General features: G+C 36.3%; 1 protein-coding gene across 1 annotated transcript; it reads right to left on the bottom strand.

Moving 5' to 3' along the window:
* Positions 1 to 6,992: 6,992 nt before the first annotated feature.
* LOC134744218 (thyrostimulin beta-5 subunit-like) lies at positions 6,993 to 31,883 on the bottom strand. The gene is made up of 4 exons (XM_063677945.1): positions 31,595 to 31,883; positions 10,493 to 10,679; positions 8,952 to 9,110; positions 6,993 to 7,764 (listed from the first exon to the last, which is right to left on the bottom strand). Exons 2-4 carry the CDS (start codon positions 10,670 to 10,672, stop codon positions 7,657 to 7,659), a joined length of 447 nt encoding a protein of 148 aa, XP_063534015.1. The 5' UTR covers positions 10,673 to 10,679; positions 31,595 to 31,883; the 3' UTR covers positions 6,993 to 7,656.
* Positions 31,884 to 51,245: the final 19,362 nt, after the last annotated feature.

Raw genomic sequence — 51,245 nt, 5'->3', positions numbered from 1 at the left:
GGACTCGGATTTTCCCCGGAAGCGTTTCCCTTACAGTGGCAGTCCTTCGAAGTGATCCCAAACCGGCCACACCTATAGCAAAATAGTCTTTGCCTGTCCATCTTGCATTCCCGGAATAGATGCCCACTCTCACGACAATTCCAACATCGCCTACTGACAACTTCAGGTTTGACCTGCAGTGACGCTACCACCCCCTTTTCTATGACATCTTTATGACCTATCGCTACACCCACCACTTTGCTGCTTAGTTTGTGTGCTAAGTCCGGTTCTAGGGTATTTTTTAAAGTCTTTGTTTGGCTCCTCAAAATTATCGCAACTAATTTTAGTACGTTCGACAATCCTCAAAACATTAACCATATCGGAAACTGAACTAAAATGATCTCTGCACACCGCTCGCTGATAGTATGGCTGAATATTTCTCAACAATATATTGATCTTTTCCGACTCTTGGCAGTCTATTAAACATGTTCTGCATCACCGCCATGTAAATCAATACCGACTCCTCCTGACCCTGTGTTCTTGCCCTTATCTCCGCCAACAATTCTTCTTGATAAAACGGTTTTTGGAATGCACGCCTCAATAAAATGACTAAATCATCCCAATCCTGCGCATATTCTTTGTTAGCCCTAAACCAAATTAAAGCGTCCTCCTCAAAAAAATCTATTGCGTACCGCCATAAATCAACGTCCGTTGCATTCCTCGCATCTCTAAGTTCCGTCACCCGTTCTAAAAAGGCATTGATACTCATGTTCGTCCCTGAGAACTTAAGCCCCCACTGATATATCGGAACCAGCTTACGCTTCGGAGGTTCTTCTTCCACTGTGGATGTCCGCAACAACCTGGATTTGCCACCGTGTTTATTCTTCTCATGTTCCGTAAGAAAGTTAACACTTCTGTCCGCCATGTCCTTCGCTTCCTTTGATCCATCCTCCCTTAGATCGCCTACTTCGTATCGCGCAGAAGAACTAGTCGACATGCTTGAAGAGCCCTTCTCCCCTTCTAGTTTTTCTACTATCTTGACCCCTAGATCGCCTAATGTCCGATGTAAAATCTCTATATCCTTCACTGTCAAATTTTCCTCTTCCACTATATCATCTTGTCCTTCTAACTTCTCAAGCAACTCCTGACATCGTTGCTGAAGATCCTCTTTCCGAGTACCATCAGCTTCCGCCGCCTGACCGATCGACATCAACCGACCCTGCACATGATACAGCCTGGACACCAGTCGCCTAAACAATATCTTATCTGGCTTCCCTACTATCTCGGCAATATAATTTCCCAAAACGCTCAACTTCGTGGCACACTTGTCTAACTCAGAGGATACATTCAAGACTTTCTGGACTGGAGCTCCAGCCCCATGTGACGCACCCCCCGTTTGCTCGACATGCAACAACTCCTTTAAAATCTTTTTCAATACTGGAACTGTACTTTGAATATTAATGCCCCGACATTCCAGTTCGTATTCCAGCTCATCCTTTAGTAAAAAATTAGGATCCATCCTTACAACTAAATCTAATCTGACAAAAAAACTGTTATAATGCAAGTGCCGAATCTGGTTATCTATTTTGAACTAAATCTAAAATCTACACTTTATTTCCAAGCAATAAAACTAAGTTCATACATACACATAAAACAATATAATGATGTTTTCACCCTACACAGAATTTTACTTAGTAAGTAGGTACCGAAGTATAAAAAAACACAAACGATAAAATTAAAATGATCAGAAATAAAAACAATAATCAATCACAACAACCTTAAAATTAACACACCAAATACCATCTAAGCCAAAAAACGGTATCACATTCAAATTGTCAACCGCCGCTTTGTCCCCTTCAAACACTGTTATTTATTTATTTTAACGTTGGGCGCTATTTGTTACGTGTTGAAGCCAGGGAATAATATCTAATGAAACATCGGTGACCAATTTAAGATTATATTCTAAACACACACGAGGGTACTAAATGCTAATAATCCTATAACTAAATTAAAACTATGTGTTGGACGCCAAGAAGAGTTTAAACTGCTAAGGTCTGGGAATCCTGCTATTCCTAAGATACGCCGGCTAGCGTGATAACTGTGCTTTATTGAGCTAGTGGTCGTATTTTCGACCGAACCTTGAAGGGCATGTCCACAGGCTAAAACAAAGGATTTACTTTAACTATGCCAGTCCTCTTTTAGAGGCATTATATTATATTATTTATTTAATGTACATTAGCAGTGTTTGCTTAGCCACTAGCACTTACCCCTTCGCCGTAATGTCACTCACAAAACAAAACAATAATAATGTCCGTAATAAGTATCAAACTTAGTTAATAAACGGTGATTGCATTTTGCAATCTAATTTTACATTTGCAATTTCGATGTCTATGGCGGGTACATTGTTTACACAACAACCGTATTAATCTTTCAAAGACATGAGCTGCAATGACTTGCCGAATGTAATGCATTAATATAAGTATGAAAAATATCCTTAAAAATTTAGAAAAAGATGATGCGCCACCGGGGTTTGAACCCTCGCCCATACGATCGCTAGTCCGACGTTGTACCGCTGTGCCGTCAGTGCTATTAGTCCGACGCGCGAATTTGTTGACTATATACTACGCTGCGGCGTCCATCGGGCGAATCACGCAATGCATACAAAAATGAACTCTATTACTTACTAAATACGACATAACAAGGTATAATATGGTAAATATATGGCCACTTTTAGTGTTTCGCAGCAACGCTATAATTTACTGCGACATAAACACATATTGCTTGTCTCATAACTTCGTAGGTATGTATAAAATAGGTAACTTGCGTAAATAAAGTACTCATTATACATCCTATGTACATTTATCATTATTATCTGACAATCACCGTCACTGCCCAGCTACCCGGACCCTCTAAAGATAATATTATTTGATCTTGCGCTAAGCGTATAGTAGGTATATTGGAAAGGATAACTGAATACTTACTTCTGTGGCGCAGCGACCCGAAGTCCAGCTGGTACACTTTGGGGGCAATGGAATGACCTACATATGGGTTCTAGAGGCACGGTGTATAATTTAATGTAAATAGTTAATTGAAATTTTAAATATGATTTTTAATGTAATTGTAGTGTAATGTAGTTTTAATTTCTTTTATGTATTTTTAAGTTTAATTTATAATTTTTATCTATGGGTTTTTGCCTGAAATTAACATATTGATTGATTGATTGAAGGGGATCTTGGCCTGTGACAGTCTGTGCAGTCTGTCCAGTCTGTCTAGTCGACGGCGTCTAAGTCGGACGTCGCGGAGCTGAGTTAGGAAAACCCATATAACATGATTCAAATATTATTCTGATATCAGTGTACTCGTACCGCAGAATAACTAATAGTCCTGTATGACTATACCTAACCACCGTGTGCCCTCATGTAGCGGAGTGACGTTGATACGGCGGGTTCTCGAAAATTTACCGCGAACATTAGCGCATACTGCTACAGCCGACCCACACAAATGTTACGACAGCCCCCCTACCTTCAGAAAGTAACGTGCGGGTTGTTAACACATCACGCTTGATTTAACAACAGCCTCTACGCCGGTAGTGCGAAGGTGATTCCCTTTTTCTATACAGGTCGTTATTCTCGAATTAGCAATGCAACAATCCAACATTGGCATGTTGCTGTTGTGGTTTACAGAGAAAACAGTAGTTAAGTAATTTAATATTTTATAGAGAAAATGCTAACATTTTATCAGCAATATGATTATTATGACTTGTACCTATCTTATTTAATTACAACCTGTATTTGCCCTATAGACAATTAATACTATGTACCTATTATCGCGTCTAGGATTAGATAGATTTGCAATTCTGGAGAGTTGGTGCTGTCTGCTTCAATAAAACAGGTTTTACTGGAGGAATCGTTTCCTAATATTTCGAACACCATGCTTTTAATGTTAACGTTGTATTGTATTTAAGAAAATAAATATTAGGGCGCCTAAAAACTAAATAGTGCGACCAGCATAAATCATTATTAGAACGCTTTGTTGAAATTCAGTGGAATGGCGAGTTTAAATGAACATAAAGTTGTTGATATATAATTTGATAAGGCTGTGGTAACAAAGTTTAACTTGACCGTCGAATAGAATTAGAACGCAGTGGCAGTGGCCTCACAAGAGGAACGGTTTCCGGCCAGTTTGATTTAAAAGCGTTTGTAGAGCAACATAACATTGTCTGGCTAAAGTAAGTGCTTTTTCGAGTGTAAGAACGTAGAAAGTGTAGAATCTAAACGTACGTTTGGTTATTTCATAATAAATAATTAGGCCAAGCCCGCAGTCACAACTGCGGCAGCAAAGTGTTTCGTGAGTAGGTAATCTATCTACTATCGTACAGTCATCTACAATAATATGGTACTCTTCGAAGGCCGCAAAAATATCTGACATGGTCTTATTTGTAGAGCCTGAGCGTGTCTCATATTTTTGCGGCCTTTGAAGAGTAACATATTATTGCAGATGACTGTACGCATCGTTATGACGCATTAAAGTTTAGGCATATCTCAAACACTATGAAATGATAAAGCTTTTATCATTGCTTAAGGTATTTCGAACAGGTTTAATTTATGATCCATTTTGTACCTTGTCACAGTGACAATAGTATGAGGTCTCTAGCATACATTAAGAGGATAGGGGACAATCGATTCTCCGCACAAACGTAGTTCTCACCATAGATGTAGGTAAAATTACATCCATGGTTCTCACTTTCCTCCCAAGATATTGACATAATGGAAAATATTTTTACACAACTTGATATATTTTAATCATAGCTATGCCCGGCTTATAGGAGTTTTTCAAAAATTGTATGAAACCTGGTTTTTCGCCCCTAACTCTTATAATAATATAATATAATCTGGGGGATCGTGGTCAAACAACCCATCATTACCGAAGGCGACGGTGGACTTCGCGGCGATCTCTGCTGCCGCAGCGTCTAATAGGATGCACAGAGGGAGGCGTCATTTGATATCCGTGTCGTAGACACCGACTGTCCCTCTTATATCTCACGTCCAGTAGCATAAAATCTCTCTTTATATCTTTATTTAGGTACCAAACACCAAAATAAACACAATATACGTCAACGTTGACAATAAAAATTACAACTTCGTATGTAAAAACTAAATACGTCAAAAACAGTAAGTAGGTGTAAAACCTCATGTTATTATAACCTATGATTGTTGTAGGTATGTGAAACTTATAGACTGGACACGACTCAAAATGACAAGTCAGTTTTTGTCTCTTAAGTTCGTTTCTTACAAATACCCCTTTGCCGAAATGTTTAATAAGAGGTATGTGAAAGTAACAATAAGAAAAAATACATTTTATTTATAGGTATATTGATTTGAGTTTGCCTGTAGCCGCGGACGTAATGTGACGTTCAAAACGTCAGGCCAAAATGATAAAAGTAAGTGCATTCTATTAAATCCCGTTTCTGTGTTAAATTATACGACATTTAATTCATCGCCATTCTCTCGAATTCGCGCTGATTGGTCACGGTTAGCCTAACATATGCCTTCTCGCTTTGCTCATCGTCGCACCTATCCTTTAACTCTGGCAGAATACCTACAGTGAAAACTAGTTTCACCTAGTGAAAATGCGTTTTCCCGAAAAGTTTTCAAAACTAGTTTTAACTGCAATCAATTTGAAATAATTATTTATTTATTTATTTACATACATTATTGCCATGAACCTGTGTTGTACCATATTGTATAAATGACCATTAATTTGTAATATGTATTAGGTTCCTAAATCATATCTGTCCATCACACAACCCTTATCCGGGTTTACTTAACTCGACAGTATAATTTGACTAATCAGATACTGAACTGTCAGTCGTAGTCAAAATTTGAAATCATCAACACTATTAAATAAATATTAAATTAATTTATCTAGCTATCTACGATTTAGTAACTCTATGCACATATAAATTCCACAAACAAATTTACTAAATGACTTAAATATGTGAAAAATCCCGTTCCAAATTTAAACTTATTTCTATTCGAATAAGGGTGTTTTTTAAGGTAATAAGTCAACCATTGTAAAGTACAGAATTACCAAGTACTGATTCCCTAAGCAAAGATAGATATAACTCCGTAATAGATGGATACAGTCTAAGGAAAAAACGTGCCTCGAAAATCAAGAAAATTTGATTCTCGTTCAGAGGGCGCTACTAGTTTTGGCCTACAGTCGTATAGATGGCGTTGACGGTTTCGTTAGTTATTTAACAATTTTAACGCATATCAGTGAAAGAACATGGGTCAAAATCATAAAAATAATTAATGCAAATAAAAAAAATCACTTTAAAACTAAAAATGAAGATTTATAAAAATACGATAGAATGTATTTAAATATAGATAAATGATTTTTTTTATTTGCATTTTATTTTTATGATTTTGACCCATGTTCTTTCACTGATATGCGTTAAAATTGTTAAATAACAAACGAAACCGTCAACGCCATCTATACGACAGTAAGCCAAAGCTAGTAGCGCCCTCTGAACGAGAATCAAATTTTCTTGATTTTCGAGGCACGTTTTTTCCTTAGACTGTATACATCTATTACGGAGTTATATCTATCTTTGGTTTTTGCGAAAAACCCCAGGACAGAGGCGAATATTTTTGTATGAAAACTTGCAACTTTAAATGCATTTTTTATCGAAACTACTGCAGTCTAAAATGAAGTCAAAATCAGTCCATTGACTAAATTGTTTGCAAGCTTTCTAATGGTACCACACACGATTCTTACAAATGAAATAAAAAATCTGGTTACCCCTCTCAACCCCCTAAACTTCCCCCTAAAATAAGAAATAAGCGGTTTTGACTTATTTACAATATTAGTGGTGGTAACTATTTCAAATTTTAGGTATCTACGTCAAACGGTCTCTGAGAAAAACGCATTTAACTGATTTGCAAGACCGAAGTGATCCCATAAGTGTCCCGTTTGTTAAAACAAAGTTTTGCACGGAACACTAATACGTTTGGTTATTTCATAAAAATTGATTTCTTAGGAGATATTTCAGTTATTTTTAGCCTTGAATAGTAGGTACACACAAGTTAAACAGCTAAGCTAGTTGGCACATAATAATATAGGTATGTAAAATAATTACCCCTCCCTAAACATCCCTGCATGAATGCGTTGACATAACTCCTGGAGGGGCTAGCTAAGTATCAACCGTTGATCGAATGTGAAATAATGTATGTGTCCTCGCGATACATTTTTAGGGTTCCGTAGTCAACTAGGAACCCTTATATACCTGGAGTGTTGCTGATTTTACGGGGAGTAGGTAGCCTTTCATTTACACATCATCATTATAGGTATGTTATTATTGTCATTACCTAATTCTGGTTTTACTTTGAACACTTATTATTGTTTCCGTTTTTCATATTAATTTGTTGATATTTTTCACGCTTCAGCTGCTGACTAACTATGTAATATCAATACACACTATAAATTTTGTATTTTGACCTAAATTCTAATCATATAGGTATAGTATACTTATCTACGCATGCAGAACCAAAGCTCAGTTTAACGCAGGAAAATGGATCAAATTAAATTTACAAGAGGAGGAATATCACGAATATGTGTATTTTTTTCACAATGTTGTGCCATTTATCTTTATGCAATTTTCTTTTTATGTATAATTTATTTACGCTTTCGTTCATCGTCCTTTTCCGTCTCGTCGACAAACCCTTCGACAATAGTTGAATGCGGCGGCAGCCATTCGCAGCTCGTGTGTTGTGATGAACAAATCTGGAAAATGTTAATAAATATTAAGTAACTAGAGTTAGACCAAGAGAAGTCTGCAACGATTTTGATAGCAAGTGTTATTTCAAAACGTCAAACTTCTATGAAATTATGACGTATAAATAACACTTGCACTGCGTGTGCTATCAAAATCGTTGCAGACTTCTCTTGGTCTAACTATACACTAATACAATACCTTTCACTGCTAGAAAAGGATCATCCCTCTATTATCCTGAGAGCGTTTTGAGCACTTGTTTACTTCCATACCGCGTAGGTTTTTTTTAACATGAGAAATTGTGTCGTATTGGTCGTACAGAAGGAGGCCTAATTGCCAAACGCATTATCTTTCAACCGACCTGGGATGAAGAAAAACATGTTTTTATTGCGTAGGTAAATAAATCTTAAGATATTTTTAAAGAAATTTAAATTAATTTAAATTTAAGCTAGTTGTATGTAAATAAATCTGTTAACATATTAAAGAAATTATATTTTTACATTTTATTTATATTCTGCACATCTTGCTCGCATTAGTACATTCAAATTGGCTCCCTAGTCAAAATATTTAAGCTTTCCTAAATTTACTTAACTGATTATATAGGTTAGAAAAAATATACATCAGCACTACTTGCTCTTCTATTGGCCTTAAAAGGATTAAATCATATTTTTCTTAGTTTACCTACTCTATTTTTTTACTTATAATCACGTATTGGTATAATAATAATAATAGGTTTCAAGAAGTGCCTTATGTTGACAAATAAAAAGTTTAATTTCTGCTCAAAAATAAATAATAATATAGTTTTAGCTAGACGAAACACGTTTAGTCAAGGTTACCTGGAAACACCTGATCAAAATTAAATAAGTACCTACTAATTTTTAATAAGTAGTTTAGCTTTTATGAGTAAGCATGCATTTTGTCTTGAGAATAATATTTAGGAGTAATTATGATAAACGGGTAAGTAAATGAATGTTATGGCACTAAGATTTCTTGGTATAGAGCAGAGTAAACATTAAGTTACCTACGTAAGTAAAGTTTTAAGAGTTCATACCGTACCTAAAGATTGCCAAAAGCAATTAATAAGCCTAGCTCCGATGCTCGTCTGTCTGCGACGTTTGTTTAATCGCAGTTGATATGATAAACAGTTAAACACACTCTTGACCGGTTGAAGGGCGGTTGTATTACACTATATTTATACCATGCAGCGACATTCTTCGGCAGCGATGTAGTGGAAAACCTCGGTGCCCTTGGTGACATCCTCGTCACAATGCCGCAGCTTCACCATGAGGGGGCGCCGGGATCCGTGCACGCACACTGGGTGGTGGGACATCTTAAATGGGAACTGCCAGTCAGAAACCTGAACACAGAAATCAATACTCTGATTGCCAATATGCTATTCTAGTACCGAATGTAAGGTATAGCTGCCGCGAGGCGTCTGATACTCTATTTCAAGTAGAGCGCTAATTTTAAAATACCTAATTAAGCACATTTGCAAGACGTCAGTCCAATCCAATTAACTTACTTAGTTCTAGTTTGCTTGTCAATGCGAAATATGCTTTGATAGGCAAACTAGAACTAATTTTTATTACATTAAATTTTTTTATTACATTATTAATCTCTTCGAGTTCGGAATTTCATTAATATACGGTACAATAGATACCATAACTTAATCTAAAGCAAAGAAAATATCCTCACACAAAATGGCCTGGGCATACCTCGGTTAGGCGTCGTTTATTTTCTAATACTGCTAAACAAATATGTGTGTTTCCATGATAAATTCAATAGATATGATTACGTTAAGCACATTTGACATGTGTACATATTACATATTTATTTACTTTGCTTAACTTACGTTTTACCTTAGCAAACGTACATTGTTAACTTGTAAATTTTTAATATCATATGGCGTCATTCAACGTCTATCAAATATCAAGCCGTTACCGCTGTAGTTTGCCCCTATTTTGATATTTGTATTTGTTTAAAATAGATAAGATTTAACAAAGCTTCCTAGTACATACTGTCACGTTCATCCGATTGTTTAGCACTAGCAAGGAGCACATGGCGTTTGTACAAACGCAAGTTCCCCGACACCGCCGCAGCTAGCGCCCGCGGGGCTTATGACGGGTGCCTCTAACGCATTTATCATCGCACGACCTTTTCCCTAAAGATTACATTCGATGACGACTGCTGCAGCATGACTGTTGCAACGTTAGTGTTGGCATGGGCGATGTCAATGTCAATTTCCTTGATTAAATGAGTGACGGAATAAACGTTCTGTGCAATCTCAACAGCAATGTACGAACGACAGCAACGCAATTTATTAAACTGAAAGTGACATCGTTTGCGTCAACCCTGCCGCAGTAACGCAGCAATAGTTACGCTGCTGCATTCTCAATCCGAATGTCACCTTAATTTCAATTTGCCACGATCGTGTACTAAACATAAATAAATATGTATGTAAGGTAAATTACCTGTTATAACTCAAAGATGAGAAATGCGTTCGAGGCACCTATCCATATCCAACTATAAAGTCATATGGCGTGTTTTGTAAAAACGTAGCGGCCTCCGCAAGTGGGCACGTTGTCGTGGTCCCAGCACTTCCTGCTGCGCCAGTCCGCCTGATCCGCGCCCGCGAGGTACACGTGCCGCTTTTTACAGACTCACTAGTTACCGTCGCAGGTAGTGCCAGCAGCATTAGCATATTGTCATAAGCAGAGTTCTATAAAAGTGTGTGTTTACTTCTCTAGAATCGCAGCGGCCCCCACAAGTGGGCACCTTGACGTGGTCCCAGCACTTCCTGCCATGCTCGTCCGCCTGCTCCGCACGCGCGATGTACACGTGTCGCTTGCACAGGCTCAGCTCGCCGGACGCCGCCGCTGCCAGCACCAGCACCAGCAGGACCAACACGTTATACACCATGCTTCATCTGATGCAGAATTTTAAATTTATGTTTTGTAATTTTAAATTCACCGAGGAAAACAATCAAATACAAATAAAAGTACAAATAAAAAGCCTCAATTTAAGTAATGTAAAATGTATTCGAACATTCTATAGGCGGAGTCAATACTAAATGTATATAACTATGGTTATATATAGGTAAGGTTTGCTTTAACTAATTTCTGTGGTACGCAAAAACCGAAATACACAGTGATTTTTTTATATTTATCTACTACCTAATAACTTATTAATTTTAAAAATTAAGTATTTTATTGTATAATAAAATTAGTTGTTCAATTAGTATAAATATAACATTAGGTACCTACAAATTAAATTTTAAATCAAAAATATAACTGAACTAAAATAGGTAACTAACCTAACTACCTTCATCTAATAATGGTCCCTCCGACATGGTCCCGAAGATGCTGACAGCATTTCCTCGCTAAATTGTTTGTTGCGAGCAAACTGTCAGCACTTCGGTCTCATGTGGCATCTCGTCTCTGATTCTCTTATAAAATTTAACATCGAACTGTCAATTATTTCGAATAGGTAAGAGACATATTTTAAGTTCAGTGTTTTCCGCGAAAACAATGAACACTTATATGTTATCAAAAAAATCTATTAGTAATGATTGGTTTTGTTAATATCGTACCCGTCACAACCTCTTAGCAAATTGCATTACAAAATATACTTACAGAAGTAAATTGTGACTAGGTATCAAAAGCGTTATCCTACGTCGAAAGAGTAAACCAGACTGGGCAGCAAACCCGATTTCACTAAAAGTGTTCCGTTTGACTAAACAATATGGTTTTTCATCACGGCCATTTAGCGAGGGATGACAAAATGGATATGAAATGACAACGAAACGAAATAAAACGCGAATGCCCGTAAACTAGGTACAATATGTAAATTTTCGTTATGCAGACGAAGTAATGTACCAAAATATTTACGAGCCTTGTAAAAATTAAATTATGTTTCGGAATATCTATCTGTACATAGGTATAATAAAGCTGAAGAGGGTCGAAAGTCTGTACATGGAAGATATTCGAAAAAAAAGTTGGCTGGGAATACTTAGAATCGATTACAGAACACGTTCCAACAGTTTTTAGAATTTTTGTCTGTTTGTCTGTTTATTTACATGTTAAAACGGCTGAACGAAGTTTGATGCAAACTTTATTAATCTTTCGAGAAAATCCCCGGCCGTTATAAAAAAATACAGTCCCTAAAAGAGGGGGTAGCCACTAAACTCGATTGAGTTAAGTTTGCACCTGAATCTTATAGCGCTACTTAGGAAGGAGGTGCAAACATTTTTTCAAATATGTGCTATGACTATTGAGTATCCTACTAAACTATTTATCAGATGGCGCTGAAATTAATACGTTGTGACATGAAAAAGCTACCAAGGAAGGATTTTGCCAAATTAATTAACTCTAAGTTTAGAAGAGGGGATACGGATATCAACAAATTGAATCGAACAATTAAATTAATTGCCACACATTGCACAGTGCCATCTTTTGGGGAACTGAGTTGTTTACTTTAGTAATCAAGTAAACTAAAAATGAGTTTACATAGTGGCAGAGATAGATATAACTCCGTAATAGATGGATACAGTCTAAGGAAAAAAACGTCCCTCGAAAATCACGAAAATTTGATTCTCGATCAGATGGCGCCACAACCTTTGGCCTACTCTCGTATAGAGGGCGTTGACGGTTGCGTTTGTAATTTAACAATTTTAACGCATATCAGTGAAAGAACATGGGTCAAAATCATATAAAAATAATTAAGTAATGCAAATAAAAAAAATCATTTATCCATATTTAAATACATTATGGTATTTTTATAAATCTTCATTTTTAGTTTTAAAGTGTGTCGATATATGGCAGTGGATTTACTGTGGTTACAAAATTTACTATGACGGTACCGCTCTATCCTGTTATATCCTCTTTGTTAGTGTTAAAAGCAACACAATAAGAGACCGGGATATGGACCGCGATTACCTGGCCATAATATAAGTCTAGTAAAATCAACACACATATCAAAACGCGTATAATTGCATAATAATTTTGTTTTGTGTGATTTTAGACGTAGCCGCGACCGTGATCGACGTACTAATATTAGACCTAAATTCGAAAGTTTGTTAAGAAGTATGGATTTATTTGTGTACCTATATTTAGATGTTATATAATTTGCCATGGACATGATTTGGATAGGTACAGTAAAGAACGTAAAAATACAAAAATGGTACTGTATCGTCCGATATACACCTACCTACTCTATGTCGTTTAAATTACGTAAAAAAATTGAATAAGGGCGAAAAAAACTATTGATTTTGGTGTAGTTTTATTTAGTGGTACCTAATTGTAAAATTAACCGCTTACTGACATCAACTGACACCTACCGAATTCCACGCGGGTGGACCCGTGCTGGGCCAGGCCTCCTTCACTCGCTCAAAGCCACGCGCTATATGCCTACCGCTCGGCGTATCGTCGACGATATAATCGACAGAGGGCCGCCGAACGCCCGCCTGAGCGCTCGCACCGCACGTTTCCCGCGCTTACGCTTCGAAATGCCGAAACCACGTAATTATTGTGCAGTAGATGGGTGTAAAAGTCAAAAAACAAAAGAAAATTTGTCGTTTTTTAGGGTTTCTTACCCAAAGGGTAAAAACGGCACCCTATTACCAAAGATATAACTCCGTAATAAATGGATACAGTCTAAGGAAAAAACGTGCCTCGAAAATCAAGAAAATTTGATTCTCGTTCAGAGGGCGCTACTAGTTTTGGCCTATAGTCGTATAGATGGGGCTTACGGTTTCGTTTGTTATTTAACAATTTTAACGCATATCAGTGAAAGAACATGGGTCAAAATCATAAAAATAATTAATGCAAATAAAAAAATCATTTATCTATATTTAAATACATTCTATCATATTTTTATAAATCTTCATTTTTAGTTTTAAAGTGTGTCGACAGATGGCAGTGAATTTACTGGGGTTACAAAATTTACTATGACAGTACCGCTCTAGTATAAGTTACTCTATGCTATTTTCGAAATCATTTATGGCGTTTTTAGGGTTTCGTACCCAAAGGGTAAAAACGGGACCCTATTACTAAGACTGCGCTGTTCGTCTGTCCGTCTGGCTGTCTGTCACCAGGCTGTATCTCATGAACCGTGATAGCTAGACAGTTGAAATTTTCACAGATGATGTATTTCTGTTGCCGCTATAATAACAAATACTAAAAAGTACGGAACCCTCGGTGGGCGAGTCCGACTCGCACTTGGCCGGTTTTTTCATTTCCGAGAGACGAAGAAAGGTGAGTAGTATTTTAAATCTATCTTTATGAATTTTGACACTATTTATTTCTTTGAACATAAGTAGATAAATCGTAAATTAAGGAGTTTTTTGAGTCAGGTATTATAAGTGTTGTTTTTAAATATTTGATTGACTAATATAAAATATGGTTGATTCGCAACATTCGTTTTATTACAATAATAACATAAGTAACAGTACAACCCTAGCGCATTCTTACGATGACGCGTTGGCACGTGGCTCGCACGGCGAGCAAGGCAGTCTCGACTCTTTGTGCGCCATACTTATGGTACATTTCTTCTCGTCCTGAGCAGCAGGTATTATTATTAAGATTTTGTAGGCTATTATAGAGTAGGTATTTTCGCTTTTGTATGGGAATGATGTATCTGTTACGTAGTAACTATTTATTAATCTGTGGCTGGGCACAGTTATTGTACAATAATGCAATAGCTGCATATTTGTTTTAGTGGAATATTTTTGAAATGTAGAATTGTAGATACTCAGAATACTTATTTAATTTTGTGCAACAATAGAGTGCTTATATTGAGTCCCGTGCGAGAGAATCGAAAGTACGAGATGTAAATAACTTTGATCTCATGTAGCACACACGTTTTCTGCACCTTAGCAATGAGAACATACATATTAAAGGGCAAAATCATTTCATTAATTACGACGAATTCATCAATTAATTATGACGAATTCATATTCGTGTTTGTGAACGATGGGTTCTGGCTTTTTCTTGTTCGAGCTGCTAAAGTGAAATATTGTGTTAAAAGGGAGCAAAATGACATATTTACGGTGAGGGCGTACATTGAATCGAAACGAAGCGAAGGATTCTATAATAGAATCCCGAGAGTAATGAGGGATTCTAAAGTAGAATCCTGAGCGTAGTGAGGGATTCAAGTGTGTTACGCCCAAGATAGAAATAATTTTGCTACCATCACATACTGCTTTTCACATCACCTATGAGGTAATTATGATGTTTAAAAATATTATATAAGCTAAAAGAATAATGTGCAAAAAAATGCAAGAATAGTGTCCTAGAGCAGAAAAGTGTTACTTTGATCCCTCCTAGCAGGGAAGAAAAACCCTTTTTCGAATTGGTGATGTGAAAAAGTATTTTTCATCACACTCGCTCAGTAAATGTGGAATTGCACGCAGGCTTAGCAGGAACTATAGAAAAAGCGTTTTCCCTAGGGAGTTATGAAGTTTCTAGTATTATAATTAAAAGTTTTTTTGTCTTTATACTTCATTTTTGTATCGCAAGTGTGATGAAAAACATTGTGTGTAACTCTGGGCGTAATAATATTGCAAACTCGAGTCAATAAATCGCTCCGGTAAGCCATCGCGATTTAACTATACTCTCGTTTGCATTATTTAACTTACGCCCCATGTCGCACAATGTACTATTTTAAGCTCTTATACCTCTTCTGGAAGTCGTCGTGTAATTAAGCAAGGCACCCGCGGCGGGCAGCGTCTCAGTTGCACGGTAGGTACGCTTTCCGTCGCAGGTGGCGTTTAAAGTATGACTCGCGGTAGAACTATCCGAGCCCATGCAGGCTTTCGACACATAGGTTTTCTATAGAAAAGAAATGTCGGAATCATCAGCCTGGACCAGAAGCGCTCTAGCGTGAATCATCCTGTAAGCAGACCGTATAGCATTAGCAATTAACGTCGTTAACATATTATCTGAACCAAATTTTTGTTGGTAGACTAGTAGGCGGCGTTGCAGTTGAGGAAAAATTTCCTTGATAAATTGAGCCACGGTTTAAACGTAGCAATGCGGCAACGACTTCAATCTATAGTTTGTCAAAGGACTGTCTCATTTCAAACATATTAGACAGAGAGAATCATACTATTTTTGTCTTACACTAGTACTAGCACCCAAAAGAAAAGGATGAGTATAGTTTTTTTGTTTTTATTTACTGACGATTTGGTTTGACCAACTATAATTTGTCAACCTTAAAACCAAAACCAACCAGCCTTCTCAATTGACATTGACCTTTTTCCGAAGATGCAACGCAGATGATGTACTTACAGTTCGGACGAACATTAGTTTTCTTTCCTGTGGGCAACATACTTATCCAAATAAAAAGAGTACCTTTTCACGTGGATAAGGGTTTAATAAGAAATTTAACAATTATAACCCTTAACTTTTAGGTATGTCTACAGGAAAGACGCGAACACAGTTTTGTGTTTGACCCAAACCAACTGAGTAGGAGTTTATCACAACAAGTCATCAATCTTAATATTCATTATTTACGTTATTCATTCCAGTTTGGTGTGGGACTAATGGCCTGGTCGCCTGTCCATTAACTGACCGCTTGAGGGAGCTTAAGGTACCTACAACGACCGAGCCACCATTACTTAAAACAATCACGGAAAAATTAGCGAAAGAATTGCTTAGCTACTTAAATCCGTTTCCTAACATTCTTTTAAAGCGGATATATAACATATACTTTTGGACATAATATCTGAGTTATAGGAATAGAAACAAGAAGGTATAGAGGTAAATGCTTGAAACACAATGTTCGACTCTGTAACTTTGTTTGGACTAGTTAGGTGAACATATCCAGTCCCCGGCCGTAGCCCTTGAGCTGGGGGGAGAGGGGGGTTTGAAGGTCCACTTTTTCGGTTTTTTAGATATCTTGGAAATTTTGCGATTTAGCGACATTACTACTTACATAAAACGAAAGCTGATTAAATTTGCTACAAGTTTAATTAAGTCAAGTTTTTCGATATCTTGAATAGTTTTCGAGATATCCTATCTCGAAAGTTTATTTGGGGCTCTCAATTTTATCTTGATCTACATCAGTGAAGCTACTAGGCCATGTTTGGTATCGTTTTCGTATAAATCGGGAGTGACAAATTCATTTTTGGTATCACATTGACACCATTCCGAAGTAAAAACATATAAACTTAAAGAAAATTTGGTATAGATATTTTGAGTCCCGAGTCAGGATCAGGACTTACCTAAGATAGCTTTTATCTCCAAAATTATCCTTTAAAGGTGTAAAATAGGGTGTAGGGGGAATTCAGCTTCTTCGCCGAACCTGGATTCCTGAGGTTAATACTGTTTAAGTTTAGGTTTGAAGTCATGTTTGGTATCATTTTCAACTAGATCAAAGATGTAGACCATCCCAAATTTCATCTAAATCGGTTCAGCGATTATTGATTCCCCATACAAACTCCCACCCCACTTTTCACACCCTCAAAAGATGATTTTGGTTATATAAACCATCCTATGTCCTGTCCCGGGACTCAAACTATCTGTATACCAAATTTGCCGTTTGTAGCTAACGCGGCACAAAAGTAAATGTTCCGGTTAGCACCAAAGTAATCCTGCCTAAAAAAATAACTTGATAATATTCAGTAGTCGCATAATTATCTAACTATTCCATGGAATGAAAGGATCCAAAGCTACAAAAAAATTGTTGATAAAATAGAGAATTATGCAAGGACTATGTACATTTATTTATTTAGTCGTATGGCATATTACAATTCAATCAAATCTATTTACATAGTTATACAAATCTCTTTTCAGATTTTGATGATGATTGCACCTGATGGGATCCTGATCCTATTATAATTAGCTAGGTAACAGGAGCAGTGTAAACATCTCCAGATAAATACTGGAGATGTAGATTGTAATCTATTATTGATCATTTGTCACTGGAATCCATTAGCAGTCCATTAAGCCTTAATTGCCTTATAGTTCTATTTATTTATTTGTCCGTTACTTCACAACTCCCGGTGGCATGGAATTTTGAACGAGTATGTCTAGATTGAAGTAGTTACCTTGGAAGATAAATTTACTCTTTGATTAATCATGGACAAAATATACATACTGGTTTAAATCTCGAGAACAGTCCAGAAACTTTGCATGTATGTTAGAGCAGTAGAGGTCTGGTGCTTAAAAAGTAATCATTAAAAATACTATTAACCACTATTAAGTACGTACTAGCAACAAAAACTGCCAATGGAAATTAACGAAACTTTAGGGACCAATTGTTGCCTTTTGTATAGAATTCCAATACCTACGTAATCCTAAAATTGAATACCTAATACATACGTATTACCTACCTACCTCATCAATAACGGCAAGTATTTATTCCGTTGTGGGCATTGTTCAGTAGCTTAATTAAATTTTAGATACTTACTCCATAAGTTATAATCGAATTTCACAGATACTCCGAAACAATACTTAATATTGGAGAGAACGGATACTGAACAGAAAATATGCCAAGTTGTATTTACCTACGCACTTTGCGGATTATTGTAAACACGTGTGGCCCTGATATTTACAGGATTTTAAGAAAACCTTTGTCAACATGACTAGTGTTATTCGTTCGGGGTCACGCGATCGCGTGCTAAGCACGAGTACCGTTCGGACACGTCGCTTTACTCGATCTAAAAAGCATTATACGCCATAGAAATATCATTTCAATCTAGATCTTAAGTCTCCTGTTAGACTTATCGAAAAGAAAATGGCGTGAGTGTTAAATTTATGTTCTTTTACTATTAATAATTGCAGTGATCGTTCACACGGAGAGCAATTAGCTACCGTCTGATAGACGATTAGCTAAGTGCTTTCTGAAAGAAATACTTAATCTATGTTTAGGCATTTTGTTGTGTGACCATAATAGCGTTTTGTCCTCAATTGTGAGTGTTTCGTGTAGGTTTTTGTATTATATTATTAGTAGTACTGCTGTCACGAACATTTTCTGAGAACGGACAATGTAAGTAAATTTATTTTGTGCGTAAACTTGTCTTGATCTTTGAGCATGCAAACAAAACGGTTCTAATAAGTCTTTTTCCATTGGATTAGTAAAGAGGCAAAACGGAATGCTTGGCACCCAACCTAGTCGTCATTTTTGCCGCTCGAACAAAGCAGAAATTGTGTTTTTTAGACATTGATTTGATATCATATATTAGGGGTAGGTAGTTGTGCCTTTATGAAACACATAAGCGACCCACACCGGCTCCTTCCTCAACAACCACTCTATTGATTGGTGAAAACCGCATGAAAATCCGTTCAGTAGTTTTTAAGTTTATCGCGAACATACATACACAAAAACAGACATACGCGGCGGGGGACTTTGTTTTATAAGATGAAGTGATTATATTTCAAAATTACCAGTAACCTACTACCTATACAACCTTTAAAGCACACACTTCTTGTATAACTAATATTAAATGCTTTCGACAAGTCGGGGTCAGGACATAGGGTAAAGGATGACTCACGTTAGACCGGGCCGTGTCCGGGCCGGAGCTTCCGGCGCTTCGTTTTCTATGGAAAGCATCACGTGATCACCTGTCATGTCATAGAAAAGTAAGTGCCGGAAGCTCCGGCCCGGATACGGCCCGGTCTAACGTGAGTCATCCTTAAAGGCTCCAGTGGTCAGTCATGCACCAGTGGTCAGCCTTTCTATAATTTTTTAATTTTTTTTATAGCCTATTTTTGGCTGGAATTAGTAGTTTACATAATTTTCATATCATAAGTAGCTAATATTATTGTATTTACATTGATAAAATGTTGATTTAAAAAGAGCATAAATATAATAATAATATTTCAGCCTATATTCGTTCCACTGCTGGGCACAGACCTCCTCTCATGCACGAGAGGGATTGGGCTATAGTCCCCACGCTAACCCAATGCGGGTTGGGGACTTCAAATACACCTTTGAATTTCTTCGCGGATGTATGCAGGTTTCCTCACGATGTTTTCCTTCACCGAAAAGCTAGTGGTAAATATCAAGTGATATTCCGTACATAAGTTCCGAAAAACTCATTGGTACGAGCCAGGATTTGAACCCGCGACCTCCGGATTGAAAGTCGGACGTCAGATCCACTGGGCAACCACCGCTAAAATAGCATAAAAATACTACTTTATTCAGACGGATTATATCGCGTCTTATGAATTTAAAATACATCTCGACGTTTCGAACCCATTGCAGCGTTTTCGTGGTCAACGCGCAACGGGCGACTAAGGAAAATTATATTCACCGCTGCCAAAATTGCAATGTGCAATACTACCCACGTACCTACAGAAATATTGAACATACATTTTAAGGCTTCGAAAAAAGTAAAAAACAAATATAAAAAAAAACAAATCAAAATATTTAATAAAATAATTTGAATTGTTCCCAAACTTGTTCATAGATGGCAGCACCAGTCTCTCTCGCTATAACGTAATTTCGTAAGGAATTCGTTTAGGAGGTGCAAGCGCGCACTGCTTGCCCTTAGAGCTGGTCAAAGACGCCTAGTCTTACTAAAATGGCATATAGTCGAGAAATTGGGACGGGTACCGCCGTGGCGTGGTGGCCTAGGGGTTTATGGCGTTAGCCGCGATAGCTAAAGACGCCGGTTCGAATCCGGCCTTCACCGCTGGAGGGCTTCATTTTTTCTTTAATATATGACATCTATTACAGTTTATAAATATTTATTCATATTAAAGTAACTACATTTTTCTATAAAAGCCAGGAAAGGCTGGCTACTGGATTCGAGGCAGTAATTTTAAAAAAAGGTCATAAATCCAGAAATCAGCCGGAGAAAGATTTAAGGTTATTGTTTTTAATATTTTCAAACGAAATGGAGTTAAGCCGTTAAATTAAGTACCTTTAAGTATTTGCATTATTATGAACTTATGATTAATAAAATACATTAAATACCCAGTAGTTAGCTATTCTGCAAGTTATTTTTCATTTCTAATGCTCTGAAAGTGGGTCGTTGTTATTCTAAAACGTGTGCAGAAAATGATACGTTTCTGCTCTAGAGCACTCTACTTTCTATGTACGTTTTTTTATTTATTTTTTACGATAAGCAATTAAAATTTAATGGATTTCGTGTACAATTTCCATTCTGATAATTAACTCCCCATTCCATTTTACGAGCATAAAAGTGGAAGCAAAGCCAGCTAGTCATCCAGCGCTGACATTTCACTTAAAAGAAAATCCTTATTTCGTGTTGTGCTAAACCACGGTTAATAGGATTCTTGTCAGTTGAACATTCCTGTGATAAATAAACCTCTTGACTTTGGTAAGCGAGGTAAAATTACTCTCAATCAGCCTACATTGTAGGGGGGACAAATATTTATTAAAGTGGCAGTTGTTTATTTAGTTACTAGCGACTCGCCCCGGCTTCGCACGGGTAGTTCTTTACACAAAACCTTTACAAATTATACATATAAAGCTTCCTTTTGAATCACTCTATCTATTAAAAAAACCGCATCAAAATCCGTTGCGTAGTTTTAAAGATCTAAGCATACATAGGGACAGACGGACAGACAGCGAAAAGCGACTTTGTTTCATACTATGTAGTGATGGCAGTGTAAATCTTTAGCGTTTTAAGGGTCCTAATGAACATTTTCGGTATTAGGAGTTTATTTTTCATTAATCACTACATAGTTCAATAGCTCTAATCATCTGAACTACCGAAGATTTTTTATAACAGATCGCTGTCAAACATGCATACGACCCTCCTGATGATAAGCGCTCTGAACTCCAGCTGATTGGAACCTGATGAATGTTTTCATAACTTATGTTTACGTCTTGGCACTTGGAAAGCGTGTGGCGACATTTACCGTAACGCAGCGTACTACTTAGGCGAACAAAACGCGAATGCGAACCGGCGGGGCGCGGAGCGGGGTGAATCAATCCTTTGATACCTATATGTAGAAGCGGCGCGACGCGACTAAATCAATCCTTTGATACCCATAGAATATTATAAATGTCCTACGTGAGCGATCTCGTTGCGAACGAGACGCGGGGCGAAGCGGCGTGATTTGCACGCGAACGGCAGGCGGCGCGATGCGGCGCGAAAGAATCAAACCGTTCTTGTCTATGTAAGTGTCCTAGGTGAGCGATCTTGACACGATGGCGCAATAATGCCGTAAACGAGGGTACTTTCTCGCCTCCCCTGCCGCCACCGGCGCCCGCGCCGAGTCATCGGGCGCGGAGGGCTGCGGCCCACAGTCTGCGCCGGTCCGTCACCGTCGACGCAAGCTCCTGATGACGCTCCTCGGTACGGAGTGAAACATGTCGAGCGTTTTCGACTTAAAATACGTGAGTGACCCGTTATAAATATATTGGATATGTCTGTCTCACGGAAGTATTGTTATTAAAATTATGTGAAGACGTTTCGGTTAATTTTGTCGTATTAAACTGAAATAGTTTGTTTGTGCTTTACTACAACTACTACTAGATGTTAGGTTTTGACATTTTGATGATAAAAAAATTTCCTCAACCCACCAATGGAGCAGCAGCTGACGTTCACGAGGGTTCATCATACATAGCCGTTAACCACTATACGAGTTTTCGCCCGGGAGGCGATGGGTCATAGAAATCTGTTCCTGTCCCGCGGTCTATTATCAGTGCAAGATGGACAGCGATCGAGTTTACGCAGTTCCAAACGTAAGCGTCAAGCGCATGGAGACTATATAAAGGAGCCAAATCTTTATGTATGAAAAGTGTCCATCAAAAAACGTAATTAGGCGGCGCCACCATACACCGAAATACTACCAAAAACAACCTACGTAATTTGGTCGGGTTATTTGTTGCCTTATATGGTTCATGTTATACTCATGTCCCAGACCCTAACTAGCGCCACCGGAGAGATTAGGAACTATTATTTAAAGCTGAAAGCGGTCACTTTTGCAACAATTCTGCCATAAGAGATTGGCATCCTTTCTATACCATCCATAGTCAAGCGTCAACTGTACCCATGTACCAAACCAACTGTTACCATGACTTACTGACAGTGTCAAATGCATCTCGCTCGTACTGACATACGTATTAGTGCGAGCGAGATGTATACAAAGTAAATTTCGTAGACTAATGTATATGTCAGTGTTGACAGACTGTCAGTGACTCATGGTACGGGTATTGGTGGTAACCGTAAAGTTCCAATTTTGAAACTTATTTGTGTGGGTTGTTTCACGTTGTAAATAAATATGGTTTTGACATTTTGATGATTAAAAAACATAGTATTTTTTCTGGTACTGCTTTGTACTATGACTTCATTTATGAAAATTACCCAACTTGCATTTAAGAATTGTTATTTTTTTATTATTTCCAGTCAGAATCACGACCTCTTTCAACCCTATTAATACGAGAAAAAAGTGTCGCCAAAGGGCCATGCCAGGATAAGCTAAGTGAATCTGCCCCCAGCGAGTTTTGGCTTTGGATTTTTTTGATGATGTGGCTTTCTATTAGTAACAAGCTTTATAAGCTTTATAGTTTTTTGTAAAAAAAAACGAAATTTTTTCAAAAATTTCTTAAAAATAGCCTTGACCATATTTCTTTAGGCAACCTTATTTATTTATGTTCAGGAACATATTTTCTTTCATAAAATATAAGTTTCATTCGTCAGACGTTACTACGTCTGGGTGAAGGTCGACCATATATATAACGTATCTCCTACTATAAATTCCTATGGCCACTAGTAAAATACGCTTGGGCGCGCTCCAACTCGGCTCTTTCGTTGGGAATCGTACTCACGCCGGTTCGATTTCGGCCCGATCACCGGAAATAATTTTTCCCCTCACTAGCTCGGAAAGCCGTCTTTTATCCTTTAAAACAAGCGGGGAAAAACGCATTTTATCAACTAGTGGGGAAAGTAATTTGACCTTGGATGGAGCGTGTTTAAGTAGCTTTTGACAGATAACAAAACGTAAAACGCTCATAATAATGGTTCGTTCGATATTAATTATCATTATATAAATGGTTTGAGAATTTAATAAAAAATACCAAATTTAGCTTTATTTAATGATTTTAAGTCATAAACCATAAATTCCGTAAGAAACATTTGTTTCTTTAAATGATGTCGAATGTATTTCTGAACGCACAAGTTGAGTCGATGCAATTTCAAATATGTCAACATTGTAAACTAAAATTTTCTTACCGATTCCGGCACGTAAAAATACACAACTTCCAGAGTTTCCTGTTATAATATCGTATTATCGTAAAAAAATGAGTGATTCCAGTGATGAAGATGATCTACGAGTAACGCCTGTGGATGTTGCACTTTCCTCGCTATAGTGAGGGGCGCCATGCAGGAGTGGAGCGCGCCATGCTCGGTATCAAGCTTCAAGATCGAGTAAGGAATGTCGAGATCCGTCGACGCACTAAGGTGCAAGACGTTGGTTTCGCCATTACCAAACTAAAATGGAGTTGGGCGGGACATGTTGCTAGGCAGAGTGATGGCAGGGTGGACTAAAATGTTAACGGAATGGTGGCCGCTTTCGAATGAAAGAAGCCCCTGGCGTCCATCGGCTCGTTGGGTGGACGACATCCGGAAGATTGCGGGTCACTTCTGGATGAGATTAGCTCAGGACCGGGACAAGTGGCGTACTGGAAGAGAGGCCTATGCCCAGCAGTGGGCGATAAAGGGCTGATATGATGATGATGATGAGTGAGGGGAAAAGTTTTGTGTTACACACGGGTGCAAATGTATTTTACTTCTCGTGTGTTATAACACTCGCTACGCTCAGGATTCTATTTTAGAATCCTTTCACTTGCTCGTGTTTCAATTCCACACTCGCGGGTAAAATACAACTTTGCACCCTTGTATAACAAATAACTATTTTCATATACCTATGACATCTATTTAAGTTTATATTTTATAAACAAGGTGTAACAAAAAAAGTGGGGACCCGTTTAAGGGCATATTCGGTATCGTGTTCTGATCAGGAAAAAAGTAGAGTAGAGTAGAGTAGTTTTTTTGACGCGGAAATTTTTTGGGCATTGTATAGAGGGTTGACCGTCTTGGACGACCTGCCCCATGGAATAATATTTATTTTTCGCGTCAAAATTTTTTTTCTTTTTATTATTGTTATTTTTGCAACATACTGTATATTAGTAGTGTGTCTACTTAAAACACAAATCAAAATATTTATTAAAATAATTTGATTTGTTCCTTAGAAGTAAATTTGACGTAATTTTGATTATGCTGTAGGCACATCTGGTTATCAACATCGCAAATATGTTGCTTTCCGAGTTTCAACCGATAATATTTCTCTCTTCGTTCGAGCTTCAAAATACCTCGGTTAAAACCTACCCAAGGTATTGTATTTCAAATCTTGGTTAGCAATATATTATTGACGTCAACTGTACCTACCTAATACCCACTCAGAATATGTAGGTACTTACTGGTAGGCGTTTGTATTGCTTTGCCGTCCATGGAGCTTCAACTTAATATCCGGGGCAGAAATGAAACTCATTTTTCGTGGATGTCGTCCTCGAACAGTCAACAGATTGTCGGCCATTTCGTACTTTGTTACCCACGCACACCCATGATGGTCCATTTGAAATAGGCTCTTCTTTCATACGTATCTGTAATATTTACTATAGATCGAATCAACCATTTTCCGTGTTTGAACCAGTAGCGGCGTACGTAACGCTGAAATGCACCCGTGGGTTAATGCATTTTTTGCTGACTTACTGACTGGCTGGCTGACATACATATTTGTAACGACTTATAGAAAAACTAAACTAATTTTCTGCGGTTTCTGGTCGGGTCCAAAAGCTGATACACACAATGAAATTGCTACGAGAATCAACCGATTTTTCATTGTTGAAAACTAATATATAGATACTTAGCTCTCGAGAAATCAATAATCAATTACTGCATTCTTGCCTGGGGGGCTTACCTCCTCTGTTAATACTAGAAAGAGCGCAATGAGCGGTGCTGAAAGTCGCTTTGAGGAAACCAATGAGGTACCCTATAAGCGATTTATAGAATGACGCACAGGTACTCACAGGCCACGCACACACCATACATATACACACACTTAACTAAAGTACCTAACGTACTTAAATAAAAATAACGTTAAAATACTACTAAGTACCTAATTAAAATCATTTTGAAACAAAAACAACCGTACCATTGCATTTTACCTCAAATTACAACCTAAAAATTGCGGGGTCGAAAGAAAACATTTTGCAGTTGCGTGGCTTGGTGAAATTCTAGCACTATTTTGTTGTTTTGAGGCCTTGCATTTCATGTTGTACTATGTATTTAATTAACGGCTGAGAAGGAATGCACCGCTACCAATTTCGTAGGTGGGCATAGGTACGCAACGCAATACACTCAAGTCGCCGCTGCTTTAATTTGTTTACCTCGATCTTCCAGGTAATGAGGCTCGTTATAAAAAATAAAACGTTTATTTCAGCCAATATTTAGGTACTCGAGGGCTGAAAAGTGAAAATATTAGCTCACCAAACGAAAACCAAAAATTGGCAATCGGGGGAAATAATTCGTGTACAAGTGTATTTTGACATAGTTGTAGGGAATGGTGTATTAAATATAATACCGGAGGGTGGGGGTGAAGCTAGCAGGTAGGGGGGGGGGGGGTTTAAAGTGAAATAATCTGTATAAAATTTCCTACAAAATAGATATACAGGCTGTCCCAAAAATAATACGTCAAACTGACACTAGAGGTAGGACACCTAAACTGATCATCCAAACCAGCTAAACATGGCCTCAGTAAAAGTCGCACGGTTTTCGAAGTATTATAACCGATTTAGGTTTTTATCATCAGTTTAACGTGATATTTTTGGGACATCCAATATATCTAATTTGTAGAACTTATACATATTATTTACGTAAAAGAATATTTTTTGTTACGGGCTTACCACTTTATATTCGGTTTACGAGTTATTTACGAAACACTAACAAAAAAAATATGGTTGTCTGTAAAGTCGGTTTACGGAAGATAATTTTGCGTGATAACGTCATAAGAAAACATTGACGAAAAGGCCGTAACGTTACCACGGAGATCTGTCCGCAACGTTACCATGGAGATCTGTCCACAACGCGATACTTTTTCGTGCATGCTACCGGTGTTCATCGATTTATAAGACGTTATCACGTCAAATAATAATTGGCCAAGCCCGAGTCAAAGCTCGAGGCATTTAGTGTTCCGTGCGCATCGTTATACTTTACAGAGGTTGTTTGCCTGTTTTTAGTTAGGGTTGCGTAGTCAACTAGGAACCTTAAAACCAGACGTAGTTTCGCCATGTCTAACCATGTTTGAACCATGGGTCGAAAAGTATGAAATAAAAACGTGACTGTAGAGTTTAATAAAGACATTAAAACAAAACTAAGTATAGGCAACATGATCAGTCAAGCCGTTTTTGAGTTATCGCTTATCGCAAGACGTCTTCCTTTCAAACGACGTACAAAGGCTTAGTTCTACGTTTTCGTTTCGTAATTCCACGTTTAATTAAACGTAGAAGCTACCGTGTCGTTAAGAGATCACAGAAAATAAAAAAATTAATGAACCATTTTTTTAGATACTTAATGAAAATTAAGCCATTTGTAAGGAACAGATTGGATACGGAAGTGCTAAGGAAGTCCTAAGTATAGTCAAAGTAAGTGATCTTCTTCGGCGGGAACGGGCTCGATTAGATGCATAGCCTGCATCAAAAGTACGTCGCGGGGACGGTAATTTGTGTTTTGGGAAAGTTTCCTATGAAACTCAGTGACACATTCATCCTCAATGTAGTCATTCGCAAGTATATACGAAAAGCGAGCCATTGTATTCGACAAAAACCTAGGATATAATTCATAGGAGTTGTGCAGTCAAAACGGCAAGTGCAACGTTACATCAAAGCGCTCAGATTCGAATAGTTCAATTTTATGGTTCAATTTTATCTTTTTTTTTCAAACAGAAAATCAATTAATTTAAATGTCATGATATTTTATGGATGAATCCTTTTTCGCTAAACTACGTTCACTTGATACTGAATTCAGTCCGAATTTTTATAATTAAGTTTTTATATATTTTTTATAACAATATAAACCGCATTAATGTTATTACTCTACTTAAGCTGTCAAAAAAGTATAACTTATGAGTAAGTTATTTATATTTTCTGCACGTCTTGAATTTAGGACGAGGAAAATATATAATATTATCGTGTTTTTCAAAGAATTTAAAAAAAAAAATCTTTTCCATTATTGTTTTTTAAAAGAAAAAAAATATTTTCGTAGAACTTGGATTCATGAGTACCAAATCTTAACAGATATTTTTGTCGCTGGCTCTAAGGTTGACGAAATATACTGCCCGATTCGAACTTTAAGATACGTCAAATATTACGACTAGATACGATATGTATTAGATATGTCAATGTCAAAAGTGACGTTTGTTCAAACAAAAACGTATCGTAATATAATCGTAATATTTGACGTAATAAAGTGAGCCGATCTCTCAAACAAGTTTTAACAACATCGGCTCAATTTCGTCAACTTTACCTGTTTCCAAAAACTAGAATATTTTTTTTTTATTGTCATATAGGTCCTCCAAGATTATTTTCTCGTAACAGAACGGTATCTGGTGGCTGCTCTCACCGATCCTTTCAAAAATATACATACTGTATACAATTATACACAGATGTCATTGTGCTTAATGCTTATGTATATTGTTTCCACTAATTAGATACTCTCTAATAAATATTAAATGACTTTGTTATCTCTATATGTCTTACTAACTCTATGTGCTTTATTGTGTGAAAAAACAAAACGACAATGAAGAACGGAATTCTTAATTTAAAAATTCAAGGTTTACTTCAACAATAAATATAATTCTTACTGAGCACATCGCCGCTATACTTACTCAACCTCGTATCTGCAACACTTTTGATGACAAAAACACCCGTATTCCGAATGAAAGAAAAGCGACATTTAAATCAAATGATTGTTGCAAATATGAGGTTGAGTAAGTATAGCGACGACATTGATATAGTCCATTGGTTGGAAAGCCCGTTCGAAATTTAAGCTTATTTGCATTATAACAAGGTTGTATTTTGTAGATCTTTTTTTCTCTTATGCGTTTGGCTCACTATTACAAAAAAACGAAATAACCCACAAAATAAGCAAGTTGAATTAAACTTTGTGTCACACACATAAGTCATTAATTTCAATGCCAAAGTTTTAAGTAAAGATCTTTCTCGCTAAAACGACTTCCTAATATGAAATTACCAGTCTAAAAAGTTGATCCAAGCTAGTAACTGAAGCTAGTAACCTAAGATCAGGCTGCAGTTAAAAAACGAATAAAGATAAAAAACTAATAACCTGATAATTTTCCCGCCGTCTCCATACTCGATTTACTTGGTTACTGGCTGTTAGTTATAGTTTTTCCGAAAATTCCCAGGACAGAGGCGAATCTTTTTGTATGAAAACTTGCAACTTTAAATGCATTTTTTATCGAAACTACTGCAGTCTAAAATGAAGTCAAAATCAGTCTATCGACTCAATTTTTTGCAAGCTTTCTAATGGTACCCCACTCGATTCTTACAAATAAAATAAAAAAAAAACAGGTTACCCCTCTCAACCCCCTAAATTACCCCCTAAAATAAGAAATAAGCGGTTTTGACTTATATACAATATTAGTGGTGATAATTGCTATAACTGTTTCAAATTTTAGGTATCTATGTCAAACGGTCTCTGAGAAAAACGCATTTAACTGATTTGCAAGACCGAAGTGATCCCATAAGTGTTCCGTTTGTCAAAACAAAGTTTTGCACGGAACACTAAAAACGACCTTAGAACAAATTATAAAGTAACTTTCCCACTTTAATATATTTTGAAATATTGATCCTAGCTACAAAGTATAAGTACTTAATCTTTTTTGTAGAAAATTTTATATAGATATGTGGATGGACTTATGGACCCTAAAACACCCCATACCCTTTAACTTCATCCCCACCCTCCGGTACTTTTAGTATCTTGTTTAATACACCATTCCCTACAACTATGCCAAAATTTGCTTATACACGAACTCATTAAGATTTATTATAGGTCTGGAAACTATTTGGTATATATGTCATGTTTAATTTTGTGTATTATGTAAGTAGAGTTAGATCACGCTATGTTGGCAGCAATTTCGATGACCAGACTGTGCAAGAGTTATTTTAAACGTCAAATTTTTATGAAATTATGGCGTTTAAATAACACTTGCACATAGGTCTGGGGTATCAAGATCGCTGCCAAAGTGGCTTGGTCTAACTCTATTAAAGAGTCAACGGGTCATCGTTTTGCTACACCTTGTATATAAAATACGTTGGTAAGAGAACAAAATGCTCAACGATTACGTCAATTACGTTCTCGTACGAAAAAGGGAGAAAAAGTCAAAAAGTTTTAATTTCCCTTTAGAGTAGTGAAGCAGATAGAAGCAGTAACTGCACATTCTTCCAACAGCCAGGCTTTGTGCCCGTGTCTTTAATGCTGATATATATCGTAATCGTTTTACAAAATGGTCTCTGTCGTTTCACTGATGGCACTTACCCGAAAAACCGTTTTCTGTTTTTCATGTACTCAACCTTTTTAAAAGTGCGTTTGTGAAAGGGCAGCTTTCCCATGCAGACATGGTTACGCTCGGATCTTCATTAGAACATTTGTGATTTTCTTTTTATCACTTTAATACAAACATACACTTTGGAAATACAAAAAAATTTGGGGCGATAGAATAAAAGTTTCACTTTAATAAAGAAGCCATGCCGTCGTATACCTAAACTTCCCATTATTTGTTTTATTATATTATAATATTAGACCAAATGCGAACCAAAATACTGGTTAAAAATAGTAGATTGAGGCCGGATCTCTTAAAACTTGTAAAAAATACACTTTTTTGTTTAAACTTTCGTAATATCCGACTGACACGAGCACTACTGAGCGGTTACTACACTTACTACAATCAACAATGTGGCAGGAGGGGCTTGGTGAAATTCCATCACACATTGTATTGCTAGTAATGTAAAATAACTACTATTTTGGTAGCAATTGCGAGCATACGATCCTTCCCTCCATCCGATCTTACCCTTTACGTTACCCTTAGAACAGCAGCATTTTGTTAACCTTCTACTGATTTCACGTGACATGACCCCATCTAAGCGATCGATGGCGGGCTTATTTTGACTATTAATGGTCTGCTTTGAAATAACTTGCTTATAAATTATTCACCTGATAATGTAGTATGTAATGATTTGATTTTATATGATTGTTTGGAAAGTTTGAATACGACAGCGAGCTAGTTAAGGAAATCGATAATGAGATAATAATCGGTATGTCGTTATCGCCACATTAAGGTTAAATTACAATTTTATTGCTGCCTGAACAAGACAATTTTTTCCGAAATACATAGGTGCATAATTTAATCGAATCTTGTGTACTCGGGTGGCAAACATTGGCAGGTTCTAAAAAACTCAAGATGGTAATAACAAACAAAGACCGAGACGGTTTACTGATGTTTCGGCGAAAATTAGTTCCCAGTTTCAGTTCCCAAACTATTTATCCCATATTTTTAGTTGGGCGAAATTTCATTTCGCAAATTTACATAATCCAACCTAACCTTTTAATTTTAACCCAACCTAGTACGTCATTTTCATTTCGCAAGTATGGGGTTGGGAAATGAAATGGTTGCGAAGTAAGGTTATGCCAACGATTGGTTTGCCAAATGAAACTTTGGCGAAAAGTTGGTTGCCAAGTGAAATTTGGCGAAATAAATTTCGCCAAAAAGGAAGTACACCGACCGGGACACAAACAAACAACATAATTAATGCCATTACCGGGTCTAACACGATTAAATTTCATTATTTTACCTTTTTTCCGACGTTGAGACAAATAGAAGGAAGTTGAAGGAACATAGCGGCTGTTAAAAATCGCCAAGTTCCGCAATAGCTGAAACACTTGCTGACAACTGGAACTAATCACTGGATTGAGCGACACAAACCCAAAGTCCTTTCCACCGAGCGTCACTATTATCCTCGGATCGTAAGAGAAGCTATCGAAATTAAATAACACCCGAAAAATTTCAACAGGGAAGGGTACAAATTATCGTCAACTTGGGGACCAGTGATTCAGATGTTGAAACCAAGGGATCTATCTTCGGACCAGTGCGCGGATATTCTTAGTGTTGCGTGTCGTGCGTCGTGCCGTGGATAATAAACATTAAACAGAAACGGGTAGATAAAATTTATTTGTCTACCCCGAACATTTATATAAAGTTTATATTAAGTTATATAACTTAGTTTATATTATAAACTAATGCCGTGTAGTTTAATGAGGGCTATCGTTTTTTTGCTCACCAGTTGGCGCCTCTGTTGATGGTGGTCCAAAAGATTTTGGATGGTATAGAAAATGATGCCAATCTCTTATGGCAGAATTGTTGCAAAAATGACCGCTTTCAGCTTTAAATAATAGTTCCTAATCTCTCCGGTGGCGCTAGTTAGGGTCTGGGACATGAGTATAACATGAACCAACAAATAACCCGACCAATTTACGTAGGTTGTTTTAGGTAGTATTTCGGTGTATGGTGGCGCCGCCTAATTACTGGTTTTTGATGGACACTTTTCATACATAGAGATTTGGCTCCTTTATATAGTCTCCATGCAAAAGACTAAAGAACAGCTGTCAGTCATTGAAGTGACAACTGACATTTGACATTTCGAAGTATGGAAAAGAGCACCATCTACACTAGCGCCCCTAGCGGCGAATTCATACGCGTTAGCTCTCATTGACATTTGTTGGGACGTCAGTCTTCCGTGACCACAGTTAGTGCAACGTAATTGAAACGTCGGAAAAAAGGTAAAATAATGAAATTTAATCGCGTTAGACCCGGTAATGACATTAATTATGTGAGTTACAAAACGCGAGAGTTTAAAGTGTTATACACAAACAACAGACAAAGACCGAGAGAGAGGTGGTTTTAGCACATGAAGGTTTGAAAAAGTAAAACGTAGGTCTTTGCTCAACGGCCGGCTGAGGCAAGTCAGAAACAGAAGAACCTGTCCTCCCACCCACCTTTCGGGCGACAGAGCTCCCCCAGGAGCACTCGGGTACATGGGGTCGTTACTCCCCCTCAGCTCGCCACAAGCTGGCCTGTTATTATTATTATATTAGAGAAATGGCAGCCTTTAGGGCCTTTGCCAAAGTCAGCAGGGAATATCAACAAAATAAATTATCTTACTAGCAGGAAAAACGATGTACTCTCTCGTCTCTCTCTATTTTATAATGTTTTGAAGTCATAATTTGTATTGCTACGACAGCTGTCACAAGTAAGAAAAGAACCAAAGATAGATATAACTCCGTAATAGATGGATAAGTACAGTCTAAGGAAAAAACGTGCCTCGAAAATCACGAAAATTTGGTTCTCGATCAGATGTCGCTACTACCTTTGGCCTACACTCGTATAGAGGGCGTTGACGGTTTTGTTTGTTATTTAACAATTTTAACGCATATCAGTGAAAGAACATGGGTCAAAATAATAAAAATAATTAATGCAAATAAAAAAAAACATTTATCCATATTTATATACATTTTCTCGTATTTTTATAAATCTTCATTTTTAGTTTTAGTGCATTTACTGTGGTTACAAAATTTACTATGACAGTACCGCTCTATAATATTATATCCTCTTTGAAAGAACTAAAACAAGGTAGGTAGGTAGGAAGCAATACGAATAAAGTTTGTCAAAGGACTGTCTCATTTGACATTTCAAACATAGACAGAGAGAGAATCATACTATCTTTGTCTTACACTTGTACTAGCGCCCAAAAGAAAGGGATGAGTATAATTTTCCTGGTTTTTACTGACTGACTAATTGGTTTGACCAAATATATGTTATTTAAACATGACTAACGCATTCGAGAATTATTTCAATTCAATGCGTGACAGCATACAAAAGTTACAAAACACCAACATAAACATAGGTATATTTGTTAGGTACTATTCAAGAGAGAAGGAGAAGAGAGATAAAAGATCTTATAATCTAATACTCGTATGTCGGCTGTTTAAACTGTGAATAAGTAGTCGCTATTTAATTCAACAAACAACTCTTTGCGCAAGTAACAAAAAACGGATAGTAATTGTTTATTTCTTTGGGACGTCGGTGGATTATGGGATCTTCTGAGTGACAGTTTGTGACGTGGCATGCAGCCATGTAGTCACTTTCATCACATATTTATTATGTTATGTAGGTATCTGTTTATTACTAGTATTTTCCGTAATGACCAGGGGCCCTAGCCAAGATGACAATCGTTGACAGAAACGCCCATCAAAACTTAAATAATGTCAGTGGGGGGACACTCCTACTTTCGGGCTTTCTCGGCTCCGTTCGGCTTAGCATTGTTCCGAGCAATTATTATAGGGTTGACACGACTTGAAGTCCCTTTGCGTGCATGACCACAAATAAGATAATGACTTGAATTTTGACAACCCTAAATAGCCGAAAGGGATAGTGCCATACATTAGAAAGGGACAGTGTGATTCGTCCCTGAATCGCTGTCAAACTTCGGTTTTGTAGGAAGTGTCCTTTGTGTAAGGTAATCATAGAGGTATGTTCTGTCCCTCAGGAGTCAGGGGCGCACGCGTATAGCACATCTATGTAATAAATAAAATAAAATAAATAAATAAATATTATAGGACATTCTTACACAGATTGACTAAGTCCCACAGTAAGCCCAAGGAGGCTTGTGTTATGGGTACTCAGACAGCGATATATATAACATATAAATGATTAAATACATAGAAAACACCCATGACACAGGAACAATATCTGTGCTCAGCACACAAATAAATTCCCTTACCGGGATTCGAACCCAGGACCATCGGCTTCACAGGCAGGGTTACTACCCAGTACCCACTAGGCCAGACCGGTCGGACGACGTAATGCTAGGTATGACGGTAGTACTATTATTTATTCTGTGATAATGTATAGGTATGAAAATAGACTGTCATCCCGGTACATTTTTAGTGTTCCGTGCAAAACTTTGTTTCTTTTCATTTCGCGTTTGTCGATGTACGATTGTCAGCTTGGCTATAGTATTTTTCAAACTCGATGGGCACGGTGACCGGTGCCATTTCAATAAAATTTTGCGAGATTGGGCGTTTTTAGGTTATAAATTACCTGTCATCCTGCCCATCGAGATGGACAAAAAACTATACCCCTGTCATTGTATCGAGTCGAAGAAGTTGCGTATAAGGTGAATTGTAAATCCTGCACCAAAATAACTGTTTCTGTTTAACCCAATGGGTGACTTGTAGAGAATGCGTTAAGTCCGCCATTTGTATTCTTTTTTGTTAAATATTGCAATAAAGTTTAAATAAATAAATTGGCCAGCTGTGGGCGTATGATAGAGTTATGCCCGTGATGACGTGCTCACCCGTCATTTGTTAACACTATACAATTTAAAGAAACGGACACTATTATTATCAAACCGACGTCATAAATCCATACACAGCAAAAAATAAATGTTTAGATGGAATAATAAAGGTTTTATAATAAATTGATTCAATGGCTTCATTTGAAGAGTAATAAGTTGCCAGAAATATTGTTTACAATAAATTATTGTCACTTTTCATTCTATAAGTAAAAAAAAACCCGACCAGTGCGAGTCGGTCTCGCCCACCGAGGGTTCCGTACTTTTTAGTATTTGTTGTTATAGCGGGAACAGAAATACATCATCTGTGAAAATTTCAACTGTCTAGCTATCACGGTTCATGAGATACAGCCTGGTAACAGACAGACAGACGGACTATGGAGTCTTAGTAATAGGGTCCCGTTTTTACCCTTTGGGTACGGAACACTAACGATAGAATAACACTTAATAACTGACGACATTGACAATTGTATTGTATAGCCACTCAAGTTGTAACTATTCTTTTGTTCCTGTTATCAATCAGACTATTACTTATTCACAGTAAATTAATTAATTTAACAACAACATTTCAAAGAGAATTATTTAATGGCTTCCTATTCGTGAATATAATGACTGAATTTAGCGGTCCACCCACAACTTTTGTTTAGTTAGACAACATCAGGAAATAGTCAATAAATATAAATAAATAATAATATATGAATAAATATACTAAGTTCCACAGTAAGCTCAATAAGGCTTGTGCTGTGTGGGTACTTAGACAGCGATATTATGCTTATATTATAATTATATGTGCTTAACCATTAACAGGATTTTCTGGCAAACAAAATTTCAGATCGATTTATAGGTATATTAGAGGCATAGGTAGATTACTTCTGTGAACCCTCCGACGGTGAAATCTATTACCCGTCAAGGAATGAATTACCCATTAAGGCGTAGAATGCAACTAGCACTACCGACGTCAAAATATACACATTTTAAAAATAGTATTTGTCGAGTATCATTAAACATTTTGAACGAACTAGAAACTAGATGATGACATAAAGACAGCCGAAAATGTTATACTATTTAGTAAAAAAACTTAAAAACTATCTTGTGTGTATTGTTACAGCCTAAAAGCCTAAACGAATATTTATACTCGATTTTTAGATTAAATTATTTTACCCATTTTTAATTAATTTCATATTTTGACATAGTTTAAATCCTTCTTATTGACATTGGACATTGTACGAAATTCTGGACCAAATTATAACTATTTCGACATCTCTCTTTATATATACAATTAATTTAAGCAATCGAATTTATTTGTTATGTGTTAAATTTGCTTGACCAACTATAAAACGTTAGCTCACGGAGCGCGAGAGCTACTGGCCGTATTTAATTGTGTTTCAAAATATTCCATAAACATAAAAATACTGTCTTTTATGTTTAAGCATGCGAAATGCATTGAAGGTTTCCAGTGTTTTTTTTCGCACTGAAGTATATTTTCCGCGGGTGTTTACTGGCATCTTAATTAAAAAGCGGAGCGTGCCGGCCTGCCGCTCTAATTCAATTAGTCGGCACAAAGAGACGCTCTCGAACGTGTTGTGATTACAATTCCAACCGTGCCGTGTTTTGAAACTAACATATTATTCACCAAGTCTTTGTGTGACAGCTGCAGTTTTCAGTTACCGCAACTGAAGGCCGGGAACATTTTGATTTCGATTAGATACTCCAATTTTGGAGAGCTGGAAATATATATTAATTTACGTAGTACCCGGTCAGTTACAAAGGAATCAGTTAACGTAAGTAGAACACATCAGTTACTTACATACATTTAGTGCCTGTAAAGTGCATGCATATTCTCTGAGCGCATAGCATAGATTACCTATATGTATAAGTTCTTACGAACAGATACTTATAGAATACGCAAATATCTACCGTTTTGATACCTACATAAAAGTACAGTGGAGTGACCTTCAACGCGCCGCTCCCAACACAAGGGTTGCCTATCGCTTATTTCAAATACTTAGGTGTACTCTAAGACCAAATTGTGTTTTTTCAAGTAGACACACTACTATATTTATTTCGGTTTACTTAGGTGTCTTAGGTAGATATCTAACTATTAATGTGTCGTAAAAAATATTACCTAAGTACATCTTTAAAAGAAGTACCTACGTAGCTTGGAAGGTGTAAGTACCTTTATTGAGAATGTCTACTTACTTTTCCTCATCTGTCGGAAGAACGAAAAACTATATTTTTTGTTTGTTTTATTATTATGCACACTACAAGCTGTGTTATTTGTTCGTGACGAAGACATTTTTTTTTCATAATCTTTAGCATAGCGCGCGGTGACGTGCGTGCGTGAGCGCGTGTGGCAACCAACTGGCTAGCTTTTGTACCGCCGGCGGGACGAGATTCGTAAGCATAAATCCGATCTCGCGCGGAGAGTTCCAAAGGCCTGGCTCTAGTGGGTATGGGACCAACCCTGCCAAAGGAAATCTTTTGTTCACGACACGCCGTATTTCATGAGGTGATATTGAAAATCTAGACATTTAAATATAAGACATTGATTTTTAAGAGTTCCATCGATTGTGATTTTTTATTCTGATAAAACAAAATAAACGAATCAATTTCCTGTTGATACATATTTTGATGTACTTAATACAATCATAGTGATTTTGTTATGTCTGACCGTACTCTATGTATGGGCTGAATATGTTGGTCATACTGAACAACTTTTACAATGGAGCCAACCACGAAATCGCAAAAAATATATCTTCTGTTCCATATTCTACATTGACATATGATTCGCCGAAATGTATAAGACAAGAGGTTTTTTTTTTCGTTTTCGGGGTTGGCTCCATAGTAGAAGTTGTTCAGTATGATTTTAGATGGATTTTAGAGTATGGTCAGCCCACAGAACAAATGAATAATGTATTTCGCGGCTGCGCGCGATTCAATGAAGAGTCTGGCGTAGGCTGACGTACGCCGCTCTTGTACTGAGGATAACCCCTCGCCCAAAAATAACGTAAAAATTGTAGTGACTTCAAATAGTGAATTATATAAGATTCAGTTAATTACATTACGTTGTATTTATTTATTCACCGTATAGATGATAAATATAAAGGCACATAATTGTGATCGTTCCGTACACCTTTATTCGAGGAATTCATTTTGGTGGGTAATCGGGCGAGGGACCAGGTTCGTCGAAATAAAAGCTGTCCCGAATAGCTTCTTAAACGCATAATCTAATTCAGTATTAATTTACACTAGTAACACAGTATTTGACAGATTAAAACCGATTATAATTAATATGGCGTTCCACCGCAGCACGTGAGGCGCGAGCGCAACATGGCGACGTCCAAATCACAACTGTCAGTCCAATCAACATGGCCGCCACCCCAGCGCTCGGTGTTACGTCACTTTGACAATTCTAACATTCAGTTCAGAAATCGAACAGGCGACACTAGCGCCATCAAGCTAATTCTCTTGATGCGCCGTCAAATATAGTTGGTCAAGCAAATCTTGTCAGTAGAAAACGGCGCGAAATCCAAATTTTCTATGGGACGATAACCTTTGGCGCCTACATTTTTTAATTTTGCCGCCTTTTTCTACTGACAAGATTTGCTTGACCAACTATATATAATATTTACTATATTATAATTTCAGATAAGATATTTTTCTTTATCATAATTTTTAGAGCGCGATTTTCAGTAGTCGGTTTTTAGTTTTTGTTGAACTTTTTTTATTGGACAGCAGAAATAATTTCCGGGAATCCTCTAACAATAGTGATAATTTTTAACTTTGCAAATTTGGCAAGCCAAATATTACATCACAATGTCTTCTGATTGGTCGACATTTTTAGTCGACACATAAGTAGGTATGTATATCATGTTAACTTTTGTAGAATTAGGTATCATAATTTCTATATCATAATCAATATTCTCATGGCCGCAATCGTAACACAATTTAGCTGGTAAAATTATTAGAATAATTAAGGATAAATTGGTTTTATCATTTGTGGTTATATTACGTGTAAGATTATTGCTTGTGCTTGGATATTGTAAATAATTGTGGGTATATTAGATTTACCTTCACTGACATACCCCCTAATAATTGATGGTTAGTAACGCGAGCACCAGCGAATAATATATAAGCCCAGAAACACGTGGCTCGAGGCTTATTAGTCATGTTACGAAGAAAATGTTCATCGAGCTAACTTCCAGTGGTATTTTGTTAATAAACGCAGCTCGTCGTGTTGCAGTAGTTCTGTTTTATTTGGTTTTCTTCATTGGCTGATCCTTGTCGTCGGGAGATAATATTTTTTTTAAGAGGATAACGGACGACCGCTTCTCCACACACACGTAGTCCCCATTTTCCTCCGTGGATAAAACTGACATTATGGGAATTTGTTTTACACATTTTATTGTATATTCTTTTGACCTTTTAATTTGTTTTTATTATAATAAGAATTAGGAGCGAAAAACAAATTCCATACAAAATTTTAAAGCTTCTTACTCTTATAATTATTATAAAATCGATAATAATCAAACGAAGGGGCCTATGGGTAATGGTGGTCCCACACTGGCTATTATATAACGTTATACATATAACATCGTGTGACAGGGATAACATGATAATACTGATAGTGTTTTATTATATTGTCCCTGTCACACAATGTTATATTATAACGTTATATAACAGCCAGTGTGGGGCCAACATAATATTCATCAAATATAATTGCGTAAAAATATTTTCTATAATAATAATATCCAGAAAGGAAAATGGGGACTACGTTTGTAAGGAGAATCCCCCTTTCGTAAAAAAAAGCTTAAAAATCTATCAAACGAACGTAATTATATACTTATTCTGCTATTTGTGATCACATTTAATATATAAGAAAGCCTGTATATATATGAAGGTGCTCAGTGTACACCGCAAGGCGCCAGGATGGCACAATGCTGGCCGCAATCTCTGAGCAAACAGAATGCTTATTGCGTCGCTCTCGAGGCGTAATACGAATGTGTTTGACCAACATCGTCGACCTGATTACAAACGACATAACTCAGCAAATGCAATTTTCTGAATATGCGCTCCTAGCTTTTATGACTACTGTGACCTAAATATTTACGATAATATATTATTTAGTTGCTTGCTTGCTTTAAAGATGGAATCGTCAAAGCTCTGAAACACCAAGGAATAGCGCCTAACTATTACATACAACTTTTAAAAACCATTTATTCCAACAGCACAGCCGCCATAAAACTTCAGTCTCGGCCCGTTTTTCGATGTTAAGAGGGGTTAAACAAGGAGATCAGCTATTGCCGAAGCTTTTCACCGGCACATTAGACAACGTGTTCCAAAAACTTGCGCCGCGTTGGGGAGAGGTGGCTGGGGCTTGGTTGTCGAGGAGAGGTTGACCAACCTTCGCTTCACCGACGATATAGCCTTGTCTTCACTGACTTAAAAAATATATTGAGGGTCTAGGCTAGCGGCGGGGTGACTCTACCATAACAGGGGTAACGTTGGAGTTAGAAAACTTGTTTCTGTCTTTCTAAAGTGGATTAGCTAAAGTGCGAGTGGAATAGCATAGCAGAGTTACTACATGGTAAATTTAAAGGTCTTCAATGAAGCCGGGATAATTAAGATCGAATTTCACTTCAGGTAAGTTTGTTTAATCTAATTAAAATTAGAATACGCTTTAAATATGTAAAACAACCCAATTACGGATGAATCGCGCTAGAATGATCCGTGTCCGGGCCGAGACGTCTGACACTTCGTTTTATATGATGGGTGATCGCCTGATCGGTGATCATGTGATGCTTTCTATATGTATAAAAGGAAGTGTCGGACGACTCCCGACGACATTTTTTTTTGGGTATTTATGCTTCTACCTATAGTTTACGTAGGGGCGCAAAGTTCCAAATTAATAGTCCGGCCAAAAAAGAAAGATCATTTTATGACTAATGTAGAAATTCAAAATATATATTCAATTCCGTTTATCTGAGTAGGTATATAAACTAGTAGCTCTGTGAGCTGTAGACCTCGCGGGCATAGCTTAAGATGAATGTGTCTGTCCTGCCGACTAACCACCAAAAGATGGCGTGATTGTGCACAATTTGCGAATTATCACCATCGTTTCCAAAACTCAAACATTTTCTAAGACGTGTTGATATTCACGCATGCAACAAAAATATGACGTCTAAATCGAAATATATTTACACTCAACAGTAGAGACTGTCACACTTCATCAAAATTGTGTAAAGACTGCAAAATATAGCAATATCTTGCATTCACATACACATACCAAATTAGTATTTGTTGTTATAACGGCAACAGAAATACATCATTTCTAAAAATTTCAACTGTCTAGCTATCACAGTTTATTAATTAGATACAGCCTGTTGACAGACAGACGGTCAGACGGACAGAGGAGTCTTAGTATATATATTATAACAGGGTCCCGTTTTTACCCTTTGGGTACCGAGTCCTAAAAATCGGCCCGTTTTGACCTCAGGATGTCACCACATGTCGAGTAAATTAGGCACTACCAAAGATAGATATAACTCCGTAATAGATGGATGCAGTCTAAGGAAAAAACGTGCCTCGAAAATCAAGAAAATTTGATTCTCGTTCAGAGGGCGCTACTAGTTTTGGCCTACAGTCGTATAGATGGCGTTGACGGTTTCGTTTGTTATTTAACAATTTTAACGCATATCAGTGAAAGAACATGGGTCAAAATCATAAAAATAATTAATGCAAATAAAAAAAAACATTTATCTATATTTAAATACATTCTATCGTATTTTTATAAATCTTCATTTTTAGTTTTAGTGAATTTACTGTGGTTACAAAATTTACTATGACAGTACCGCTCTATAATATTATATCCTCTTTGAAAGAACTAAAACAAGGTAGGTAGGTAGGAAGCAATACGAATAAAGTTTGTCAAATGACTGTCTCATTTGTCTGTCTAGTTTTAAAGTGTGTCGACAGATGGCAGTGAATTTACTGGGGTTACAAAATTTACTATGACAGTACCGCTCTAGTATAAGTTACTCTATGGCACTACTTAGTCAAGGCACCAGACCTGTGTTAAAGGGACATCTTTGTTAGTTATTATTAAATAACTTTACTATCTTGTTTGACATGGATAGTGTAAAGGTCACTCACACAAACAGGCGTTGAGTAAAATTTTCTCATTTTTTATTGAATGTTTCAATAATATTATTGAATAATTGGCTCATTAAACCCGCTTAGACAAACGAATCTATACTACTTAAACCTCAAAGTTTATGGTGCAAGAAATCTACGTATTTTATAAGAAAAACTGTAAATCCAACTGTATGAAATTCGGAATAAGGAGGACCACTTAAAGCTAACTAAACGTATGGCTCCGCCGTTCAGAACATTTTAGAAAATTAAAATAACAAAAAAAAAACATATTTTTTAGGGCTAGTTAAATAAAAGCTTATAAAAATGAAACGAATACCTACGCTTAGCCCGCGCTTGGTCAATCAATTTCAAAAAAAAAAAACAATACGAAATTTAAGTGTAAAAAAAATACAAAAAGTTATTTAGCAGCATACAATTACTGGGGATCGAACCAGGGACCATTCGGCGCAAACGAAAAAATCAAATGTTTGCAAAACACGCTATGATAGTGCTTACCTAAGTTGACGAAATTCAGCTACTCATTCTCGAGTAAAAACTAAATATCTAAATACCGCCAAAACCAGCAATACAACGTTTCTACATCTTTCGATATTTAATCTGTAAACATATCTCAAAAAGAAAATACTGTTATTATATCGATACGACTATTTGTTTAGGCGCGAGCTATCACAACTCCGCCATTTAGAAAAATTTTCAAAAACCGGATCGACAAAAAAAATCTATTTAATTATAGAATTTGGTCACAAAATTTTACGAGAATCGGTTGAGAATTGCGACCTGTAGAGGAGAACATCCGGACATACAAAAGCAAAATGCCCGAGTCAAACCGTAGACCTTCGCTACGCTTCGGTCAGTGATAACAGAAACATTATATTTGAATATATTATAGGTAGATAGACGTTTAGTCATTTTACTGAATTGGAGCATAGTTACCCGGCAGGGAGCAAAGGATATATTTACATTAGCATACCATACCATTTACATTAGTTCTCTGATTTTGCGTCCACTATTGCGTTATTGCTTTCACTCCTGTTAAAAATACAATCAAATAATTTAGCAATACAGCCAGCCTTTCAAATATCAGTAGGAGTGTTTCCTTATTCAATTTAAGCAACTTTTTAGCATAATAATAATTCAGATTGTTTTAGCAATAGCAATAATAAATTATTCTCATCATATTTACATCCTATTTTCATAAAAAGAACGATGGAAGAAAATAATATTGTGATAATGACCGCAAGCCGTCTAAAACAGCTGTGCTGGGGGATATTAAATGGTCATGATTATTTTTATGTTCCATTATGACGGAGCAACGTGAAAGACAATTACCTATATGTATATTACCTACTCGAAGTGTTATGTGGTAAGGATGACAATGCAATATTGTGACGTTTTCAACCAAAATGTACCATAAAGTTGATTTCTAATTGAAGCTATATGGAAATAGCGCCTTACTGACAAGCGACAATAAGTACCCTTTTGGTTGAAAATGGCAAAATTATTAAATGAGTCGCTTAGCGTGCTATTATTTACTGCTTAATCAAAGAGAAATAATTTAATCACTATTGCTATTGGCATAGGGCTGGTTGTCTGGGAATCTTAGGCAAGTGCATAATAACGATCTTTCTTCAGCCCTACTTGACCCGCTTGCTTGTCTGTCTAATATTGTGAATAGGACGCGAGCGACCTCTTCACTGGAGTTCGCGACAGGCAATGTTATTCCGATGAGCACGAGCACGGGCGCACGGGCGGTTAAGACGCGAGCCTCCCGGTCGAACAACACTTCGAGATCTTAAACAACTTTGTGTAATCGGAGAGCATTTTTACACACTTTTATTTAGCTTCACTGCGTATATACCTTTGTATACTTATATCTATAGTGCCTAAAATCTTGTAACTAAAATTTGAACCACTTCCCGGTATCTGATTCAGTTGAAATTTGGAGTACTATCGTAATTCCGGTGACAATACAATAATATGCTAACATGTAGGTGTTCTGATGATGCAGTCGGTAGGTAGCCAAAGGAACTCCTCGATGGAAAAACACAAACATCAAGTTTATGCTCATTAGAAAGGTCTCAAGAAGTACTCGATAGACATTCAAATGAGAAGAAGTACAGTCAGCAATAAAAGTGTGTCACAAAAAAATTTTTGACAGTTACTTGTATAGTGGTTAAAATGAGCCTGAGGTAAGCCATTGAAATGAGTCGCCCAGGTCAAGCTTTTTCAATAGACGTAACTGTTTTACCTTACTACTACAGGTCTCTTGACAGATAGGTACCTTGTTTTTTTTCTGGGTCCTCAATCATATCATAACCTAATCATATATGTAAGTTAATAAGGGTAACATTAACCTTATGTAGTATTGGCGGTCTATTCAGAGAGTAATTGCTTGTTATCAATTTGTAATGGGTATGATTTGCAGCTGTCAATCTGCTCACGCTCATACTGAGTGAGAGTGAGAGAACCTGAATTCACAGCGAATAAATGTTTTAAATTATTTTGTCTTTTGGAAGTTGGTACTGTTGGTAGGTACCTATATGCATTTTATAAGTTTCCCATACTACGCAGGCACTTAGTTTTTAAACCATACAATCAATATTTTTAATAATAATGAAAATCCAATTCATCAATCTTTACAATTTTCCTTAAAAGGACTGTAAATCTTAGAAGAAGTATTGCTCCAATTTACGTTTTCATTTAAGTTTCTACCACACCAAATTCGTACTTCAAATTAAACTAGGAAATGCTTTCAAAAGCTCGAGGATATTTTAAATTCAATTGCCATTGCTACTTAAGCAAATAATTTTAACAACTGTATTTAAATTTAACGCTTAAAATTCCAACGTAGGTAAGTATATATAAAGTTACAATCCATAACAGAACATTGGTAGGTTTAAGAAATGGTTGGCTGGCATCCTCTTCTCTCACTGACTGATGACATCTGCTTTGACCCTGTAAGTTTAAGTTTGTTTCATTTGTGTAGTTCAACCTTAATAATGTAAAATCTAACTCCCTTATATTGTAATGTTTAGATAGATTGTTCTCTGATATTTTTAACTGTAGCTATGATAGTTAAATTAACTTGTAACATTTCCGCTGAATTGTAAAACATGTTGTGTACACTTGTTTTGGATTTCGTGCTAGTTATTAAGCCATAATGTGAATTGTATGTTTCTCATGTGTACGATATCTGTTAAGTGTACCTAATAAAGTAAAATAAATAAAGAATACCGAGTCCAGCAATTTGCAACCAGTATAAGGCATAATTATACTGATTGCAAATATGCCCCTCTAAAAAGTAACTCATTCTCTTATCTCATCATAGCAGACTTTTGTATCAAACAATATTATTAGTATTTTAAAATAGTAGATTGTTAACCAAGGAATGAAAGGCACTCATTTCTGCCGAGGTATTTGGAGCTCGAACGCAGTGTGTCCGAGGCTGAAATGATGCCTTTTACCCGAGTTAAACACTATACTTTTCATTTCGAATACGAGGAAAGTAAAATGCATGTTTTTTTTAAACATGACCAAGTATACATTTTTATAGTATTTTTTAAGGGTACTTTCAGTTACTAATTTAGTCAAAAGTGTCGTTATTTATGGAATGGAGTAAAATATCAGAATGGAAATTGTATAACAAATCCATTTAAACTCATCAATTGCTTATCGTAAAAAAAAATCGTACTTCGAATGTAAAATGCTCTAGTGCAGACACGTATCATTTGCACACCTTTTAGAACAACAATGACCCTCTTTCAGAGCATGAGAAATGAAAAAATACAACACCTCAGTTGCGGTTTTTTGTCGCTAAGCAAATTGAAAACGGTGCATTGTTTGTTAACTTTACCCTCGATAGTTAATTAAGTTTTAGCTGCAAGAAAGCTAGCAGCTTAAACCGAAGCTAGTTAGCAAGATGTAATTAATAAAGTAGAAAATAATAGCTACGGTCAACAATATACTCGATAGGTGCTGGTATATGGCACATGTAACACTGCAGTTTGTATGGATATTTCAGTTTCACAGTTTTACTAATGTCTCGAATAATATAGTTTTTTTAGTGTGGCAAGTAAAACTCATTAGTGTAGCAACGTGCATAATATATGACAGCCAGTTGGCCAATGGAAAACTAATGGCAGCTGATGGTGTTGCTACTACAAATTAAAACCACATTTATGGAATGATAAAGAATAGAAATTTAAATATAAAAAACTTAATTTATATTTTAATATATTTTTTCCTTTTTTATTGTGGGACGTACCACATTATTACAATCTATAAATAGTATTTTAGATATTTTGACAAGAGTTTACACAACACCGCAGGGTGTATAATAAATTAGATAAAGATATAAAGGAATGCCAGGATCTAAAAACATTTGAAAGAAAACTAAAACAATATTTTATTAGTAAGCCCTATTATTCCATCAAAGAATATTTTGCTAGAGCTTTAGATTAATATTAATATCTATCTATCTCATTGATGTGAATATGAATTAACTGACATATAATATACATATAATCTGTGGTGTTCATAAATAAATAAATCAATCAGATGCGTTGGCAACACTAGTCAGACTGTCATGGCGGAGCGGTGTTTCGAGCGCACTGTGTGGAACAATAACAAATTGTTTTATTTATAATATAATTAATCCAAGAGTGTTTAGATTAACGGATGTAAATCTAAACACCACAAGTGGCGACGAGGTAAATCAGAAAACTGTAAGTAAACACGAAATGTGACAAATAAGCGTGCAGAAATAAATAAGGCGCCATGTTTACCAACAATTGCAGCGGCAATAAATGGTATCGAAATTTTAACTAAATAAGTACAATTCAATTCAATCTTGTCTTGTGATAGACAAACGATTGCAGTAAATGAATGTATATTCATGTCGTAAATAACGAAAATACCAACAAGTTGGTTTAGGCTGATGCCGGATGTATGGTGTAGGTTACTCGTACGGCCGAGTTGTAAAGTCCTAGTAAAGCCATAAACCCAAATAACGAAAATACCAACAAGTTGGTTTAGGCTGATGCCGGATGTATGGTGTAGGTTACTCGTACGGCCGAGTTGTAAAGTCCTAGTAAAGCCATAAACCCCATAAAATGATGGGAAGAAATCGCTAAAATGTCAAATGACTACTGGCTGCGGCCGAAAATGATGTAAACTCGTACGTCCGAGTTGTCAAATAATACATCATACACCCCACAAAATGGATGGGAACGAATAAAGCGATAAATTGATGAAAATGAATTTTATTGTACTTGTTAGTTATTCATAAAATATATGTACCATGAGTACTTATCTAATAAAAAATTATGAAAACTGGAATATGACCTGCATGTACAGGGTAATTTAAAGGAAAAAGTGAATGCTTGGTGGTATTTCCACATATAAAGACATAATAAACAAATAAATTATCCCCTAGTTGCTCAGAATTACAAAAGGACTAGTATTTTGTATCTTCATTTTAACAGATCAGATCACAATTTACTATTGTGCTTTTTTCTAATGCCTTAATGGGTGTAACCCGGAGGCGTCTGTGGATTCAAATGGAGTCTAATCTAAATGTTTTATTACAAGGTAAATTGGCAAGATGACATTATGTTGAATCAATAATACACTGTCTAGTGAAGTAGATAAATGAGCAATTTATCACAATGATTTGGATTATCTAATAATGTATGGAAATACAAGAACTCCACAAGGTTATTTTGTTTTCAAATTTCAAAATGAAAAGAAGAGATTGTGTGTTTGATTCCTTATTGTATGCTGCATAATAATAAAATAAAAATAGCTTTTGTTTCAGACAATTACATGGTTTCACTTGTTATCTTTGTATATTACATCTTAATTATTTATTATAATAGGGTTGTCTGTATGCCTTTTGTTGGCAAAGGCCTCCCCCAACTCTTTCCATTTCTCTCTTTCTAGTGCTATGCTGCATAATAGTACATTGCATTTTAAATTTTAAAATGAGATTTATAAGAATTAATATTGTAATCAGTAATATACATACAAGACGTCTGAAACAAAATAAGCTCTCAAAAGTTCATGACTTGTCCATTCAATAAACCCAAATTTTAGCAGTATCTGTTCAAATGATTCCCTGCATTTTATTGAAAAGTAGATGTATATAGTTATTTGTTATACAAACTGTAAATATTTAAATAGCAATTTTCTTGTATCCTGTACATCAAGATGGCTTTTACTGGAATTGGATCTCGCATATAAGTAGTTCCTGTATTGAGAAATTTTGTCAGACCGTGACCAACATTTCTGACTTATGGATTGTTTTAAGTTTTACCAGGACGAGTCTCATACAAACATTTGATTCTCAAGATATACCGGAACAAGTGATATCATTGAAATCAACATTTGTCATCTAGCCTATTCAATTAAATTTTGTCGTATGGTAGACAAGTTATGAGCAACAACAAATGTCAACAAGTTGACTTAGATTATATATCTTATATTAACTTTATTAGTCTTATCAAATTCTACAATGTAGGCACTAAAGAAGTCATTTAAGACACCTGTTATAAAATGATTCTCATTACAGGAGCTTATCCCTGGAAGGGGAAGCCATTTAGTGTTAACAATGTTAACATATACATGTTAGAAAAAATAAAATAAAAGAAAAACTGAAAGAGAGGTCTGACAGACAAGGCCTTAGTAGAGAATACAACAATGTCCCGGAGTAGATTTACTCTAGGAATGTGTACTAACAATTTGTATGAGTTTTCAGGTTTCTTGGGCATCACCAGATTTTACAAAACTACAGAGCAAAATAATTATACTGGGTGTTAATGCAAATGTTAAGTTATATTGATATGTCACAATATGTCCTAATTAACACATTGAGACCAGCAACTTCAGTAAAATTGTTGTTTGCAACGTCTGTGGGTGTTGTTCAACATTGTCAGAGAAAATATCAGTGACCAGGAATGGAGACTGACTTAGCTGCGTGAGGTATAATGATGTCAGCACCTGTGGTATGTTACGAGCCATATATATTTCTAAATGTCAGTGGAATAGGGTAAGTGCAAGTAAAAAGAAAATCTTAATGGAGTTTTGATTTAACCTTACTAGTGATCATGTCGAAATTGTCAACTCTTGAGTGGCAGTGATTTAGACCACCTCATCGAAATTGAAATTAAATTCGACGGGCACATATTGGTATCCATATCTTAAAACCTTCCATTCTTAAACCATATCTTAATCTTGTGCATTGTGCGGCCTGCATTTGTTAGGCAAGCTGGCAATGTCTCTTACTGTGTATTAACCTTTTGGACGCCAATGACCGATATATCGGCACCGCAGGTACAATGCGCAAAGACGGATCATTCATCACAGACCACAGCGCAACAGAGAGCTACGTGCATGTGCATCAAGTTCAATTTCAGTTTGACACTTCGGTGACGTGACGTCCTAGTGACAGCTTTTGTGTTTGACATGGCGTCAAAAGGTTAAATAATAAATACATTAGGTCCAATGATATACAATCACCTTATAGGAGGGATTAGAATAATGTACTTATTAGTGTCAATGTTACCTATGATGTTTCTTAAACAAATTTATGGTAGATTGCTTCCTTAAAAATTTTCAGCAAGAATTTTCAGGAACAAGGTATCCTATGACATTAAAACTCAATATTTCATGAAATGTGTACATTATAAATAGCAATGGAGTATTAAGTTTTTAAGGCAGAGGGTATATATTTTCCACCTGATTTGAACTTTATTTCAAGTTATAGGGTTCATTTTTGCGTTAAATTGTTGACGTTTATGCTTTATTAATGGCCTGAAATGTATACCTGTAAAAGAACAAATAAATACCTAAATACTACTGTATACTGCTTATACTAGTCCATACCACAAGTCCATTATGTATTAACGCAAGAAAGACAACATCAAATTATTACATGTCAATCAACTTGGTTAACGGCTCACAACACAGACAACTGTTTGAATTGTTTATATACCACATATACCTTCCCAAATGGGTATAAAACACACCCATAGCGTAATGACAGATGAATCGTCTGGATTTCTCTTACAGGAAGTTCACAACCAACCAATGCGGCTGAAAACTGACTACATGCTAAACAGTCCATTTGGGGTGCAAATTCCTGGCGATGGTCGGTGGAGTTTTTCTGGTGGTTACAAATATTGCACTGAATCCTCCACCAAGCAAATAACGCAAGTTAGCCACGACGTTTTGTTGACATAATTTGGTTTCTGTTGTTTTGAAATACATATGTATTATGTATTTTATGTAAGTATTTAGATACCAATAGTACCAACACAGAATAAAAATAGTAAAATGTGAAGCGAATTTCAAATACCTTGATTGTTTATGACAATTAAGTGCAGAAGTTGTTAATGAGTTTTACATAGCTGCATTAACCTCTGAGATTTCTTAAGCGTAGGTATTTAGTTTCCAATCTTTTCACCTACAATAGTGGAAGATAATAGTGGTACCTGATCAATAAAATATCATACCAGTTTCATATTAATATTACATCTGTCTATGTAATGTTAATGCCTGAGTAATAGATGACATACACGACTGGTTGAAAGTTTAGATCACATTCACATCTTCATCAGCAAACATGGGATTTGGACCAGTAATTAAGCAATCAATTTCTTATTAAAATTATAAGCTAATCATTGATGTTACATATCTGTAAGTGAAGTCACTGTTCATATGGTAACATCACTAACAGAAATCTATATAATATTTGACTATGCTGATTTATTTAAAGTTTTGACTTTTGAGTAAGTATCTATACCTACTGTTATAAGGATAAGATTTGAGTACAATTATATAAAATTTACACAGATTATACTAGTTCCAACCGGAATAATGAGTGACAGAAGTCTGTAGTTTACGGTTTATGTTTCGGATTTAGCACCTTTTAAAGAAATGT

This window comes from Cydia strobilella, chromosome 1, assembly GCF_947568885.1.
Source record: "Cydia strobilella chromosome 1, ilCydStro3.1, whole genome shotgun sequence".
Lineage (NCBI taxonomy): Eukaryota > Metazoa > Arthropoda > Insecta > Lepidoptera > Tortricidae > Cydia > Cydia strobilella.
Note: the sequence above shows the minus strand (reverse complement) of the source record. Positions and strands in the feature narration are given on the sequence as shown.

Excerpts from the sequence above, each read along its gene's own strand:
- LOC134744218 (XM_063677945.1), bottom strand. The coding sequence starts at position 10,672 with ATGGTGTATAACGTGTTGGTCCTGCTGGTGCTGGTGCTGGCAGCGGCG. Across the intron at positions 9,111-10,492 it reads GCCGCTGCGATTCTAGAGAA|GTTTCTGACTGGCAGTTCCC; the intron begins GTAAACACACAC and ends TTCTGTGTTCAG. Across the intron at positions 7,765-8,951 it reads CCGAAGAATGTCGCTGCATG|ATTTGTTCATCACAACACAC; the intron begins GTATAAATATAG and ends AACATTTTCCAG.